The sequence below is a fragment of the Triticum urartu genome, chromosome 1A, assembly GCF_056163025.1.
Source record: "Triticum urartu cultivar PI428250 chromosome 1A, HENAU_Tu73, whole genome shotgun sequence".
Taxonomy (NCBI): domain Eukaryota; kingdom Viridiplantae; phylum Streptophyta; class Magnoliopsida; order Poales; family Poaceae; genus Triticum; species Triticum urartu.
Genome location: NC_141873.1, coordinates 304,736,618 through 304,808,706, shown reverse-complemented (window position 1 = coordinate 304,808,706; position 72,089 = coordinate 304,736,618). Strand labels below are relative to the sequence as shown.

At 44.0% G+C, this 72,089-nt stretch overlaps 2 pseudogenes across 1 annotated transcript; one reads left to right on the top strand and one right to left on the bottom strand.

The window, feature by feature from the left end:
* Positions 1-25,862: 25,862 nt before the first annotated feature.
* On the bottom strand, positions 25,863-51,196 carry LOC125509027 (uncharacterized; annotated as a pseudogene). Its single transcript, XR_015601922.1, has 22 exons — positions 50,993-51,196; positions 49,507-49,634; positions 48,163-49,199; positions 46,576-47,121; positions 46,384-46,470; positions 45,349-45,395; positions 44,789-44,898; positions 43,547-43,647; positions 42,335-42,427; positions 35,492-35,575; positions 35,291-35,374; positions 35,087-35,155; positions 34,434-34,493; positions 33,888-33,959; positions 29,421-29,528; positions 27,777-27,853; positions 27,364-27,447; positions 27,062-27,173; positions 26,886-26,975; positions 26,751-26,816; positions 26,583-26,678; positions 25,863-26,402 (listed from the first exon to the last, which is right to left on the bottom strand). The product of XR_015601922.1 is annotated as an uncharacterized LOC125509027 (transcript).
* On the top strand, positions 37,390-39,710 carry LOC147990972 (uncharacterized; annotated as a pseudogene).
* Positions 51,197-72,089: the final 20,893 nt, after the last annotated feature.

Below are 72,089 nucleotides of genomic sequence, written 5' to 3'. Positions count from 1 at the left end.
TCGTGGTGCTCTCGGCGCGGCGTGGTCAATGTGGTTAACGAGCGAATTCCATCATAAGAGTACTGTACGTGGAGAGGCTGACAGCTGGGTCCACGGCAGCCGCAAGGAAGTGCCTCCTTATTACGCGTAAAATAATTATTCCTCCACCTGACAGCGGGGATCCACCAGATGGGCCACCAGTATTTTGCGAAAAAACGTTTCCCCCTGACTGCTGGGACCCACTAGACGGGCCACCGTATTTCGCAAAAAAAACGTTCCCCCCGCTGTTAGCTCAGACCCACCGGAAGTGCCTCCTTCTTATGCACAAAAAAATGAATACTCCCCTGGCTAGCTAGGACCCACCTTGGTGGGAGGCTGACTTGTGGGCCTACTAAGTTGACGGGGACGAAGGGCTTTGTCAACTTAGTCAATATGAACGATTCTAGCTCTAGTGACCGTACGAAGTCCATCCAACGGCCGTAGTGATTCTTCAACCTTTGGTCTTCTTGCTCCAGCCGCCCAAAGCAGCGCTGGTCGTGTCGCATGCTCCTGCCTCCCGTGGCCGGTTGTGCTGCCGCGGAGGCCTCACCGCCCCCTACTATTCCCACCGCTGGCCAGGCCCTGCGGCGACGGCAGCCTCACACCGCAGTCGAACCAATGAACCCTCGTACTCCTCTCCGCGCGGGCTTCCACTGCCGCGTCTTCCCCGGCTCCGCGTTGTCCCCTTCCTAGGCCTCGCCGTCGTCCACCGCCGTGGTGCTCTCGGCGTGGCGTGGTCAATGTGGTCAACGACCGACTTCCAACGGAAGAGTACTATGCGTGGAGACGCTGACAGCTGGGTCCACGGCCGCAGCAAGGAAGTGCCTCCTTATTATGCGCAAAATAATTATTCCTCCACCTGACAGCGGGGACCCACCGGACGGGCCACCGTATTTCGTGAAAAAAACGTCCCCTGATAGTTGGGACCCACCAGCTACGTCTTCGCACGTAAGGAAGTGCCTGACAGTCGGGACCCACCTGGTCGAAGCGTACATAGCGTTGTCATTCTGGCCGCGAACATGTACGTACATATATACTGGTCGATATAGAGGCGCGCACGTGTCGTAGTAGAGGCGCGCACGTAGCATGTACACGTACGTACAGCGGCCGGGGTGCAAGAAAGAAAATACGGCCACTCGCGCATACGTACGGCCAGGGCTCGTGTACATGGCTGGGTCGGAACGGAGAAACATCATCGTCGTCGTGTTCATGGGGAGGCAACGGAATGCGTCGTGTTCATGGGGAGGCAACGGAATGCGTCGTGTTCATGGGGAGGCAACGGAATGCGTCGTGTTCATCGGGAGGGCTTGGATGGAACAGGCGATGGAAACGAGGCCTGGCGTACCGCAGAACGGAGGAAACGGCCTTGTGTTCGACCGGGCACGTTCGAAACGGGATCCTGTTGATCGGGAGGGGTCTGGCGTACCGCAAAACGGAGGAAACGGACCTCCTACGGTCGAAACGGGGGTCCTGTTCATCGGGAGGGGTGTGGCGTACCGCAAAACAGACGAAACGGACCTCCTAGGGTCGAAACGGGGGTCCTCTTCATCGGGAGGGGTGTGGCGTACCGCAAAACGGGACTCCACGGGATACTGTTCATCTCCACCATCGACCCCCTCCAGCCTCCACGAGCTACTGTTTATCCACCGTCGACCTCCTCCAGCCTCCACCTGCGACTGTTCATCCACGGGCTCTTGTTCATCCAGCCTCCACCGCACGCTACTCCACCGGCTACTGTTCAACCAGCCCTCTCCACGGGCTCCTGTTCAACCACCCCTCCATGGGCTACTGTTCATCTTGCCCTCCACCGTCTACTGTTCATCCTGCCCTCCGCGGGGTGGTCCTGTTCATCCAGCCCTCCACGGGGTCCTGTTCATCCAGCCCCAACCGGCTCGATCGATCGGGTCCTGTTCATCTAGAGGCAACACCACGGGGTCTTGTTCATCCACCCCCACTGGGAACTGTTCATCCACCCCCCCCCCCCGCAACACTCACTATTCATCCAGAGGCAGCATCGATCGGCTTCAGTTAGCAGCAGTAGCGAAGGAATCGCTCGATCGGGTTCAGTTAACAGCCATCGATCGATCGCTCGGCTTCAGTAACGCGTAGCCTGCAGTGCAATCGCTCGGGTTCAGTTAGAGCCCAACGCCTCGCTCGGGTTCAGTTAGAGCCAACGCCTCGCACACACGCACGTACGTGTACGAGAGAAACGCGCATCGCTCGGCCCCCGACCTCCCACCGTAACCGGGAACTCCCCGAAATTTTCCTCACCCTCGCTTCTACCACGGTTTTTTCCGTCATGGACGGCCCAAAGAATGTCATGCAGCTGCGTCTCCGGCCCGCCCAGGACGAAAAGCCCATTCTCTGTCATGATTTTTTGTCATAGAAGTAGGAGCCCACCACATCTATGATGATACCAGGTTTTGTCACAATTATCATCATAGAAGTGTCATATGTATGACAGAAAAAAATTTCGTTCGGCCCAAAATGTCATGGATGTGTCTTTTTTTTGTAGTGAGCACCTCCGCAAGGTAGGGGTTGATGACCTTCTTGAAGAACTTGTCCTTGGGTAGGGATGGCAGTTTTGCCCATGGGTATGGGTACCTGCGGGTACCCTACCTGAAAACAATGGGTATGGGCAAGACTTGAAGAGATTTTCTACCCACGAGTAATGGGTACACATACCCGCAAAATATATGGGTAGGGCATGGGTAAGAAATTGTGCCCATGGGTAACCCAATGGATACCCAGAAAAAATTAATAAATGAAAATAACTCCTATAACATGTGGGGTTAGCATCCAACTCATATGGTCCAACCCTAAATCTCATATTCCTTAAACAAGTCATAGCTCATAGGCTCATAATCACCTGCTCTCCACTCCTCATACATCCTATGTGACTCCTCAAAAAGATGAAATATCGACTCTTTGCTACCAGACTCTTGTCGAACACTCAATCCAGCGATGCCCAATTCCCATCACCGAGGGGCGCTTTCCACCAATCGCTGCTCATACTCCCCTGATGCTTCCAAGAGGCCACCAACTGGAGGAGGCCACATACGTGCTATACTACTCTACCATGGTCACTTGAATTTTAAACTCATTTCTATACCTCTTAAGAATTTGAATGCTATATATTGTACCCAATGGATACCCATTGGGTATAGGATACCCGATGGGTATGGGAATGGGTGTCAGTTTATACCCATGGGTATTGAAGTGGGTGGGTATAAAAAGTTTCTATGTGTATGGGTTTGGGTAGAAGGAGGTTGTACCCGCCCATACCCTACCCATTGCCATCCCTATCCTTGGGGCACTTGAAGACGCCATGGCGATCTAGATCTATCAGAAAAATAGCTCGAAACAAAGACAGAAAATATTTGCATGATACAGTGGTCAAAACCTTCGGGAGATTATATAGTGAATTTTTACCGACCAAAAGAAGTATCGTGCAAGAAAACGGAGTCCGGAGAGCACACGAGCTGCCCACGAGGCAGGGGGCGCGCCCAGGGGGGTAGGGCGCGCCCTCCACCCTCGTGGAAGCCCCGTGTCCTTCCCGGACTGCTTCTTATTTTCCTATTTTCTTAAATATTCCAGAGAAAAATTGCCATTAGAACTATTTTGGAGTCGGTTTACTTACCGTACCACGTACCTATTCCTTTTCAGAGTCTGAAACGTTCTGGAAAGTGTCCCTTATGTATTCCTCCGGCATTACGGTTTCAATAACATTAGTTTCAACATTTATGGGATTACCTGAGATATAATGTTTGATTCTTTGACCGTTCACCACCCTCGGATTTGTGCCTTCGAAGTTTTTGATTTTTATGGCACCAGAACGGTAGACCTCCTCGATGACGTAAGGACCTTCCCATTTTGAGAGGAGTTTGCTTGCAAAAAATATTAAACGAGTTGTATAATAATACATAATCACCTACATTGAACTCACGCTTCTGTATCCTTTTTTCATGCCATCTTTTAACTTTTTCTTTAAATAGTTTGGCATTCTCATAGGCCTGGGTTCTCCATTCATCGAGTGAACCAATGTCAAAAAGCCTCTTCTCACCGGCAAGTTTGAAGTCATAGTTGAGCTCTTCAATAACCCAATATGCCTTATGTTCTAGTTCAAGAGGTAAGCGACATGCTTTACCATAAACCATTTTATACGGAGACATACCCATAGGATTTTTATATGCAGTTCTATAGGCCCATAATGCATCATCAAGTTTCTTGGACCAATTCTTTCTAGATCTATTGGCAGTCTTTTGCAAAATCAATTTAAGCTCTCTATTGCTAAGTTCTACTTGACCACTATACTGTGGATGATATGGAGATGCAATTCTATGATTAACATCATACTTAGCAAGCATTTTACGGAAAGCACCATGAATGAAATGTGAACCACCATCAGTCATCAAATATCTAGGGAATCCAAACCTCGGAAAAATAACTTATTTAAGCATCTGAATAGAGGTGTTATGATCAACACTACTAGTTGGAATAGCTTCTACCCACTTAGTAACATAATCAACAGCAACTAAAATATGTGTATACCCATTAGAGGAAGGAAACGGTCCCATATAATCAAAGCCCCAAACATCAAATGGTTCAATAACAAGTGAATAATTCATAGGAATTTCTTGACGTCTGCTAATATTACCAATTCTTTGACATTCATCACAAGACAGAACAAACTTACGGGCATCCTTGAAGAGAGTAGGCCAATAAAAATCGGATTGCAATACCTTATGTGCAGTTCTATCTCCAGCATGGTGTCCTCCATAAGCCTCGGAGTGGCACTTGCATAGGATATATTCCTGTTCATGCTCATGTACACAACGTCTAATAACACCATCTACTCCTTATTTATAAAGATGTGGGTCATCCGAGAAGTAATGTCTTAAATCATAGAAGAACATTTTCTTTTGCTGGTATGTGAAACTAGGTGGTATAAATTTAGCAACAATGTAATTAGCATAATCAACATACCATGGAGCAGTACGAGAAGCATTTATGAGAGCTAATTGTTCATCAGGAAAGCTATCATCAATAGGTAGTGGGTCATCAAGAACATTCTCTAACCTAGACAAGTTGTTTGCAACGGGGTTCACAGCTCCCTTTCTATCAATAATATGCAAATCAAATTCTTGTAGCAAGAGAACCCATCTAATAAGTCTAGGTTTAGCATTTTTCTTTTCCATCATATATTTAATAGCAGCATGATCAGTGTGAACAGTTACTTTACAATCAACAATATAAGGTCTGAACTTATCACAAGCAAATACAACTGCTAAAAATTCTTTTTCAGTAATAGCATAATTTCTTTGAGCAGTGTCTAGAGTTTTACTAGCATATTGAATAACATTTAATTTTTTATCAACTATTTGTCCTAGAACAGCCCCTACAGCATAATCACTAGCATCACACATAATTTCAAATGGTAAATTCCAATCAGGAGGTTGAACAATAGGTGCAGAAACCAAAGCTTTCTTAAGTATTTCAAATGCTTCTACACAATCATCATCAAAGACAAAAGGAACATCTTTTTGTAAGAGATTAGTCAGAGGCTGAGAAATTTTAGAGAAGTCCTTAATGAACCTCCTATAAAAACCGGCATGACCAAGGAAACTTCTTATACCTTTAATGTCCTTAGGACACGGCATCTTTTCAATAGCATCAACTTTAGCTTTATCAACTTCAATACCTCTTTCAGAAATTTTATGCCCCAAGACAATACCTTCATTAACCATAAAGTGGCATTTCTCCCAATTCAAAACAAGATTAGTTTCTTCACATTTCTGCAAAACTCGATCAAGGTTGCTTAAGAAATCATCAAAAGAAGTCCCATAAACAGAGAAATCATCCATGAATACCTCAATAATCTTTTCACAAAAGTCAGAGAATATAGCAGTCATACATCTTTGAAAGGTAGCAGGTGCATTACATAAACCAAAAGGCATACATCTATAAGCAAAGGTACTGAAAGGGCAAGTAAAAGTTGTCTTTTCTTGATCCTATTTTGACACAGGTATTTGAGAGAAACCAGAATAACCATCTAGAAAGCAAAAATGTGTATGCTTGGATAATCTTTCTAGCATTTGATCAATAAAAGGTAAAGGGTAATGATCCTTTTTAGTAGCTTTATTTAATTTGCGGAAATCAATTACCATTCTATAACCTGTAATAATTCTTTGTGGGATCAATTCATCTTTATCATTAGGAACAACAGTAATACCTCCCCTCTTAGGGACACAATGGACAGGACTCACCCACTGACTATCAGCAACGGGATAAATTGTACCTGCCTCCAGAAGCTTTAGTATTTCTTTTCTTACCACTTCTTTCATCTTAGGATTTAACCGTCGTTGGTGATCAACAACCGGTTTATCATCCTTCTCCAATTTTATTTTGTGCTGGCATAAGGTGGGACTAATGCCCTTAAGATCATCAAGAGTATATCCAATAGCAGCACGGTGCTTCTTCAGAGTTTTCAATAATTTTTTTTCCTCATGCTCTGAAAGGTTAGCACTAATAATAACATGATATATCTCTTCCTCATCAAGATAAGCATATTTGAGAGTATCAGGTAAAGGTTTAAGCTCAAACACGGGATCACCCTTGGGTGGAGGAGGATCCCCTAGAGTTTCAACAGGCAAGTTGTGTTTCAAGATAGGTCCCTGTTTAAAGAATACTTCATCTATTTCCCTTCTTTCATTCATAAACATATCGTTTTCATGGTCTAGCAAATATTATTCTAAAGGATCACTAGGAGGCACGGCAATAGAAGCAAGACCAATAATTTCATCTTTACTAGGCAATTCTTTATCATGGGGTTGTCTATGAAATTTAGCAAAATTAAACTCATGAGACATATCCCCTAAACCAACAGAAACAATATCCTTATTGCAGTCTATCTTATCATTAACAGTATTCAAGAAGGGTCTACCAAATATAATGGGACAAAAGTCATCTTGTGGGGAACCAAGAACAAGAAAATCAGCAGGATATTTAACTTTCCCACACGAGACTTCAAAATCTCTAACAATCCCAACTGGTGAAATAGTATCTCTATTGGCAAGCTTAATTGTAACATCTATCTCTTCTATCTCAGCAGGTGCAATATCATGCATAATTTCTTTGTATAAGGAATGAGGTATTGCACTTGCACTAGCACCCATATCACATAAGCCATGATAGCAATGATCTCCTATTTTAACAAAACTAATAGCATGCCTACAACAAGTCTATGTTTATTTTTAGTATCAGGTCTAGCAATTCTAGCAGATTCATTGCAGAAGTAAATAACATGCCCATCAATATTATCGGCCAAGAGATCTTTAATCATAGCAACACTAGGTTCAACTTTAATTTGCTCAGGGGGTTTAGGTGTCTTAATATTACTTTTGTTAACCACAGTTGAAGCTTTAGCATGGTCCTTTATTCTAACAGGGAAAGGTGGTTTCTCAATATAAGCAGTAGGAACAACAGGATCATTATAAGTGATAGTCTTTTCTTCAACTTTAATAGGTGCAACTACTTTTACTTCAATGGGAGGATTATATTTAAACCACTTCTCCTTAGGGAGATCAACATGAGTAGCAAAGGATTCACATAAAGAAGCTACTATCTCAGAGTCAAGTCCATATTTAGTGCTAAATTCACGGAAAGCATCGGTATCCATAAAAGATTTAACACAATCAAACTTAGGTGTTATACCTGACTCCTTACCTTCATCGAGGTCCCAATATTCAGAGTTGCGTTTAATTCTTTCCAATAAATCCCATTTGAATTCAATAGTCTTCATCAAAAAAGATCCAGTATAAGAAGTATCGAGCATGGAGCGATTACTGAGAGAAAGTCGAGCATAATTTTTTTGAATAATCATTTCTTTTGAGAGCTCATGATTGGGGCATGAATATAACATTGACTTAAGCCTCCCCCAAGCTTGAGCGATGCTTTCTCCTTCGCGAGGCCAAAAATTATATATATAATTACGATCACGATGAACCAGATGCATAGGATAAAACTTCTGATGAAATTCCAATTTCAATCATTGGTAGTTCCATGATCCAATATCATCACATAGCCTAAACTATGTCAATGCATCTCCCTTCAAAGATAAAGGGAACACCTTCTTCTTGATAACATCCTCGGGCATACCTGCAAGCTTAAATAATCCACAAACTTCATCCACATAGATTAGGTGCAAATCAGGATGCAATGTTCCATCTCCTGTAAAAGGATTAGCTAGCAGTTTCTCTATCATACCCGAAGGAATTTCAAAGTAAACATTTTCAGTAGGTTCAGTAGGTTGAGGAGCAACTCTTTCATATATTGTGCCTCCCTGTATCCCCAACACCAGATTGCATAACCAAAAAGTTTCGGGAGTTTATAGGTGGGAATTCAAGTAGCTCCTAGAATATCTTTCTGACAGATACATGATATGGGATTGGGTAAATCTCTATCATATGTTTGTTTCTAGCTTATTTTGCAAGCCAATCCTTTGCTTTTTTTGTGTTGTGGTATTCGAGTTGCTTCGAAGTCAAATGTGGATTCCATACCTTTTCTAAACGGTGTTCTCATATTTCTATGTGGATACTAATCCTTCTTGTTTATCGAGATTGTCGTGCCAATTCTTTTCCAACCGGTTCGCTTCTCGTCAAGATGATCCTATCATTTTCCCCATTCGCAAGATCACCTCTCAGTTTTCCCAACGTTGTTCGTTTCATCCGTTCCCAAGTTGCCTTTGTTTTCCATCCCTCCCAGCTTTTTTCTTCAAGGACTCGGAGATATCTAATCAACTATCCATTTTATTCATGTGAAGTCTCTTCATTCTTTTCAATCAATGTTCTTACCCGGTGGTTCTCATGAAGATGCTTTACAAGTTCATCATTCTTCGTTCTCATTTTCTTCCCTAGTGGAGTTAATTCAAGATTCGGTGTTGAGCATATTCCTTTCATTTGTCCAATGATTTCCCAAGCTGGTGCACCTCTCAATCATTCACCTCTCGCTATTCATTTGTTCTGGAGTGCTGAAGATATATCAGAATATTCACGTTTACATTGCTAATCCGTTCAAGCTATTTCGAGGTTGTTATCTCATTCAAGTCATTTAATTCAACGGGTGCAATCTCTCTTCAAAATCATTTCAACAGTGTTTCTCTTGAGTGGGCCCTAACCTACAGGTCTTTTCCCAGGATCTTACCTGATTCTTCTAATTTATCCGGAGCGATTCCCAAATTATTTTCAAAAGTGTGACGTAAGAATGGATTCCATCAGTCATATGCCTCCTTCTTCGCTTTCATATTATTTTTATCTTTGGCTCAATCTTTCTATTCTTCATTCCGGAGTGCCTCAACAATTCATGGTGGTGTTTCTCATCGTCATTCTCAGCGTTAAAGACCGAAGAAGAGTTTCTCTCAAAACTTGGTTCGTTCTCTCAAATATTCATAGTTCAAGCTTGATGCCATCATCTCATAATTGTTTTGATTGTGAGAATTCTTTTCATACCCATCTGAAGGGAGTCTTTTTGTCTTGATTCTCCGGAGGCCATCATTTTTTTCTGGTATAATATTTCATTCTCAGTTTTCAGCTTTGTTCTCCAACTATTCTATATTGAAGCCTCTTCGTTCGTCTCCGTATTCTTCGGGGGCATTGTTCAAGTATTATCTAGCCAGCTCATGATCTCTTCATTCTCTTGTATCTAATTCCCTCAAGTATCTTTGTTCATTTCTAATTCTTACCGGCGATTTGTTCTCTTTCTTCATCGTTTTCAATTTTATGTCGGTGCATTCAAGGTTCCTCTTCCTTTATCATCACATTAATTCATTCGTTTCTTTCCAAAATCCTACCAGTGTTCCATTGAGTTTGAGCAATATCTCTATTCAATCCTTTTTTTCAATGAGTATAAGTAGCATGCCTATCTGTTGCTTGTCATCAATTTAAGATGGTGAAGGATACGCATAACATAATTCTTATTCTTGTTTCATCCAAGTGTTTAATCCCTTCCTTCGGAGTTTGTTCATGAGGAATAAATTCTCGGTTCGAAGTGTTTTCATCTTTTCTTTTTTGGAGTTCCAAGCTCTCTCATTTATCTCGTCGCGAAGCTCCATCTAAATCATTGCAAGGCTACACCTTGTTCTTTCAACTTCTCTTTCTTTCTCTCATCCTTTTATTACCGGAGTCCTTCTACAGTTTTCTTCATGGTGGCTCATCAGTATTTAATTCATTCTTCAAGTGTTCATCAAGATTCTGGTTGGAAGAGCTCAGGTATTCTTCTTCTTGAATTATGAAGTGCAATTCGTTCGACCTTATCTTTGATGTGTTGGTATGTCGTTCTTGACAATTTACCTTCATGTTTCATGATAAACATGTTGTCAAGAATGAGATATTTTAAATCCATCAATCTCTTTGTGGGAGTTATCTTGGTATAGATTTCACCTAAAGCCTTCCCTAAGGAATGTTGCTATTATGGTGTTTATCAATGATCCAAGTTTCCTCCTATTCTTGCGGTGAAAGAAGTTTTTCCATCTCTTCGTTCACCTCAGCTAATCAATCTCTTGGTAGTGGCTGGTTGTCACCTCATAATTTTGAGATGTCTCCATAAGCCCACGAGGATCATGTCCTTTCATATTGATCTTCCAACAACTCCGTTCAATCCTTCTTTTTAAGGATGCTCTCTTAAATTCATTTCAGGTAGAACATGTTGTTTTCTTCTCCGTTCTTTTGATTCCATTCTTACATTTGTTCCGGAGGCATTATGATGTTACTCTCTTCGACCCATCATCTCATTTTACCAAGATCATGTTCTTTTCTCTGCTTATCCATTTAACCGGAGTGTTGTGTCCTCTCTCAAGTTCTTTTCATCTTATCAAGTCTTGCATCTCTTTTCAACCGGAGTGTTGTCTGATGACCCACAAGTGTAGGGGGTCTATCATAGCCTTTTCGATAAGTAAGAGTGTCGAACCCAACGAGGAGCAGAAGGAAATGATAAGCAGTTTTCAGTAAGGTATTCTCTGCAAGCACTGAAATTATCGGTAACAGATAGTTTTGTGATAAGGTAATTTGTAACGAGTAACAAGTAATGCAAGTAAATAAGGTGCAGCAATATGGCCCAATACTTTTTGTAGCAAAGGACAAGCCTGGACAAACTCTTATATAAAGGAAAGCGCTCCCGAGGACACATGGGAATTATCGTCAAGCTAGTTTTCATCACGTTCATATGATTCGCGTTCGGTACTTTGATAATTTGATATGTGGGTGGACCGGTGCTTGGGTACTGCCCTTACTTGGACAAGCATCCCACTTATGATTAACCCCTATTGCAAGCATCCGCAACTACAACAGAAGTATTAAGGTAAACCTAACCATAGCATGAGACATATGGATCCAAATCAGCCCCTTACGAAGCAACGCATAAACTAGGGTTTAAGCTTCTGTCACTCTAGCAACCCATCATCTACTTATTACTTCCCAATGCCTTCCTCTAGGCCCAAACAATGGTGAAGTGTCATGTAGTCGACATTCACATGACACCACTAGAGGGATGACAACATACATCTCATCAAAATATCGAACGAATACCAAATTCACATGACTACTTATAGCAAGACTTCTCCCATGTCCTCAGGAACAAACGCAACTACTCACAAAGCATATTCATGTTCATAATCAGAGGGTTATTAATATGAATAATGGATCTGAACATATGATCTTCCACCAAGTAAACCAACTAGCATCAACTACAAGGAGTAATCAACACTACTAGCAACCCACAGGTACCAATCTGAGGTTTGGGTACAAAGATTTGATACAAGAGATGAACTAGGGTTTGAGATGAGATGGTGCTGGTGAAGATGTTGATGGAGATTCACCCCCTCCCGATGAGAGGATCGTTGGTCATGACGATGGTGATGATTTCCCCCTCCCGGAGGGAAGTTTCCCCGGCAGAACAGCTCTGCTGGAGCCCTAGATTGGTTCCGCCAAGGTTCCGCCTCGTGGCGGCGGAGTTTCGTCCCGTGAGCTAGCTTATGATTTTTTCCTCGACGAAAGACTCCATATAGCTAAAGATGGGAATCAGAGGGTGATACGTCCATTTTGCATCATGCTTTTATATTGATATTTATTGCATTATGGGTTGTTATTACACATTATGTCATAATACTTATGCCTATTCTCTCTTATTTTACAAGGTTTACATAAAGAGGGAGAATGCCGGCAGCTGAGATTCTGGGTTGGAAAAGGAGAAAATATTAGAGACCTATTTTGCACAGCTCCAAAAGTCCTGAAACTTCACGAAAGACGTTTGCAGAATATATAAAAAAATACTGAGTGCAAGAAGTTCACCAGGGGGCCACACCCTGCCCACGAGGGTGGGGGGCGCGCCCTACTCCCCTAGGCGCGCTCCCCCTACCTCGTGGGCCCCCTGGTGGCCCTCCAATGGTCATCTTCTGCTATATGGAGTCTTTCAATGAAGAAAAAATCATAAGCCATCTTCCCGGATGAGACTCCGGCGCCATGAGGCGGAACCTTGGCGGAACCAATCTAGGGCTCTGGCAGAGCTGTTCTGCCGGGGAAATTTCCCTCCGGGAGGGGGAAATCATCGTCATCGTCATCACCAACGATCCTCTCATCGGGAGAGGGCAATCTCCATCAACATCTTCACCAGCACCATCTCCTCTCAAAACCCTAGTTCATCTCTTGTATCCAATTCTTATCTCCAAGTCCGGGATTGGTACCTGTGGGTTGCTAGTAGTGTTAATTACTCCTTGTAGTTGATGCTAGTTGGTTTATTTGGTGGAAGATCATATGTTCAAATCCTTTATGCATATTAATACCCCTCTGATTATGAACATGAATATGTGAGTAGTTACGTTTGTTCCTGAGGACATGGGAGAAGTCTTGCTATTAGTAGTCATGTGAATTTGGTATTCGTTCGATATTTTGATGAGATGTATGTTGTCTCTCCTCTAGTGGTGTTATGTGAACATCGACTACATGACATTTCACCATTATTTGGGCCTAGAGGAAGGCATTGGGAAGTAATAAGTAGATGATGGGTTGCTAGAGTGACAGAAGCTTAAACCCTAGTCTATGTGTTGCTTCGTAAGGGGCTGATTTGGATCCATATGTTTCATGCTATGGTTAGGTTTACCTTAATACTTTTGTTGTAGTTGCGGATGCTTGCAATAGAGGTTAATTATAAGTGGGATGCTTGTCCAAGTAAGGACAGCACCCAAGCACCGGTCCACCCACATATCAGATTATCAAAGTACCGAACGTGAATCATATGAACATGATGAAACCTAGCTTGACAATAATTCCCATGTGTCCTCGGGAGTGCTTTTCTTTATATAAGAATTTTGTCCAGGCTTGTCCTTTGCTACAAAAAGGATTGGGCCACCTTTCTGCACCTTATTTACTTTTGTTACTTGTTACTCGTTACAAATTATCCTATCACAAAACTATCTGTTACCTATTATTTTAGTGCTTGCAGAGAATACCTTGCTGAAAACCGCTTATCATTTCCTTCTGCTCCTCGTTGGGTTCGACACTCTTACTTATTGAAAGGACTATAATAGACCCCCTATACTTGTGGGTCATCAGAGGGCCACCAGGGGTCCCATGAGGCAGGGGGCGCGCCCAGGGGGGTAGGGCGCGCCCCCACCCTCGTGGACGGTGAGTGGCCCCCCTCTGGTACTTCTTTCGCCCAATATTTTTTGTATATTCTGAAAATAATTCCCGTGGAGTTTCAGGACTTTTGGGGATGTGCAGAATAGGTCTCTAATATTTGCTCCTTTTCCAGCCTAGAATTCCAGCTGCCGGCATTTCCCCTCTTCATGTAAACCTTGTAAAATAAGAGAGAATAGGCATAAGTATTGTGACATAATGTGTAATAACAACCATAATGCAATAAATATCGATATAAAAGCATGATGCAAAATGGACGTATCACTATCTGAATTTGTTCTTCCTTATTCCTTGTTTATCTCAGTTCAACCGGAGTGGTTTCAATTCCTTCTTGTCCATTGCGCTCGTCATTCATAGCTTTGCAACCTCCAAGGTTCACATGGTGTTCCTTGTTTCTCTTTTCTACCGGAGTGCTCTCACTTGTGTTCAACTCTGTTGTGTTCTTCTTTCAAGTTTTCAACCTCTCAATGTTCATTTGTTTCACTCGTTTGTCAAAGAAGCAACTTGTCTTACCTCTTCCTCTTCTGTTTCTCCCCGGTGCCATCCTTGATCTCGGGTCGAGATCTCTTGTAAGTGGAGGAGAGTTGTGACGCCCCAAGACCGGCGCTCCAGATGCCTTTCCATGGATTCCAAGATTCGTCTTGTGAGTTGTTGGTTTGTTGCATTCATCATTGCATCATTTGCATTGCATCATGTCATCATGCAACCCTTTTTCAAACTCAACTAAATAAATCATATGGATTTTCGATCCATTTAAAACGAGGGAATTCGCATGGTGATTTCTCTTTATAACATATCCTCCCAATATATTAGGGGGCTATAATAAATATTCCATTAACTTAGAATCACCCATAACACATTTGCATTATTCTTCAACTCTTCTTTTATCCGACTCAACTTCCTATCCTTCCTTTTCGACCTTTTAGTAAAAATTGATTTGCAATTTTACTTCTCCATAAATGTTCCAAATCTTCCCATAAATCACATCTGGTGTTTAGGGTCACCCGCTATAATTTCAACCCATTGGAGTTCATTTGAATGGGGTTCGAAATTCAAACTTGTCTGGGTTAAATCCAACACGTGTGGATTTTACTTCCTCTAAAAATGCTCAGGCTATTTTTGTCAAATTCCTCGCATTTTTTTGAGTCCGGGAAAATAATCCCCATGCCCAAATTCTTTCCCTAACCCCCTCTTTCTTTTTCTTCTCTTTAATTGTTTTCTGCTAAAGAAAATAAGATTTAGAGAGAGAGAGAGAAGAGGGCCAGCCCAAACTCCCCTTAGCCCAGCTGGCCTCCCTAGGCCCAACTCCAGCGTCGGCCCACCTCTCCTAAAGCCCAACCGGCGCCCCCACCAGCTCTAACCCTAGCTCGACCGATCCCATCACTCGATCCCCTCCTCTCTCTCCTTCACCTTCTCCCTCGCGCTGCCACCCCCAGTAACCACGTGCCCGCGCCCGATCTCCTCACCCCCGTGCCTCTACGCCGCCCCACGCGCAAGGAGTGGCGCCCCGCGCTCGGCTTCGATCTCGCCGCCGGCGACGACCAAGACTCCTCCCGCGCCGCCTCTCCTCCTGCTTCTCCTCATCGTCCCCGACCCGCCTTGACCTCTCCGCCGCGTCCTCCCTCTCATCCGTGTTCGTCCGTCGCCAGGAGCTCAAGCCCCGCCATGGCCGCGCCTCCCTGCTGCCGAGGCCCCGCCGCCAAGTCCCGCCTGCGTCCTCCTATAGAGCACCGGGACGAACGGCAGTAGCTCCTCCTCGCCTCGTCCACGTCGACGGGAGCCGTGCCATGGACCTCGGCACCCCCGCCGGAGTGAGCTCGTCCCCGCCGCGCCAAGCCCCTCTCCATCGCCCCCGCCGCACTGCGCCCTCGGGCCCCGCCGGACCTCCTTCCTCTACTCCAAGTCCGCCGCTCCGTCCTGGGTCTCCGTTGGCGTCGGCCTCCTGTCCCGCCGGTCTGCCTCCCCAGGCCGGCAGCAAGCCCCGCTATCGCTGCTCTTCACCAAGCCCCCAGATCCTTCCCTGTTTTGCAAGTCCAGTGACGACCACGCCCGTTGACTCCTGGGATGCCTGCCGCTGCTGCTATTTTCCCCTGTCAAACGAACGAGCACGCCGCCTCCCCGCCACGGCGCCGCGCCCCTATTCGTCGTCGTTGTCACCACGAGCCCCGTGCCCACTTCCTGTCGCTGCTCGCGCGCCGCCCTGCCTTGCTGCTGCCCACCAGAGGCCTTTTTGTCTCGCGTTGTTTTGGATCAGCAAGGATGAGACGCCAAGACCCGTACCAGGACCGTCAAGCTTTTTCTCTGAGAATTTTGCCAAGTACCACGAGGATGCGCCAAGTACGACCCGTGTACGACTACGTGGACTCGTCAAGTATCCTTTGGATGCGCCAAGTTCCACGATGCCGCATAAGTTTCTTCTTGAACGTGTACAACTACGCGGATTCGCCAAGTATCACGACATCCGGAGCCCTCAGATACGTCAACTTCAACTACCGTCACAAGAACCGGGATCGGCAAGTCCGAAGACCCCAAGTACCACGACATCTTTGGGAGAACCGTGAACATCAAGTTCCTCTGCCACAAACGGTTACAGTGTTGTGGATCCGGCAAGTACCCTTTCCGGATCACTGAGTTTGTCTACGAAATGTGTACCACTACGCCGGAGACCTAAGATCTGTCAAGTTCCTCTTCGAAATGTATACCACTACTTCCCTCGACGAACTTGAACCGTTTCAAAAATGCACGCTTCAAAGGTATAATGACGAGACGACTGCCTGTGAACGAATGCATATGTGATGTATGAGATGCCCGTGTTTACACCGTGTCCGAGTTGTCGCTTGCTCGTTCCTTCTCGTTTGCCATGCCGTCGAACCATGGGAACCCGGTAATCGGGATCATCCCATCATCTCTAGCTTGTTCTGCACATCCGCACACTTTTCTTTTGCATCGATGTCTCAATTGAGTTACCGGGACCGGAATGTTGCCGTGGCACCGTTTCTGTTTCGTCACCGTGGCACCCTTTTTCTTCCGCCATGGCGACAAATGACTCATATCATGCTCACGTCAGCATTTTTATAAAACTTGCATATGTCATCCGCATCATGATAACAACATTTAAAATGTTTAAAATTGATGTTTGCATTAAATTGCTAAATGCACATGGGGGGTCTGGAATTATTGTTGTTGTTTCCGGCCTCATTTAAAATGCCTAAATGTGTAGTTTACTTATATTTCACCTTTTGCCATGTTAACCAACATTTAATCTTGGTTGTACAATTGGAAAGATGACATTCACATATCTTGGACTACCACTTGGTACATCCAAACCATCGGTCCAAGGCAAAATGCCTATTGTCTATAATATGGAAAGAAGGCTCACATCTACATTATCCTTGATGTCCTATGGCTCCAAACTTTCCTTACTAAACACGGTCATCACCTCACTTACAATTTTTGCACTTTGCACTCTGAGATTTCCACCAAAAATCCTTAAGCTGTTGGACAAATTAAGAAGGAGATGCCTCTGGACAAAGATGACAGAACAAGGTGAAAAATGCAACTCTCTAGCTGCTTGGGACAGAGTTTGCAAGCCCAAAAAAAGTGGGGGGCTTAGAATCATAAATCTTAAGATACAAAGTGATGCTCTCCTCCTAAAATACTTACACAACTTTTACAACCGTCATGACCTTCCTTGGGTGGACTTGCTTTGGACCACCTACTATACCAATAAAATTCCACATGCCTCTGACCCATGTGGATCATTCTGGTGGAGGAACATCCTCAAGCTAACTCCCATTTTTAGAGGAATCTCAGAAGTTGACATGAGATGTGGAGACAATGTACTAATGTGGAAAGACCTATGGTTGGAAGAAATTATATCTAACACACATCCTAGAGCATTTTCTTACGGGAGAAATGAAGACTGCTTAGTCAAAGATTTCTTGACAATAAACTCACTGGATGAAGCATTCTTTCTACCACTCTCTACACAATCCCTATGTAACGCCCTGAGACCGATGTGCCAGGTGTCGTCCAGTTATTCGCTGTTGTTGCCTTGTCATTGCTTGCGTGTCATGCATTGCATATCATGTCATCATGTGCATTTCATTTGCATACGTGTTCGTCTTATGCATCCGAACATTTTCCCTGTTGTCCGTTTTGCATTCCGGCGCTCCGTTCTCCTCCGGTGGTCATTTCTACCTACTTTCATGTGCGGGTGTTAAAAATTTCCAGATTGGACCGAGACTTGCCAAGCGGCCTTGGTTTACTACCGGTAGACCGCCTGTCAAGTTTCGTACCATTTGGACTTCGTTTGATACTCCAACGGTTAACCGAGGGACCGAAAAGGCCTCGTGTGTGTTGCAGCCCAACACCCTTCCAAAGTGGCCCAAAACCCACTTGAACCTCCTCCATCATCTCGGTCGTTCGATCACGATCGCGTGGCCGAAAACCGCACCTCATTTGGACTCTCCTAGCTTCCTCTACGTATATATATGTGATCCCCTCTGAAATATTCGCGGATGAACCCTAAAAATTCCTCCCCTCGCGCCGCCGGACGTGTCCTCACCGCGCCGGACAATGTCCGCCGCACCCTCCACCTCACTCCGACCAATCGGGTCGTGCCACATCAGCAGCGCCGCCGCCCCGAGCCACTCAGGGCGCGCCACTTGGCATCACCGCCTCCCTCCGCCGCGGCCCGGGCAGGCCCGCACCGAGCCCTCCCGGCCCACGCGCCTCGCGCCGCCAACCGCCTCTCCGCCGGCGCTCGACCCGCCGTGCCGGATTCCAGCTCTGCCGCCTCGTCGCCGGCGCGACCTCGCCGGTGCACCGCCGCCGCCCGGCCCGCGCCTCACCGGTCTCCGCCACCGCGCCGCCCGCGCCGGTCGTCGCCTCCTCCGACCTCTCCCGCCGCCTCCGGCGATCCCCGCCGCCCTGGCCGAGCGCCACCGCCACCTCGATGCCGCCTCGTCTCCCGTGCGCCCTCCGGCGACCTCGCCGCCGTCGGCCGTCATCATGTCTCAGATCCGGCCAGGTGGGATCAGATCCACCCGGCCCGCCAACCAAACAGCCCCGCGCCGCCCGGATCTCCTCGTCCCGGATATCCTCATCCGCCCGTTGACTTTTTCGGAGGTATAATTTCACTAAGTCCCCGAAATTCCCAGATCCATATGCCCATGTTCATCATATCGTAACTCCGCATCCGTAACTCCGATTTGAGCATATAGCATATCAAAATGTTCGTCTCAGAGAGAACATCATTTCATCTCATTGCATCATTTTCATTTGAGTTCATCTTGATGCCTGAAATGCTATTAGAAGAGTGCTATTTGAGATAATCGTTAGATCTGCTGCACCAAATAGCTATTTATCATTTTTGCCATGATTAATGTGTGCATGATATGCCCCTGAGCTCTACATGTATTTTGTTATATACTTCGCCATCTTTCCAGAGGTGCCATCCATGTATTTTTGTGATGTGTGTGGTGACTAGAACAAGCTTGCAAAGTGGTGCATTCGTTAATACTGATTTCAGGGACTTAGCATTTCCACTAAGTCCTTGATCTGTTTATTTCAATATGCCATATGTTCATGTTGTTTCCTAGTGATCCGTGCCTCTTTTGAGGATGATCAGTAAGGATGTTTTGTTAATCTTGTAGTGCTCTATCCATCCATGTCTTTGTTTGCAATTATGGAGCACCCTAGTTTGAGTCAATCGAGCTCTACTTTTGTCATTTCGTGAATCTGGGCAGATTGTCTACTTGTTAGCGATTTTGCCGAGAATGTTGTAGTTGATCCGTGCATGCTATGTTATTGTTCTTGCCATGACTAGCTTGTATAATGTGTATCCTTGATGTGTGTATACTTAGATTGTCATGACATGCTCTGTAGTGAGTGCATCGAGCTCGTAAACATGCCTACTTGATATCTGATTTGCATGCTCCAGTTTTTCACCAAGTCTGTGATCTGATTATGTTTTTGCCATGTTCACATGCTTGCAATTGTATTCTCTGATCCCGTTTGGCTCAAGGTCACTAAGGGACTTTTGTTAAGCTCTTTGAGTAGCTTCATGACATGCTTTACTTTGCCATGTTCAGGTCCTGTAGCATAGAGTTTTCGTGCTCCAAAGTGTGCTACCTGATCTGAAATTCCAGACGAGTGTTAATTTCACTAAGTCTGAAATCTGTTTGCCAAATGCATTTTTGCCATGCTTTTTTGAACCTGTTAATGGATGAATTGGCCGTATCTCAGTGCTAGTCTTTTGTTAGGCATCATGAATGGATCTCTGCCATGTATTTTGTTGCCATGTTTGGGTGATGTAGCATGTTTAACTTGTTGCATTTAGATGGCTACTTGCTGTATATCGCAGATCGGTGCCATATTTGAATTGCTTGCCATTTTCAAACCGTGACTCCGATTCTGGTGATCTTTATATCGTTTTTAAGCGATTTCATCTCACCTTTCCAGTGGCACACTTGGATTTCCAAGTTGAGGCCAGGTTCAATCATTCCTTGTCAAATCATGCATATGCATCGCATACCACATCCCGCATATCATACCTTGTTCATGTGTTGGTTGTTTACTATGTTGTGTGCTTCTTTCCGGTGTTTGCTTCTTCAGGTTGGTTCCGGTAACGTCGCGTTTGTGAGGGCCCGTTCGTCAACGTCCGTTTGTCTTCTTCATGGACTCGTTCTTCTTCCTTGCGGGATTTCAGGCAAGATGATCATACCCTCGAAATCACTTCTATCTTTGCTTCACTAGATGCTTGCTTTTTTGCTATGCCTATGCTGCGATACCTACCACTTGCTTATCATACCTCCCATATTGTTGAACCAAGTCTCTAACCCACCTTGTCCTAGTAAACCGTTGTTTGGCTATGTTACCGCTTTGCTCAGCCCCTCTTATAGCGTTGTTAGTTGCAGGTGAAGATTGAAGTTTGTTCCTTGTTGGAACATGGAGATGTTGTTCCTTGTTGGAACATGTTTACTTGTTGGGATATCACAATATATCTTATTTAATTAATGCATCTATATACTTGGTAAAGGGTGGAAGGCTCGGCCTTATACCTGGTGTTTTGTTCCACTCTTGCCGCCCTAGTTTCCGTCATATCGGTGTTATGTTCCCAGATTTTGCGTTCCTTACGCGGTTGGGCTATTATGGGAACCCCTTGACAGTTCGCCTTGAGTAAAACTTCTCCAGCAATGCCAAACATTGGTTTTACCATTTGCCACCTAGCCTTTTCTTTTCCCTTGGGAGTCGCGCTCCTGAGGGTCATCATTATTTTACCCCCCCCCCCCCCCGGGCCAGTGCTCCTCTGAGTGTTGGTCCAACCTGTCAGCTGCCGGTGGCCACCAGGGGCAACTCTGGGCTGGCCTACCCGTACCTAGGACAATCTGAGTGTGCCCTGAGAAAGAGATATGTGCAGCTCCTATCGGGATTTGTCGGCACATTCGGGTGGTGTTGCTGGTTTAGTTTTACCTTGTCGAAATGTCTTGTAACCGGGATTCCGAGTCTGATCGGATCTTCCCGCTAGAAGGAATATCCTTCGTTGACCGTGAGAGCTTGTGATGGGCTAAGTTGGGACACCTCTGCAGGGTTTTGAACTTTCGAAAGCCGTGCCCGCGGTTATGGGCAGATGGGAATTTGTTAACGTCCGGTTGTAGAAAACCTGAAGTTGACCTTAATTAAAATGCATCAACCGCGTGTGTAACCGTGATGGTCTCTTTCCGGCGGAGTCCGGGAAGTGAACACGGTGTTGGAGTTATGCTTGACGTAGCTTGTTTTAGGATCACTTCTTGATCATACTTTCTCGAACATGCTTTGCCTTCTCTTCTCGCTCTCATTTGCGGATGTTAGCCACCATATATGCTAGTTGCTTGCTGCAGCTCCACCTCATACCTTTTACCTTACCCATAAGCTTAAATAGTCTTGATCGCGAGGGTGCGAGATTGCTGAGTCCCCGTGACTCATAGATACTTCCAAAATCAGCTTGCAGGTGCCGTTGAACCGTGCAGATGACGCAACCAAGCTCAAGGAGGAGCTCGATGAAGATCTTGTCCTTTGTGTTGTTTCGTTCTAGTTGGTCAGTAGTGGAGCCCAGTTGGGGTCGATCGGGGACCTTTGTCGCATTTGGGGTTCTTCTTTTATTTTGGTTCCGTAGTCAGATCTTGATTGTATTTGGATGATGTAATGCTTTATTCATGTATTGTGTGAAGTGGCGATTGTAAGCCAACTATGTATCGCTTTCCCTTATGTATTACATGGGTTGTGTGAAGATTACCTCACTTGCGACATTGCTTTCAATGCGGTTATGCTTCTAAGTCATGCTTCGACACGTGGGAGATATAGCCGCATCGAGGGCGTTACACCCTAGAGGAAGTGCAAGATATGCAAAGTTTGGTGACACACATTACATTGGACAACAACCAAAACGCAAAAGATGTCTGGACTTACCCTTGGAGAGGAAGAGAATTTTCAGCCAGCAAATACTACAAATTCTGCATTAGGGATATGAAGGCCCATAAAACTTACCACTGGCTATGGAAATCAAAGGTCACTGCTAAACTCAAGGTCTTTGGTTGGCTCATGCTGTCTGATAGATTGAACACTAGAAACATGTTGAAGAGAAGGCAATATAACATTGGTACTAACCTCAACTACCTGCTGTGTGGCCAAAAAGAAGAAGACATTGATCACATGATCCTCACATGCCCATTTAGTCAAAATTGTTGGTCAACCTTTGGGTTAGACCCTGGAGATCAAGCCACTCGGGCTGTCCTGGCTAGAACAAGCTAAAATTAATTGGGGCAGGCCTTTGTTCATGGAGGTCATCCTTCAAGCATCCTGGAGCATTTGGAAAGAGAGGAACAACAAACTTTTCAGGGATATAAACCCCTCCTACCACTCTTGGCTGGCCAGATTCAGGGAGGATTTTAGTCTCCTTCAATATAGGGTTAAAGACAACAAGAAAGAGTTTATCTTCTTACTTTTAGATTCCCTACCCTCTGATTAATTGTACCCTATAGTCAGATTCTACCCCCACTACAAAAGGAGATGGGGTGAGACTTGTACATGATGTAACTACTCCTTGTAATTGTGTTATAATATATAATATATAAGATAGTGGGAGCCTCTCCCACTGTTCCAGTTCCTCAAAAAAACATTTAATCTTGTCTACTTCTTAAACGGGAGCAAACTAAATAAATGAATGTGGTGTTTCGTCAATATGCAACTCGTTGCATATTGAGCTCCACTTAATTTGTAGTGTTGTTTGTTGCATTTTGCCATGCCATGCCTCTTTAAACCGGACATGCATCATACTTGATTGTGCATCATGCCATGTTTATGTGGTGGTTGTTTACCATGATGTTTCCTTCTTTCCGGTTGCGCTTCTCCTTGATAGTTTCGGTTACGTTGCGATTGTGAGGATCCGTTCGACTACGTTGGTTCGTCTTCTTCATGGACTCGTTCTTCTTCCTAGCGGGATTTCAGACAAGATGACCGCCACCTTGGATCTCACTACTATCTTTGCTATGCTAGTTGTCCCGATGCTATCATTATGTCGCGCTACCTATCACTTGTTTGTCAAGCCTCCCAAATTGCCATGTCAGCCTCTAACCTTTTCACCATCCCAGCAAACTGTTGTTTGGCTATGTTACCACTTTGCTCAGCCCCTCTTATAGCGTTGCTAGTTGCAGGTGCAGTTGCAGGTTGTTCCATGTTGGGACAAGGATTTCATGGATATTTTGGGATATCACAATATCTCTTATTTAATTAATGCATCTATATACTTGGTAAAGGGTGGAAGGCTCGGCCTTATGCCTGGTGTTTTGTTCCACTCTTGCCGCCCTAGTTTCCGTCATACCGGTGTTATGTTCCTTGATTTTGCGTCCCTAACACGGTGAGGGGTATGGTACCCTCTTGACAGTTCGCTTTGAATAAAACTCTTCCAACAAGGCCCAACATTGGTTTTACCATTTGCCTAATAACAACTAAAACTTGCATAGGGACTTGCTGGCCCCCGTGGATTTTTAATCAACCCCCCCCCCCCGGCCAGTGCTCCTCATGAGTGTTGGTCCAACCTGTCAACCGCCGGTGGCCGCCAGGGCAACTCTGTGATTGGCCTACCGGAAGTTTGGACAATCCGGTCATGGCCTAAGACGAGATACCGCGACTACTATCAGGGTGTCGCCACGCCGGGAGGTCTTGCTGGACTTGTTTTATCATTGTCGAAATGTCTTGTGCACCAGGATCCCGAGTCTGATCGGATGTCCCGCGATGGAGGATTGTCTCCACGGATCGTGAGCTTGTCATGGGCTAAGTTGGCACACCCTTGCAGGGTTTAAACTTTCGAAAGTCGTGCCCGCGGTTATGTGGCGGATGGGAATTTGTTAATATCCGGTTGTAGAGGACTCGAAGTAAACTCAATTAAAATACACCAACCGCATTGTGTAACCGTGACTGTCTCTTTTCGGGAAAGTTCGAGAGGAGAACACGGTTGGGTTATGTTTGAACGTAAGTAGTTTAGGATCACTTCTTGATCATTACTAGTTGCGACCATTTGCGTAATTTCTCATCTTACTCTGGTATTCGTAAGTTAGCCACCATACATTGCTTAGTCGCTGCTACAACCTCACCACTTATCCCTTTCTTACCCTTTAAGCTTTGCTAGTCTTGATACCCATGGTAATGGGATTGCTGAGTCCTCGTGGCTCACAGATTACTACAACAACAGTTGCAGGTACAGGTGATGCGATGTTCATGACACGAGAGCGATGTTTATGGTTTTGGAGTTCTTGTTCCGCTTCTTCTTCGTTCGAGGGATAGGTTCCTGGTCGGCAGTCTGGGCTAGCAGGGTGGATGTCGTTTGAGCTTTTGTTTGTGTTTCATCCGTAGTCGGATGTTGTTCTATGTATGATGTATTGATGTATTCTTGCGGCATTTGTATGCCTTGTATGTATCCCCAACTATTTATGTAATGGTTTGATGTAATGATATCCACCTTGCAAAAGTGTGTCAATATGCAGTTCTATCCTTGGTGGGACCTTCGAGTCTCTTTAGGATAGTATCACATATTGGGCGTGACACGACCCACGAACCCTACCCTCAATTGATCAATCTTCAAAGTTCCTAAACGAGGCCAACCCTGATTCATGGCTACCAGCATTTTCTCCATAGCGAAGCACATGCATTGTGCTAGGAAGTAGCTAGCTGAGGGCAGCCCTCACATCCTGCTTGACGAGATCAGATTTGTTGAGTTTTAAACATTCCCTTGCATTGGCGGCTCGCCAACCCTGATTCATGGCTACCAGCATTTTCTCCATAGCGAAGCACATGCATTGTGCTAGGAAGTAGCTAGTTGAGGGCAGCCCTCACATCCTGCTTGACGAGATCAGATTTGTTGAGTTTTAAATATTCCCTTGCATTGGCGCGGCTCAATGACAGGCGTTTCATGCGGCGATCGAGCTCGTCGCCTCTTGTTCGGACGTGTGTGACCTAGTGAACACTATGACCACCGTAAAAAGGAGGATAAGTGGCGCCATGGGCGGGTTAGAATGGAGTTAGTGGACCTATGCGCGTGTGTGTATTTGGGGGGGGGGGGGGGGGGGTCTTATTGTATTAGGAGTGTGAGATGTCTTTTGTTTTCTCTCGGTGCAACGCACAGGCATGTTTACTAGTTTGTTGAAATTACAGAAATCATAGTTAGATGAAGACATATTTGCAATTGCCAAAGTTTTACCTTTGCATAAGAAATACATAATTTTCTTCCTCCAACCCTCTTGCATAGTAGACATGAAGTGCGTTCTACTACTACAGTGGGGCTGCTCAATCTCACAACCATGGAGAAGACAGCGTGCATGAACTTGCAGAGATGATTGAACTAGTATGGTATACATGGACATGTTTCTCTTCAGTCCAGATAATGTTCATTTCGCTTTGTTGTTGAAGCACCAGTTCTCCTTCGTCAACTTTAAATAAGGGCAGAGTGGAGTGATTAACCTTGTACAATCCAACAACCATGGAAAGGATGCAACGATGTGACAAGATATAGATGTGGTGATTTAAGTGCTATCATGTCACTGGTTGGCATCAATTGCGGTGAGCACTCGACTACTTTGCCCAAGAACATGCTAGTTCAATTGCAACCAACAATCAGTGACCTTTAAATCAAACCATGAAAACTCTCTTTATTTTTACGTTGTTTGGTAATATGATCTATGTTCTCTATACAACTGCTGAGGGTGACCCCGTAAAAGAATGAGAGAAGTTACTCGTCTGCAGTATATATCCTCTTAGTATGGAGAAATCCGGCAAGAAATACAACTCAGAAGGCATGAGCATCTGAGCAGATGTTTTATATGCTTAGTTGACCAATTGTCCTGTCGCGCATGCAGACCCATCATCATCAAAAAACATTACTGGGAATTGAGGCACACGACCACTTGAATAAATACCGACTGCTCATTCTTATCCCTGATCAACTCTGAATTTTGTGGACAAGCTTGAGCTTGACATTGACCTTTGTGGTTTTGGGCGTGTGCAAGTTTCCACGTTGGATTTGTGGCAGCTGATCATTTAATGCCATTCGATGGGTTCTGCATTTTTGCTAGTTTTTCCCTTTGGTCGACCATTATGTTTGGCATTTTTACCCGTCAGAAACTTCAGTGCATGCTCGAGCGTAATCTTCTTTGGGTCTTGAGTCTGTAATCAGCCATTTTCAAGGCATTGTTAGACTTGCAATGAGAACATCCAAATTGAGAACTGTACAATTGTAACTGCGTATTTCTATTAAAGTTTCTTCGTAACCAGTTGACAACAATGCCGCAAACATCAGAATCTCATTTCGTATGGTTTCTGGTATTTAACAACACCAACACGTACCTTTGGCACTGGAGCAAGGGTTCCCCTGTGCCGGATACTAAATCCAGCTTTAGAATGTGTCATAAGTACTCGATGCTCGTCATCAGGATGTTTTCCCTGTTGGCAAAGATATCATCATGATGTAACTGAACAACACGTACAAAAATCTAACATTATAGAAAAGAATACCAGAATTTTTGGATACTGCAATAGCTCAATTGCATCTTTGATAGTGATAGAGTCAACATCTTTGACCTTGAAAGTTAGATATCTGCAATAAGTTTCTGGAAAGACAATTTGAAACGGTAATAATTAGTTAATTACCTCAGAAAGAGGAGCTCTTTTCTGAGATGCCCCTTTCCGATCCTCTCCAACCTGGATGTAGTAACCATAAGGACCTTGTTTCAAGAAGACCTGTAGAACGAGCAAAACTGTTGTACACACTTCCTACCTGAAAAATAAATAAAGCCAGATGCCATATAGACTGAAAGAAAAAAGACCTTTTCACTTGTATCAGGCATGACACCAAGTAACCTAGGTTCAAAAGACCTTGGAATTTGCTCGGAGGTTTCATTTTCATCATCTTCATCTGATAATGTGCGAGCGATGTACCTATCATAATTAGTTTAGCCATTAGGTATGTTTGGTAGTGTCCCCGTAAAAAAAAGATGATAGTCAATTATAATCAAGAAACTGCAGTGGAAATTACAACTTGTAACAATAGAGAACAAGGGTTACTGCAGAGATCAAGCTCCAACTTCAAGGCATTTAATGTTCATGAGTAGGGATAACAAGATCATACTTGCACTTCGGATGTCGATCACAGCCTATAAAATAGCCTTCTCCATACCTACTAACTTTAAATCTGAGGGTTCCTTCAGAACAACTGCAGATATTCAGCAAACAGTTAAGTAGTATCAAGAAAGAAACATGGTTAATGCATCGCATAATAGGGTAACATCCTAGTTCGCAAAAAATAAATAAAAAAAATAGGGTAACATCCTAGGTTTCCCCTGCCAACTTAATATGGACGAACTGTGCAAACATCTACGTTTGGGAAATGGCAAGTATTAAAAATTAGACTTCCTAAACAGGATTAAATACTCCCTCCGTCCCATAATATAAGATCGTTCAAGCTATGTTAGCTTGAAAAACGATCTTATATTGTGGGACGGAGGGAGTAAATTATTCAAGTATAATTATGGCATGCCTTACCTAGGGCAAATCCTACTGTCGGTGTCAAGGTCAGGAAAGAGGATAGGACAGAATTTCTCTTCAAGCATTCTCTCTACCTGCAAAAGTGGGTGATTCAAATGTAGATTCAAATTTCAGTTAGTGATCTAAACACTCTTATATTTCCTTACGGAGGGAGTACTTAAGTAACTGCGGGATGATAAGATAGCAACTTATTTGCTACACTAACAATGATCTATCAAAAGGACTAGATCTGCATAATTATCCATTATAGCATGCTACAATGGATGGGATGATGATGAGAAACAATAGAGAGGAGGAAAAGAAAAAGGAAATCAGAAGACAAATCCATTTGACTACTCCTAGGTAATTCTGCCCTAGTCTAATTATTTGTTTGTCTTAGCTTTAGCTACTGTTTCGGGGGAGACATGAGATCTCACATGTGAACTCGTGAGATCAACCCCAAAAAATCATATTTAGACGTTCCGAAAAAATCTGAAATTATTTGATAACATCCATGTGGGGTATGTCTACAACTCCGGAAAAAATCAGCTCGAAACTCGATGTAAATTTAGAGATTCAAAAAAGACAAATTCGAATGTGAATAGTGGCAGCTTTAGGTGAGTAGTAGTTTGACGTTATTCACATCTGATTTTGTCTTTTTTGTTTCTATTAATGTAAGTCGAATTAGGAGCTGAAACTTTTTGAGGTTGTACATCAAACATTGATGTGTGCCTACAAAAAATTGAGAATGTTTGAACATGTATTTTCAAAAAAATACATCTCATTGATCTCACCTAATGTGAGATCTCACACAAGTCTAATCCCTGTTTTCTAGGGTCTTCTAGCTGTGAGTATAATCCTAAATCTTAAGTAACATTTTCTAGAGTGTTCTAGAGTCCTCACCTCTAGTTCATAACCAGCCTATGTACCCCACTACCTATAAGAGACTTGATGTTTTTATCCAAGATCTTGGACTAGATCTTGTGCTCTAGGAGTTTTGGATTGAACTCCTGCTGCCATATCGGCCTATATCGCCTCTAGAGCGATATCTAGCGCAGCACATTGAAGTAGTTCCTTCAACGTAAGTGTTGTCCATTTTGTAGCAGCAAGGTGGAGTTCAATCCCAGCCAGCCTCCTCAACCTTGCGCTACTTCAGATGAGCTCAGGTGGGATTCAACATCCTATTGGAGGTGCAACAATCCCATCTAGGACTAGTATGCTATTTAGCTGGGGGATCAGTGAGCTGGTTACATCTTACTTTGTTCATCTATAAGCCTGTTCCGAAAATATTATAGCGAGAACTGCAAAAAAGGGTAATTAGGTAATACATACAAAATTTTGTTTGAATAAGAATAAGGGCTCTAGAACTGTGTTTTAGTTGGGTGATAGCAGCCTTTCAAGCAATAATGACAAACTATCCATCCAAAATAAGATATATCCGCAGATGTAAGAGAATTGTCATAGCCCACAACTTATCATTTGTCCCTGGAAGAAATGCAAAACTTGCTAGTTTCAGATGATATGTCAAACAAAAGCTGGTTTGACTATGAGATAGTAAAACTTGGGAGTAATAACCACATGCGAGATGTAGTTGTTTACGTGAAAAACCTTCTGGGTGCAAGGGTACAGATATTTTCCAAGGAACCACACAAAAAAAATTACCTTTCTGACATCCCACTGCCTAGCATCTCCGCAATATTTGCTGAATCGTTCCCAGTAATCTTTCAGGAGACCCTTCCATTCAGTTGACCCAGCAGAGACATTGTCTAGCTGTTAATGAACCAGAAAAAGGAACATTAACAGGATTATTACAACAACTGAATTCCTCATATGCCTAGTTACTTGCTGTTAACAAAAGAAAGAAAAATCTTCATATTACCACGTTTCCTATTCGGACATCAGCGTAGTTCTCATCTTTAAGGAAAAGGGTTATCCAGTTGAGGATCATAGCCTTATGGCAGATTTATATATTGACTCTGTACCCTCAGTTCTATTATGAATTTACAATTAATATCTTTAAGGAAAAGGGCTATCTGGTACTCTGTTTGGGAAACCATGTAAAGTTTCAAACCTGTAAATCACATAGCCCAATATTCTACTGAGCACCAATAAAACCAGTGTATATATTCGTATTTCTTTCCCTAGTAAATGTTGTTTGGATAAAAGGTATTTAGTTTGCTTGCTGGGAATCCTGAGCTAAACACAGAACTAAGTGAGCTCAGACATGATTACAGGAACAGGGAGATGAATAGAAGTTTCAGTATTCAACACACAACATAATCTGGTCAACCTAACAAGAGCTCCAATATCTGAATCACAAATTTGGTAACCTAAAATCTTAATATCACAAGCGATCAAGATGCTCAATTGAGTAGCACATCTGACAATTATAACACCGCAGATCTTGCTGGGGAGGCCAAGCATGGAGAAGCTGTGGAGGGAGTTGTCCGTGAGAGGCGTGGATAGAGAAGACATGAGCAGATCAGGCGAGTAGAGGAGGCGGGCAGTGAAGGAGGCTCGTACGGCAACAGAGGAAGGGTGGAGGAGCAGCTCGGTGCCGCCGGTAAGACAAGGGGAAGGGTTGTGCTAGACCAATTAGGAGCGCATGGAGCCATTGACAAGCTGGAGAAGCAACTAAGGAGGAGAGCTCGTGGCGGCCGGCATCACCCCGCATGTGGTGGTCGGTGCTCGCGTCTCACTCTGACATGATATTTGTTCTATTGAAATCCGAACCAGCCTACCAAATTATTACTTTCCGGGCGTCGAGGAATACGACGTATTGGGGTTGGACCAAAACAGGGGATCCAAACGAATTTTGAAAGTTCTGAGCTAATTTATTCATAGGCCTGTAATTTACACCTGTATTAAGATCAAAACTGGGCTTCCATACGGGCTTTAAGAATCATAGGCTTAGGGTAGAATTCCATCTTGACTCTGTACCCTTGATTCCACTATGATCATTGATCAAAACTTCTAAGAAAGGATAAATAGTGATGCAGACGCTGTCATGGTCATGGACTTACCCAGCCAAGCTCAGTACGAGACTGCACAAGGAATGGGAACTACCCCACTGGACTGGGCTATGCTTGCATGTCTTCATATTTGGATTTGTTGTTAGAATAATCCGAGGCACGTCGTCAATCATCCGAGGACCAAACAATCACACAAGGCACGACACCGAGATTTGTTAACGAGGTTCACCAAACTCGGCTACATCCTCAGGGCCTGACTATGGGCGCTCCTTCCCGTGACACCAACACAACACCGAGATTTGTTGTTAGAATAATCCGAGGCACGTCGTCAATCATCCGAGGACCAAACAATCACACAAGGCACAACACCGAGATTTGTTAACGAGGTTCACCAAACTCGGCTACATCCCCAGGGCCTGACTACGGGCGCTCCTTCCCGTGACACCATCACAATACCGCAGACCGGCCACCCGAGCACCGGCACACGCTGCTGGCTCCCCCAGTGTGCCTGTGCTATTATGGTGGCGTAGGTTACATCGTGTGTCTATCATTGCATTATATAGGAGGCCGAGGATACAAGTGCCCTATTAGGACACGACTCCTACCTTATCTAGACACAGTACAACTTAGAGTCCAGATGTAACCTACCTTGTAGACAATATTCGGCACAACTCCAAAAAACTCCACCTTGGCGAAATATTCTCCACCATCTTGAATCCGTCTATGTGTCAAACTTCCATGTACATTGGACTTAAGCTTATCCATGAGTACAACTGCTACTTCTAGACTCCATGTGACTCCACCTACAACTGTAGTCCCTTCTTTTGTTGATCACAGTCAACACTCGAGCAAAATTTTGTTCCTCTTTACTCTACTTTGTGCTCCCAACTTCCTGAGTATCCGTTCAACACCATCACACACTGATCATTGATCTGCATGAAAGTGAACAACTCACTTATTACATGCCACACATAAGAGTAACCTGAACTCAACATCCTCGCTCTTTTTCGACCGCCTGTCTAAAACTTGAAGGAATTTCACTGTTGCTTGTAGTCATCCCGAGTCAAATTCGTAGTTGTCTCACCACATGCCTGACCAGCAGAGCCGTGCTCCGTCTCCATGTCCCATGCATACTGCACACCTCGCCGCTATTAGCCTATTACCGCATAGAGCCTCTGCTATCTCGTCGAGTCTCAAGGGTCGCAAACCCACACCACTCAACCCCCACTGCAGAGTACCACTGATCATCACTGACCGATGACGAGTTTCACTTTTTCATCGGACCACTAGGCTCTAGTCTGAACCATGTGTCTCTCGCTTTTCCCGTTCAATAGGCTTCGACTCTCTGTCAACTTACGTCGTAGCCCCTCAATCAGCACCAAGTGGAATCCCCTGTCGAACTCCAGCTCCACCTTCAACATAACTCCATGGTAGATGATCAGTCCACCCCGTGCCCCGTCGACTTCAAGCTCTCATGCATACGCCGTCTTGAATCAACCCCGCGCTATAGTCTTGTCGAAGCCACACAAGCCCTCGGACATGTGCCACATGTTTCCACGCCCATAAGTCGATCACCATGAGCATCACGATTCCTATGTCGTCTTCGCTGAAGGTGGAGCTGGAATAATCCGAGGCATGTTGTCAATCATCAGAGGACCAAACAATCACACGAGGCACAACACCGAGATTTGTTAACAAGGTTCACCAAACTCGTCTACATCCCCGGGGGCCGACTACGGGCACTCCTCCCCGTGACACCATCACAATACCGCACACCGGCCACCCAGGCACCGACACACGCCGCCAGCTCCCCCTGTGTGCCTGTGCTATTATGTTGGCATAGGTTACATCGTGTGTCTACCCTCACATTATATAGGAGGCGTAGGATACAAGTGCCCTATTAGGACACGACTCGTACCTTATCTAGACACAATACAACTCAGAGTCCAACTGTGACCTACCTTGTACGCAATATTCGACACAACTCCAACATTTGTTAGATGCATATCTTCACATCTGGTTAGTTTGGATACGGTATTATCTTTAGTTGATTTGTCGCGCTAGATATCCTTGTCAGGTGGCTGCCAATATAAGCATGATATTACCATCTATTTTCATCAAGTAATAAATAACAAAGTCTTGCCAAATCCCTAAAGTCCACCGTTGGTCTCTCCCTTGGCTGGCTATTCTAGATCTCTTCACCCAAGCTGTGACCACCATCTAGAGTCATTCTACCCCAAGTCGCTACTGCTGACCTCCCTCTTTACATGTTTACCACCAATGATAAACCAGGTTTATGATAGGCACTCTGCTGGAAGTGTAGAAAATTGATCCAGAAGAAATGATTATCCTCATTTGTTGGTTATAAAAATTCTGAAGATGTCATTCATCAGAAAATTCATGGAATAATTTGTAGTCGAGGTTTCAACAGATTGCCATGATCTAGTGCCAAAGGGTTTGTACAGACCCCCAACACCAACATCAACACCACACACACACACACACACACACACACACACACACACACATGCAAGGAGGCTTATTGACCGATTTGGATATCTCCCAAGTTTTTTCGTATTGTATTTCCATTGTAAATTGTGATGAAAAGCCTTTTCTCCTTCTAAACAATTCATTTGATAGTAACCTGCCTTCAGTTATGATTTTAGTGGAACTCCACTGTGCAGATTCATATTGTTTAAATGGACGAACAGGGTTGCACATCTCCAGATGGCCAACATTGGGTAGAGGGATTTAATTTATTGTACAACTACCAGTCAGTTTTTTTATGGCTACTTGCCACAACCAGTTTTCCCATAATGGATTCAGAATCACAATTCCTAAATTATTCTGCAGCCATAATGCTGAGGTAACAACAGGACAAAAGCCCAAAACTACTCAATTTTTCATATTTTGAACCAGTTACACATTTCTAAATAATATTGATAATAGTATTATTTAAAACAACAGGAAAAATGAACACGGTATAACCGTTCTTTTCAAAGTATGTGGATCTAACTTCCTACTGAAATCAACTTGCAGCTTTCCAGGAATTTCATATTATCCTAAACCACTAGCTAAGCTGGTTTCTGAAACCATAGCAAAGAACATGCACACAAAAAATGTACAGATAAGCTACAGGCTGAAAAAAAATTAGTACCTCCGTCTCCATGTTAGCAGTAAAGCTGTAATCGGCAATCTCAGAGAAAAGATGTGAAAGAAATGCTGAGACCTGAAAAACAGATGGTGTTGAGCATGTGTAAAAATTAGACATAGAAAGCTGAAATCTCATACACAAGAAAACTGAAATAGTGCAACCTCAGCTAGGTGAACTGAAAGAACGCCTTAAAACACAGGCTAAAGCAATATGCAAAAAAAATTAAACAGCAGAAAAATGAAATAACAGGTGAAGTGTACTTGGACATTTGCAAAACCATGAAATGTACAGCGTTGTAAGGACATCATTTCATCTTGATAAGAGACATGAGAAAGAGTAATAAAGGTACAATTACAAAGATGATGAGTTGGTACAATGCATACAAATGCACTGGCAGTGCAGACAATGTAACAAAAACAATGCACGTAACTGTCAGACATTATTTCTGAGCAAGTCAACATAATGGAATTTCAGATGGCATCACGACAGAAGTTGTTTTGACAGGATCTTTGCAGAAGGGTGAAGATGGCATCAGGAACAAGGATATACCATTCGACCGCGGAATTCAGGGTGCAGAACACGACTTTTTACTGTCACGTATTTCCGGTCCTGGATGGCACAAGTATGGCAAAAACTCTTATCCATTAGCACAAGTAGTTGCTAATTATAATGAATGAAGAAAGTACCGCCAATGGTAATTAATGGAACTACAAATTTGGCATATGGTGAATTCATAAGACCTCGCAACTGCTGGTCTCGGCCATGTGTTACTGTTATCAAAACATGATACTTGTATTTAGCATGGAGAAAACTGTAAACTAACCAGTTGTGCATACTAGTAACCACCCGGGAGAGAGACCTGTTAATCTGTACTAGAAATCAATTGAGTACGCCAGGTTTCAGAAAACCGAACCCATGTTGCAGACCACTAAAAAAGTCAACTTTCCCAGCAATCCAAAAGTCAACTGTGACATGCATTGCTAAGTTACCGCATGTCACGTGTGAGCTTTGTGGCATGTGGCCATGTGCAGCACTCGAGGGCAATTACATGAACCAACTAACCCAAAGATGTCATTCAGCATTAACGTGTTCACGAGACTTGACTCAGGAATCATCAGATATACTAGAAATAGCTAAACGGACATTCAAGAAAGGGAATGGGATGTATTTTTCACATAACAATAGATAGCACGTTAAGCTACCTGCAACACCCTCATTATAGAGGCGTACGTAGATGGCCTTCCGATTCCAAGTTCCTCCATCTTTTTAATCTGGCATTACAAGGCACGCTGTGAAAATCATAGGTTATAGAACAAACCAATACTAAGGAACCCTTCTTATTTCAGGCATGTGCAATTACAAGAGGAATACCAAGTGAAAAATCCAAACCGTAGGTTATTACTGACCAATGCACCCTCAGAATAACGGGACGGAGGTTTAGTAAAGTGCTGTTCAAGATTCACGTTAATGGGAGACACCAAATCCTTCATCTGAGAAAAAGGACATATGCTATGACATAGTTCAATGATGGCCAGCAATCTGTGGTCACATGAAGAAAAAAATGGGTACAGAAAGGGAATATCAGAGGCCAATCAGCAACTGCTAACCTCTAATTTGGACAAGGCCTCGAAATTATCCTGATGTGCAGTTTCTCCTTCGGGGTTTTCACTGGACCCAGTTGCTTCAGTGTCCTACAAGCAACACATTCTCATTATTTGGTTCTGTAAGCTCATAAAACTGAACACTGGGCACACAGTCATTTTACAAAACACAACCATCTTCTATCCATGTGAAAGCTTAACTATTCACTCCTTAGGGGTTGTTTGGATAACGGGTATTTAGGAAGCTAGTTTTCCTCGATCTCGTTTAGCACCGCAATAAACCCATAGTAATAACGGGTATTTAGGAACAAAGTTAGGTATTTAGGAAGCTAGTTCCCCCCACCCATGTCCACAAAAAGCCAAATCTACAAATGGGTTCAAGGCCTTCTTAATCCAAACATGATTTTCTATGAGTGCATACCTAACTGAATTATATATAAACAAAACCGGTTTTCCAGAAAATCTTCTTAAAACAAGGTTTACTAAAACTGGTAGGTACTACGTACTTGCTATCCAAACAACCACTTACGGAAAACTAGAAGCTAACGCATAACAGTAAAAATTAGAGATGCTGATGAATCGGCAGAAATTCACGCTTCCAGCAAAGGCAGGAAATGGGACATCCTGTGGTGAAAAATACATGACAATCTACGGGGTATTACATGATTACGTACAACACAAAACGCACTATAAAGCAATTTTAATATAGATAAGCTATTCAGTAGATTTACTAGTGAAAACAAGGCATATTTTATTCCCATACATAAGAATACAGAATGCAAAAAGATCAACATTGCATCAGTTGAAGATAAACCTTCAAGCAAGTTCAGTAGAAAAAATCAATAACGTACAGTATTGTTTGTATACTTCACAAATGCACACCATAAATGAGTCGAAACTTCCCCGCAAAAAATGAGTTAGGACATGTTGAATTTGTAGAGGATGTCAAACTAACCAGGAAGAACCAGCTGAAAATGGCCAGTTTTCATAACAGGCCAAAGCCCGGTTTGTCAAAAACAAGACCAGTTGAGAGTTGAGACCATTAAGCACACCCTGATATGCATCCTATGCAGAATAGGTGTATTAGTATTATCATTGTTGCATAAAATGGCTGTTAGATTTAGTTTGGCCCTGATATCCTAAATTATATCCACATCCAACTGAGAACATATTGTCTTCTATGTTCATATCCTAAAAGAATAAAGTGGTGGATCAGACAGATTGTATTTGAGCCATGTCACCCCTAATACACACATACATATATATGCAGAGTTATGAATAGGGTTTGTGGTGGGAACTGGGAAGAGAGGGACAAGGGAAAAGGGAAAAACTCCCTAATTCTGGTTAATTCAACTGAATGGATGCCTCGCGTTTCGAAGAGGGGTAGAAGACCTAACAACTTCAAGTAACAAGAGAAAGGAATCTGGTCATATCTTAAATAATTCGCTTAAGGTCCGTGAAATTAAACAAGGAATCTAATCACATTTATATCTTGCAGCAGGCACTGGGCACCTCCTTTGATGTTGATGTGGACCAGCTCACATTGTAACAGATACAGACCAAATTAAGGTTACAGAGATGATAAAGATGAACACAATTATGCAATCATCCTCATCCCTTGAAACATGAAATGATATCATGAGTGAGATGAATACAACATATTTCCTACTAAATCTACTCATGGGCTGGCCAAAGTAGCATAAAGGAAAGTGGAGAATGCTACTGTCATGTGGGGCCAGCCCTATAGGCGCAAGGGACCTGCACGGGCCGGCCCTGCACCTGCCTAAAAATATGTCCTAGTTTAATTATAGTTTTTTTTAGATTAGGAGTCTAGGTATTAGTTGGAAAGGTTTAGTCCCGTAGAAGGTTACCCTGCCAACACCCAATTGTAATAGGAGTCTGTAATCTGGTCTTGTAATTAGGCTATATATAGCCAGCCCTTGGATCAATAAACGCAAGCAGAAAATAACCTACAACCTCACCTCCTTGCTCCTGCGCCACGGCGCCCCTCCTCAACCCCCTTCTCCAACCATAGGCCGGCGAGGGCCTCGCCCTCGTCCTCCTACAACCCACGACTACAACCTGCGCGGCAATCAGCCAGGCCGTGACAACTTGGTATCAGCTTCCTCGTCGATCCCAGCGGCCATGTCTCCGCCACCGCCGCCGGTGCCCCTGCCGCAAACCCTAGCAGACCTCGCGACCAAACAGCACGAGGATCATGAGGCCGTGGTCGCCACTTTGAACAGCCTCTCGGAGGAGAACCACACCGCTCGGACAGAGCGCGCCGAGGACCGCGCCACCCACCAGTCCATCACCGAGACGCTCAAAACCCTCCAGGGCCAGCTGGCGGACATGTCACAGCAGCAACGTGCACAGAACCTGGCCCTCCTTCGGCTGGAAGGCAAGGGCACGCCTCAATTGGGTTACCGGGCTCCTGCGGCCCTCAAATGCGTCATCCCACACCGGGGGCCCAGCCGATCTGGCGGATCGGGCTCCGCGCCTCTACAAGATTGATTTTCCCCTCTTTGACGGGGCCAGCGATCCGCGACCATGGCTGACACGCTGCAATCTCTTCTTCCTCGGGCAGCGAACGCCGGAGTCGGATAAGACGTGGCTCGCCTCATACCGTCTCACCGATGTCGCCGCATTATGGTATGGCCACCTCGAGACTAAGCTGGGCCAGCGGCCATCCTGGACCGAGTTTCAAAAACTGATAGCCAACCACTTCGGACCGCCGACCCGCGCCAACCCCTTTGGCGAGCTGATCTCCACCCACCGCTCCGGCACCGTGGCGGAATACTCCAAGCGCTTTCTAGAGAATCTTTCTTGGGTGGGCCCCATTGCTGACGACGATGAGCGGGATATCTTCACCAACAACTTGGGCGAACCTATGAAAACTCAGGTCGAGATGCTGAAACCGGCGACTTTGGACGCGGCTATGGACTTAGCAATCTCCTTTGAGCACCTCAATATTGTCACCAGCACCGCGGCCACCCCGGACCGGCCCAGCCGTCCACTCCGCCCCATGGCCGCACCTACTCCGGCCTTACCGGACTCCTGCAACCCCACGCACGCGCTCGTCTTTAAAAGACTCACGCCCGCCGAGATGGATGAACGGCGCGCTAAGGGTCTCTGCTTCTATTGTGACGAGAAGTTCGCGTGGGGCCATCGCTGCAAACAACTGTTCTACATTCAATCCGCCTACGCCGAAGAGGAGCAGTTTGAGGACTTCCAGGAGGCACAAATCTCACTCTTGGCTGTCACTGGAATTCCCACCAGCGACACAATGCAGGTCACTCTTCGCATCGGGGACCGTGACTTGGTCGCCTTGCTTGATTCAGGCAGCACTCATAACTTCATCCACGAAGAGCTGGCCACCATCGTCGGGCTGCCTTTCTCCTCCAATAGTCGCTTGGGAGTCACGGTCGCTAATGGCGATAAGGTGACCTGTCGGGGACTCCTTCAGCAGGCTGCGATCACCATTGACAAGGAGCGTTTCGTTGTTGATCTGCATGCCATTCCATTGGGCGGGTTTGACATCGTCCTCGGTACACGATTCCTCAAAACTCTTGGGCCAATTCTCTGGGATTTCACTACGCAGTGGATGTCGTTTTGGCACTCGGATCACCATGTGGAGTGGTCGGGCCTCGGCTCCCTTGGACGGCCTGCCCACCTACATGCGTGCGAAGGCAAGGACCTTCTGGACAGCCCGCTGGCCACTTTCACCGATGTATTCGCCGACCCCCAGGGCCTGCCGCCGCAGCGCGCACATGACCATCATATTCATCTTAATCCCGGGGCACCGCCGGTTGCTGTCCGTCCCTACCGCTACCCAACGATTCAAAAAGATGAACTGGAGCGCCAATGTTCAGAGATGCTAGTTCGCGGTCTGATCCGTCCTAGTTCTTCTGCATTTTCATCCCCCGTTCTACTCGTCAGAAAGGCCGACGGGACTTGGCGTTTCTGTATCAACTACCGTGGTCTCAACCTTGTCACCATCAAGGACAAGTTTCCAATTCCCGTTGTCGATGAACTTCTGGATGAACTCAAGGGCGCCCGCTTTTTCACCAAACTGGATCTTCGGTCGGATTACCACCAGGTTCGGATGGCCCCTGAGGATATCCACAAGACGGCATTCCGCACACATGAGGGCCTCTTTGAGTTTGTGGTGATGGCAAGGATTACGAGTCGACGAGTCGTTCCGAGGTTGAGACTCATAGACTAATCGGACTAGTCTTAGACTAGTGCTGGACTAGTCGACATAGTACTGTAGTACTCAACTACTAATACATAGTAGCAGTATGGAGTAGTATGTAGTAAACTGTACAGCACATTACAGGCCAGCAGTGCTAGCCAACACTAGTCAGGCCCAGCCCAGCCCAGCGCCACACAGCACGCCCCCACCAGCTGGCCCATTTGGGCCCAAGTGGCTAGCCTATACTTAACTCATGTCCCAGCCACTGGAACCCTAAGATCCCAATCGATCCCAACTCAGCCGCCAGTGCCAACACGCACGGGAGCACATGCGCATGCCCCGCGCCTCCGGCCGCTTCCGCCGGCGAGCTCGCCGACCACCGCCGTGCCTCCTCCCTCTCCCTCCCTCCCTCCCTCCCTCTCTCTCTCTCTCTCTCTCTCTCTCTCGTCTCAGGGCCGCGCTCGCCTATGGGTCATGGCCACGGCCGCCGCCCGAGCACGAGCTCCAGCCGACGGCCGCGCCTCGCTGTGACATCCGCCGTCCCGGCGATGAGTGGCGGCGGCCTCGTCCAGCAAGCTCATTTATACCTCCAAAATTTTGAGTCGCTCGACTCGATTTGGTCGACTAGCCCAAACTAGTCGTCGACTAGTCCATCCACGGCTCGACTCGGTCTGCTAGTCTACACGAGAAATGCAGTCGACACTCACTTTGCGACTCGTCGACTAGTCGAGCGACTAGTCTAGACTAGTCGTTCGACTCGTAATCGTTGGGTGATGGCCTTTGATTTGACAAATGCTCCAGCGACGTTCCAAGCACTCATGAACGACGTCCTCCGTCCCTACCTTCGTCGGTTTGTGCTTGTGTTCTTCGATGATATCTTGATCTACAGCTCATCCTGGTCGGGTCACCTACGTCATGTCAAGCTCGTTTTGGAGGCTGTGCGCACACATCAACTGTTTCTCAAGCGCTCCAAGTGTTCCTTTGGGGAGGAAACCATGGGTTATCTGGGACATGTCATTTTCGTTGCAGGAGTTGCCATGGACAGCGACAAGGTTCTAGCCGTGGTAGACTGGCCGGTTCCGCGCACCGTCCGCGCTGTGCGTGGTTTCTTAGGACTGGCAGGATACTACCGCAAGTTCATCCGGGATTTTGGCACCATTGCAGTTCCCCTCACAGTGCTCCTCAAGAAAGATGGATTTCTTTGGACGCCTGCAGCGACTATCGCCTTGAAGCCCTTGATAGCAGTATATTCGTGCTTGTCAGGTTTGTCAACGCAACAAGACGGAGCAGCTTCATCCAGCCGGCTTATTGCAGCCCTTGACAGTGCCATCTCGTGTCTGGGAAGACATCTCCATGGATTTCATTGAGGCACTTCCGAAGGTGGGCGGCAAAAGTGTGATATTGACCGTCGTGGACCGTTTCTCCAAGTATGCGCATTTCATCCCATTGGCGCATCCGAACACTGCGGAGTCCGTTGCTAAGGCCTTCTTCTCCAACATTGTCCGACTTCATGGGTTTCCCACATCCATCGTTTCGGACAGGGATGTGGTTTTCACTTCGGGCTTTTGGAAGGCTCTGTTTGCCGCCGCGAGGACGCGCTTGCACATGAGTTTGGCCTTCCATCCGCAGTCTGATGGACAATCTGAGGCCGTCAATCGCGTCATCACCATGTACCTTCGTTGCATAACTGGGGATCGCCCCCGGCAGTGGCTCTAATGGTTGCCTTGGGCGGAGTACTGCTACAACACTTCGTACCACTCAGCGTTGAAGGACACTCCTTTCCGGGTGGTTTATGGATGGGATCCCCCCTCATTGCGGGACTACACGCTGGGCGAGATTCGCCATCAGGCGGTGGAACGGCAGATCCTCGACCGCGATCAGTTCTTACTTGACATCCGTGAGCGTCTCCTTCAGGCAGCACAACAATACAAGCATTACTATGATGATAAGCATCGGGCCCTTTCTTTTGATGTTGGAGAGTGGGTTTGGCTCCGTCTTCAGCACCAGCTGGCAGCATTCCTTGGAGTAGGCGCCAAAGGGAAATTGGCTCCCAAATATTATGGGCCTTTCAAAGTCCTCGCTAAAATCGATACGGTTGCTTACCGTTTGGAGCTGCCCCCACGCGCCCGCATTCACAATGTCTTCCATGTCGGGGTCCTGAAGAAGTACCATGGTCCACCGCTGGAAGTTCCGCCGATGCTTCCACCTCTGTTTCAGGGTCGAGTACATCCAACCCCTGTCCAAGCATTGCGTGCTCGTATTGCTCGCGGTGTCCAGCAGGTGCTCATTCACTGGGAGGGCCAGCCGGCGTCTGCTGCTTCATGGGAGGATGTTACAACCTTCCACGAACGTTATCCAAGCTTCCAGCTCGAGGACGAGCTGTTTCAGAATGGAGGGGGAGATGTCATGTGGGGCCAGCCCTATAGGCGCAAGAGACCTGCACGGGCCGGCCCTGCACCTGCCTAAAAATATGTCCTAGTTTAATTATAGTTTTTTTTAGATTAGGAGTCTGGGTATTAGTTGGAAAGGTTTAGTCCCGTAGAAGGTTACCCTGCCAACAACCAATTGTAATAGGAGTCTGTAATCTGGTCTTGTAATATTTTCTTACCTGGGCAAACATAAGTAACAGAAGATCAAGAAGCCTAGATACTTACCTCATAGACAGCTTGGTACCCCTTGAAGTCAAGCCTTGACGCAGATGAATGAAAAATCATGTCTCCTTCAGGATTACCAATACCAACTTGTATCTACAATGCAATTATTAAAGTGCACACAGAGTAAGAAAATAAGCATTGGATTTTACAGGATATATAAAATAATGAAAATCCAAAACAAAAAGGTAGAATTTAGCATGTCTTGAAGTTGCGTAGCAAAGAAAATGGAAGTCATTTTCATTAACTACCAAGGCATCAAATATATATATTTAGCACACAACCAGAATTCTGTTTGAAGAGCCACAACAAATGGGATGAAATCTCTCACGCCTAAGTTATAACAAATTCTAATAGTTAGATGCCTCATCATCATGTTCTCGTACTCAACCATATCATATACAACTAATCTCAAAAGATGACCACCACATTTATTCTTACACTTCGCATACATGCCGGTAGATTGTAATTCCTCTGTTTCACCACACTTATCCATTTTATTGAGAAATGCCAATTCAGAATGTTAAAATAGCCGGATTCTCTCCTGTTTTACCATTATTTAAAAAATAAGAAAGGTTCACGGGTAAAGTATTTCGCTTAATATGGCCATCGGCCAGCTTTCCATGCTTACTTGGTTTTGTTCATAAGATTGCTAGGCGACAGTTGTGGAACAGATGGCTTAGCTGGTAACGAAAAAACAGACCGATAGACAAAGAAATATCAGTACATTTAGGCAAAATGTTCTGTCATAAACACAGGGCTGCCTCATTCATCTACAGAAAAGAGTTGAACATAGGTTTGCTCGATTAGATGTCAACTTACAAATCCCTCTTAATTCTATACCTGTCATAATTTCTATAGACAGATGAGGAGTTTTCTAAACCAACAGTGCTGCACCAACGAATATAACATACAAATATGAGCAGCAAGCTACCTATACACTGCAAACTTGTTGAATTCATATTTCCTTTAAACTGGAAACATGTGTTATTCATGGTTTTTAATGAGGAAAGAGAAGGAGGGTGATTGGCATATTTTTTGCAGTCTCGAATCTCAAAACATGTGCACAGTTAGATTCTTTGGTCTAGCTGAGCCAAGGTTCAGTAAATTATTACTGTCGACAATATAGCTTTGTAAAAATACACATAGTAGCCAGCCAGCCCAAAGATTGGAGTAATAAACAACAGATAAACATGAAGTAAAACAGTAACCCACCAGCTCAGTCCTTGAAGCTTCCATTTGGCAAGCCATTGTTCTTCTCCATATTAGAGTGTACAGTTTCAAAGAATCCTCATCAAGTATTCCAATCAAAGATGCTGAAAGAGATACCATGATAGTCATAGAACTATAAATGGAAAACAAGAAACCAAAACTATAATGCTTAAATATAAATATGCAAGTAAGAAAAAGAGATGCTACAGAAGATTTGGCAAAACGAAAGAAACATTAGCAACTCCTAATTCTGAAAATGAAAAACACATTCAGGTACTCTTTCAGCCCTAGAGCGCATGACTTCATGTATAACCATCGTTCATCATGAATGTGTCAATTCTAAAGCATGTTCACAACAGATGGCAAAACCCTGCTAATTACAAATCAAGAGGCGACATAAAGAAGGTTATGGTAGATGTGGAACAGCGAGTACATGAGAACTTACAATTAGCTAGTAAACAACACCCAACATGCCATTCAAATACATAATATATATATCACCTCTGGATTCGTAATGAACTAGTAAACAACACTCAGCCCAGCACCAAATCCTGCAGAAGAAAGCCATAGGGAAGAGAGAAGGGTGGGTAGAAGGAGCTAGGGTTTAGGCTGTCAGTGTCGTAATGGAGGGAGGGTGCAGGTGTCTAGCTCAATGGTCCCTAGAATCCTACGACTCTCTCACCCTTGGTTATCTATTTTTGATAGTCTCTTTTGGATGTATTCCTCACCCAACAGCGGCCCTCCATCACCCAGTGCCATTGTACTTCCAAATCTCCTTGTCCCAATTCTCTCCATGGGAACAAATGAGAAATGTTTAAAAGGATTAAACAGCCAGAGAAAGGACAATAAGTAAAGGAAACACCTTTAGTTAATACATAATACAACCTCCGTTAGGAAATAACTGACATGGTTTTAGTTCAAATTTGAACTTTGAACTAAAACCACGTCAGTTATTTCCGAACGGAGGGAGTAATAAGAACTTTCGCAACCAAAGCTTGCAATGGCCATGAACTGTCAAATAGTCTATACATGAAATCTGCAACTCACAAGCCACTAGCACATACCCAGTATGTTTCTCAAAACCATCAATGGTAAATAGAAACTTGGGAAATGAGTATGTGATAATAACAACCCCCACCCCCCCCCCCCACCCCCCACACACACACAGAAAAAACACATACCCAAAAATGATTTACGGTAGTGCAACATCGTTAATAAACACAGAACTACAGGTGGGTTTATTACATGGCAACCTCCTTATGCTGGTGGGCCTTATGGCTTCATGGGCCTCTTGAGCATTTTTCACCTTCTTCAAGTACTTCCTAATATCCTCTGATGCATATTGCTCACCATACCTAGAACAAATACTTGTTAGCAAGAATGGAAGCCCCAGGTGACATACTCATAAACAGGAAGGTAACATGTTGAACTCCCAAGATACTGATTCTCTCAAACTAGCTTCCAAAGAATAAGATTAGACAGGAAAAGAAACAAACTCATAAAAATGATACCAGAAAGCTCTCCAGCCATTCCATCAAACATAGTACATACAAAACAATTGAAGGGTTGTAAATATTTAGTGATATCAAATATTGTGTCTCACAATATCCAATCCCATAAATCCTGACAATGAGAAAGAAATAAGCAGAACTGCAAACTGCCATTTTGCTGAAATTAATCACTGGAGCACTAATCAGATTATTTGGCACAATGTAACTGATCAATTAAACATGAAACAAGATAGATTAGCAGTCCAGAACAAACTTAGTAACACAAACTTGACAAAATATTCCAGTAGAGTATACCTTTGTTTCACTAACGAACGAATATCTTCTGCAGCTCCATGAGAAATCTTCAATGGAAAGGACAGCATAAACAAATAAGGCAACAGTTTCAGGCTATTAAAATGAGTACCGCATAACAATCAACTATCACTGATAACTGACAAGAAATTCTCAAATCAAGGAATAGAAAGCAATATCTTTCATGCACGCAACACAATTAAGATTTTGTAGCCAAATCTAGTATTTGAGTTAATGCTCATATATACACATGATGTGTTTCATGTAACTGAAGTTGCCTTAAATTTAAAATTACACCGAGATCACTTGGGCGGGAATGGATGCACAATCTCACCGCTGAAGTTCAAGTCATCACCACTTGAAAAATTCATGCATATATTTCTGTATTAAAATGCACATGAGTTCCTTCTACATGTTCGTTTGTGATATTATTACTACTGTAGCTAACCCAGGGTCCTAGAAATATACATGAATGGAACTAAATAATGAGAACAGAAAGTCAAAATATAATAGAGCAGACAGTTTATTTGGAATAGCAATAAGGACTTATAGAACTCCATTTTCTTGATCAGATGTTTGAGCTGATATACTAAGTTTTTTCTTCTACTAAGCAAAAGTATCCAGATTTTGGCCATAGCATCAAGCTGGCCTCTCTACTCGAAAAACTTTTCAGCTTCCGCCTTCCTATCCAAGGATGAGTATTGTCACTGTGTCAGCATGAGCCTTCCTATCCAAGGATGAGTATTGTCACTGTGTCAGCATCAGATTCAAGCAAGAACCTAGATCATCCCACTCTATAATCTCTCTCCTTTATCTGAGTGTCAAACCCCTCAAAGTCAGCGCCATGTGGAATCTTTCTCTACAGTTCACTTGTATATAGAGTGACCAATTTGATGGTTTTTTTTGTGAATGCACCAACTTTAACCAACAACCACAGATCACAGATAAGAGACCAAGAGTATGTTTTACCTGACCTACAGATACATTTATAAACAGAAAGACTACTTTGGCAATCAACTAAAAGTAGAATGAACGTACATGAAACCCATCTGTTCTGAGGTAAGTTATTAATCCTGTTGCTTGTTCTGACGAAAGATTGATCCCTTCATAAAGCTTCTGGGCTACCTGCAGTCACATAGTGAACCATATGAGTCAAAAGGTCACTACATGTAAATGACAGTATTATAATAGTAAAGCTATGCATCTAAGTTCTTATTAAGTAGAAACAACCTTCATGGTGTGCCCTGCACCAAAATGTAGTTTGTTTGCTGCATCTTGCTGAAGGCTGGATGTTATATATGGCATCGGAGGATTCTTGTGAATTTTGGTTCTCTGAACACCTCTTACTTCAAATTGGCAAGAATAAATCCTCTTTTCTAGAGCTCGTGCTTCTTCTTGAGAGCTTATAGAAAGCTGATCCAACTTTTTTGAATTGAGATGCTTTATCCAGGATGTAAGACATATGCCTTTTGAAGAATCTGAACACTGGGTTTCAAATTCAGTATCAACAGTCCAATATTCCTGTGGGCTAAACTTTTCTATTTCAGTCTCCCGATCACAAACAAGCGCCAAAGCTGCAGACTGGACTCGTCCAGCGGACTGACAACCAGGCAACTTCCTCCATAAAAGTGGTGATATGGCGAACCCAATCAAATAATCAAGGGAACGGCGTGCAAGATAAGCATTAACTAAGTCCATATCAATATATCTTTTATGTGCCAAGCAATTGCTTCACCTTCACGGTCAGGGTCAGAAGCGAGAATCAAATTTTCTGCTCTGGAGATAAGAAATAAGCAACAATAACAGAAGACAATCAGCAACAACTTCATAAAGCAGGGGAACTCAACATGGAAACTTGCACCAGCACAAGACATATACAAGAAAGAATTAACTCGAACACATGTATGACACTTGCTATAAGCGGAAGGCAGATCTAGAGAAAAAAGGTTCAACTAATTAACGGATACTCAGATGTAGCAATGAAGAAAATACTCACAGAATTCAGAATTTAATTGAAGCTCCGGTTGAAACCAATTTAATCAGCTATGTGAAATATGCAAAAGATTAAAATAAATAGAAGTAAATGAACAACCAAGACCGTAACTTGGTAATGGAGCGTCTATTACGTAAGTATACAGTTAAATAGTTCAGTTGATACATTTTCACAGAACATGTATGGGTCTAATAGAGATGTCTTCATCCGCTAGTGATGTGCAGGTATAGTATGCCAACATACACCTGGTGATAGTGACATTCGCATACGAGAATATAGGCATAGGATACTTGACACAAAATTATCTACAAGGACAGCTTAACAACAAAAATCTGCATATGAGATGAATCAACCATCACCAACACCATACTGTTGTTATAGTTTCTGTCTATGTGTCCTTGAAAAGCCATCAAGTTTAGATAGAACATAATAAATCTAGGAGACATGGTACTGTTTATCACTCTGTGCACACTTCACGGACAATCTAACTTATACTCAAAGGTGAGTGGCGCATGGATCCAAAAGGTATTAGTACTCACAACATTGCATTACGTCCAATAAAGATTACAAACTACAAGTTGTAAAACAGAAACCAAGACGACTATCATGTGTTCACCCAATTAAGCCTTGCAGAAAGTGACAAGGATATGGACAAATGGTATTGCATGGAATACAAGTTTTTAGAGACAAAGATATGACTCATACCGTAAAAGTAACAAAGTATGTGAATTTGTCTTACCTTCCCAGCAACTAATGCATAGCAAACCTATATGCCAAGAACGAAATTTGAACAACGTTACTGATAACCAGCCTATAAAACATACCCTTTCAATGCAACTCCAATGCTTTTAAGGCATGTCCAGGCACCATTAGGCACCTCCCATACCATGCTGAAGTCATCCTCAGGGCGGACAGATCTTGACCTTCGAGCTAGATCTCTCACATGACCATAGCTGGGTAATACTTCGTACATGTCCCCAAGGTATTGTTGAATAACTTTTGCTTTTGTAACTGATTCAACAACAATAACTGATTTAGCTATGGGGGGGTACAGAGGTACAAGTGGCCTCCTCTCACTACCAGAAGCATCAACAGTGGTCTTCATGTAATTATTGGCTTCGGCAGCTGCAATAGCAGCAGATTCCTTTGCTTCCAAAGATTTCTTCGAACTGGTTACTGTTTTTCTCTCTTTGGAACTACCAACCCCTTTCTTTGATTTAGATGTGTCGGCCTTCTTTTCTTCTTGCTTCACACTTGCTTTCTCAGTTGTATTTGCTGCTGTTTTACTAGTTTTAGTAGAACTGCTCTTTTTCTTGGTAAATACTTTCTTTTCTTTCACATCTATGCTAACTTCTTTTTTGCTGCCTCCAGAATTTTTATTCTTCGCAATGTCCTTTTTAGTACCTGTACCACTCTCACTGCACTTGCTCGTAGATGTGGAAGCCTCATCAGCGATGGTGCTGCATGCAGCTAGTGTGCTTTGGCGTCTCTCAGATCTATGGAAGTACCTATGGGCAGCACCCCCATCTTCCCTATTTATATTTGGATTGATAAATGAGCTCTTATTGCTAATGAGAAACCTTAACTTTTTACCATATGCAGTTGAGAAGAACCGTGAATTAACACTATTGGTAGCCTTTAAAGGAACTCCACAGACATCTGCTGTTCTGGAACTTACAAAACTGTGATAACCCGGGAGCCCAGTAGTAAAAAAGACACTACTTTTAAGCTGTAGGGCGAGCTGAGAGCTAGTTCTTAGAGACATTTTCCTTATTGAACTATTCCTCACTGCAACTCCACACATTCGACAAGGAAGGAAAGGTGAATAAGGCATGAAGGTGCATGAATATCACTGGGAAAGCTGCAAAGGTAACACATAAACAATATTTAGAGAGTTAGAGAGCGAGCATAAAATCCTCATACGATCAATCTTGTTTTGACAAGATGATGGAAAAAACAAACGCAAAGCAAAATTGTGATACAAGGGAAAAAGCATTCTCATTTTGTTAGTGGCATCCTAAAATGCACCGATACGGATACGTATATCCGTATTGGGCCAGTAGGGATACATAAATTCGCCATTTTGGAAAAGCTTCAATACGGGGATACGTTTTACTATTTTTTTAGTTCACAAAAAAAGAGTATATAAGCTAGGTACATCAGATTACCTTTTTGTTTGCTCTCCTGAGGATGCCGAAGCAGCTCCAAGCCTCTCCAATTGACAATGTTGACGCCGTGTTCCAACTCCAAATTCCAAAGGGATAGAATTAGGGTGTGTTAGATTGAACTGCGGATTCTGAAAAGGCAACTGTGAGCTGTGAGCTGTGAGAAAGCTGCTGTGAGCTGAGAACTATGAAAAGGCTGGAAATTGTTTGATTGAAACAACTGTGAAATTGTAGTTTTGGCATGAATTATTTGTAATGCCCCTCAGGGCTGAAAGAATATTTATGTGCTAATTGACCGTAAAGCAGTGGTTTGAGCATTGTTAGGCATTTCAACGACCATTTTGGAAAGGAAAATTAGACAATATAGACAATTCACGGCTAAGATATAGGAAATTCAACGACTATTTTGTAATGTTGCATACGTATAATTATTATTACTAAAGACATGGACTATATGGAACACATATGGTTCACATGATGATGGCCTTCATCAACATAGCTAACCTATCTTGCTCTCGCAAAACACGCATCGGCTATCCTACTATGAATATTGTTCAAGATATCTTCATTCTCCTCCTCTTGAACAGGATCCGCTTGTGTTGGTGACACCCCCTTTGGTAGCGCTGGGAAGTACATACACATGCAATTCAATACCTTCCTAGCGTATACATTGACACAGAAGTTAATTTTAACTTCAAACCCAGAAAATGAAGCCATGTGTAACATTGCTAGTGAGGTTGACTAGGTGAAAACCCAAAGAATGGTTGGCTTGTGTAACATGAAACACGTAATTGCAGGAGAAATTGTATGAATAAACAAGAAACCAACAATTTGTCTTGTGTGCACAGTAGCACGATCTGAGCAAAAATACAGAAAGGTTTGCAGCATGGCATAACAGGAAAGGTGGAACCTGGAGATCAATCAGCTAACATGCAAAAGGAGAAACAATCACTTTAAATGGTAATATTTTAGGTCTGACTGTCAAAACCAACAACAACAATACCACTAGTAGTACTAATGTGTTAACCAATTTCGGCCACTATAACCAAGACAAAACCCCTGCTCTCTCGAATTGCATGTTACTGCTAAGCTTTGATTTCAGGTCAAGAGGGTGCAGATAAAACAACTTAATCTTTTCCTTTTCATATATCGCCAGTCATTGCATATTCCACTGCTAATGTGTTTCAACCAAAACATTTTCTCATCTGAAAAAAAAAACTAAACATTTGCCCCTACAAGCATTAGCACAAACACCTATCAAGCAAAATCCTTTCACATGTGAACTTGAACATGCACCGGAAAAATCACGCAGCAAGTACTCATCAAGAAATAGTCGTCATTATATTCTCAGAAGATCCAGTCTACGCAAGTACTCGCCAATACAAAAATCAGGAAAAAAAATCGAACAAACATAGGATGCAAGAGGAAGGAGGGAGGGGGGGCGAGGGAAGAGGGAGGGAGGGAGTGAGAACGAAGGAAAGGTGGCTACCTGCCTATGGACTGGTCGGCGGCGTTGTTGGGAGGGAGCGGCGGAAGGAGGGGCTGCTGGGCTCCTGTGCCGGCGGCGAGGCAGCGGAGGCTTCGGCTGGCTGGGCGCCGCAACGGAGGGCCGGCAGTGGTGGCGGCGGGTGTCAGGACCCAAATGCACAGCGTCCAGTTCGTCAGAAACAGGGGATAAAGCGTAACCATGCAGGGGAGAAGGCGTATTATGGATCGTTATGTTCATCTCACGGCAGAGCGTCGCATCCAAAAGGTCCAGCTAGTCTTCGGCAAAGTGACCTTACTGTTTTATTTCAACAATAAAAACCTGAAGAAATCCAGTATACAAAAGAAGTTGATCCCCACTATAGTATATTTTTTTCACGAAGAATCATGGTAGTACAACAAACAGTAGAAATAATGAAATTATATCTAGATTCGTAGACCATCTAGCGACGACTACAAGCACTCAAGCGAGCCGAAGCGCCACAGTCATTGCCCCTCCTCGCTAGAGCAGGGCAAACATTGTTGTAGTAGACAGTCGGGAAGCCGTCGTGCGAAGGCCCCATAGGACCAGCGCACCAGAACAACAACCGCCGCCGTTGAAGAGTAACATAGATCGGAAGGATCCAACTTGAAGACACACGAACGTAGACGAACCACAACAAGATCCGAGCAAATCCATCAATGACAGATCTACTGGAGACACACCTCCACACGCACACTGACGATGCTAAACGCACCACCGAAACGGGGACTTGACAGGGAGAACCTTATTCCATCTTCAGAAAGCCGCCGATGTCTCGTCTTCCTGAGAAGGACACAAACCCTAACAAAACTCGAAGGTACATCTGAAGATGGAGCCCTCCTGCCGGCAAGGGCCTGTATCCACCGTGCCGTCATAGCCCTAAGGCCACCGGAGACGAGGCAAGCCAGCGGGGGAGGCAAGCCAGCGGGGGAGCTGGTGGGAGACAAAGAAAACCTAGCCTTTTTCGTAGTCACTTTTTCGTGTCGCGTAGAAAAGGAAAATGCATCTATGTGCATGTTAAGATTTGCAAACAAAAAAAAGAATTCGTAGTTACTTTTTCATGTCGCGTAAAAAAAGTCTTACGCGAGATTAATAGAGGTTGAAATATATCTATCTCTTTTGAGCGACCTCTTTTAGGCACCCAGATTTGTACTGGGAATAAAGGATTTGTAGTCCCATGCCGCTAAAAAAATTGAGTGGGGATATGTAAGTTTTGTTTTATTTTTCTTAGGATTTGCTTCGCCGGCGAGGTGGTGGCGACGATGACGTATTGAAATAAGTTCTCTTCGGTTTCTCCCCACCTCGACGATGTTCGATCAGACGCTGATAAAGGACTTGTGAGAGTTTGTGTCCCCGGATCTATTAGTTCTCTTCAGTTTGTGTGTCTTTCAAGAAGAGCTTTTGGTTGACTATTGATGTGGCGACTACGACATCTTCCCTGTGTTGTTCTTAGGCTTGGTCCGGTTTCTTCAAGCCACTATGCTAATGGTGTTGCAAGCATATTCTGCGGTGATACTCCAGCCAATGCGAAAAGTCCATTCTGCACCCGAGCTCATATGCTCCCACATGAACAGTAAAATCGAAAAAAATTCAAAAAATACCAATTTTTTTTGAGAGAAACATTGATAAAAGTTCTAAGTGCCTGCAAAAATTCATCATGAAATCACATTCCTGTAAGGCGTGGCAAAAAAAACAAATTCAGTGCTTCAAAATGCATTTGAAAGTAGTTTTTTCAGAGTACTATTTTTGTTTTTTTGCCACGCCTTCTAGGAATGTGATTTCATGACGAATTTTTGCAGGCACTTAGAACTTTTGTCAATGTTTCTCTCAAAAAATTGGATTTTTTTGAATTTGTTTTGATTTTTTTTCGATTTTACTGTTCATGCAGGAGCATATGAGCTCGGGTGCAGATTAGCCGCGTCCAATGTTGGTTCAGCGGTTTTTATATCTCGTCTCAAGGGGCGAATGGCTATTGCAGTCTTTAAAGCCTAGTATGACAAGGGCATTCACAGGTGTCACTATTCTTTGTTGTTGGTTCAGTATATTTTTTAATATTCGGCGAGTTACATACAATCAATGGAAGAAGAAGACTAATATGCTTAATTTTTTACTGGTCCTTCTACGTCAATTGTCTATCTTATGTTCGTGCAAAAAAATTAGGCGGTGTAGCAACAAAAATCATGAACAAGTAGGTTTGCACCACATGATGCCTTAATTTGTAGATCACCTCAGTAATGCAGAAGCTTGCTACTTGTGATATTGCTGGGATTCCCTAAAGAGAAAAGGGTGATGTAGTATAGTAGCAAATAGTATTTCACTTAGTTAAAAACTAAGGTTTATCGAACAAATAGGATACGGCACACAAACAATATTGACAATACCTACACACACATAAAGCAAATGCTTACACCTAACAAAGTCAAGGGGGCGACACTTCCCTTGTTCCTACCAGTTGAAAGTATCAAATCTGGTGGTGGTAGATATAATAAATAAAAGTAAAAATAAAATTAAAAGAAAACATCAAGGAATTATAAGGTTTGTTTTAATATAGAAGTGAATGGACCCGAAGGCCATAGCGTTCATTAGAGGCATCTCTGTCATAAATAGCATCGGTGGGTAAACAAATTACTATTGGGCAATTGATAGAAAAGCGCATAGTCATGATGATCATCCATGGCATAATTAATATATAGACATTACGTCTGTGACAAGTAGACTATTGAACTTACTAATGTCTACTACTATTACTCCACCCCAAGACCGATATCCACTATGCATCTCAAAGTATTAAGTTCATGATAAACAGAGTAACGCATTAAGCAAGATGACATAATGTAAACAAAATAAGATCATGCAATATGTTCAAGCCCAGTTGTTTTACCCTTAGTAGCAACAATACAATATGTGTCTTGCAACTCCTCCTATCATAGAGTAAGGACACCACAAGATTGAACCTACCACTATGCACCACTTCCGCTGAAGATCTAATCATCAACTTGGCTAAAGAAAACTCATAGATCGGAAAAGGCATACATTGCTATGCATCACTTCCATAATTCATCGGATCCCAACAAACACACCACAAAAGTGTACATCGGATTAATCTCATATGAGATCATTGTATTGAAGATCAAAAGGGAGAGGGGGCATCTAGCTAATGCTATGGACCCATAGGTCATGTGGGAACTACTCACACATCATCATGGAGGCAGCAAAGGTTGATGAAGATTGCTCTCCCAATGGTTTCCCCCTCCAGAGTACCGGCGGAGGTCTCCAGATGGGATCGCTTCGGAACATAGTCTTGTGGCGGCGGAAGAATTGTTTAGGGTCTCGCTCTGGGGGTTTCTGAATATTATGGAATTTATAGGCCAAGAATTAGGGAAAACGGAGCCAGGAGTGGGCCACAAGGCACCTAGGAGCACCCTACCCCCAGGGGGCGTCCCCCTGACTTGTGGCTCCCTCGTGCATCGTCTGGTCTCCTTCCGAAGCTTCCAGGGTCTCTTTATGTCAAGAAAAATCATCAAAAAGTTTCATCATTTTTGGACTTCCTTTGGTATGGATTTCCTAGAAAACCAAAAACATGCAGAAAATAGGAACTGGCACTGGACAAAGGTTAGTCCATAAAAACAATATAAAATGGCATATAAAGTATATAAAAGTGATCATGTAATAGCATGAAACAATAAAAAATTTATAGATATGTTGGAGACGTATCAAAGCTCACCATCCTCTCCTTGTTTCTCCTGCGATGACCACCTCATGGTTGTTAGCATCTTGCTTCTCTTGGATTGCCATTTGCATCCGACAGTGGGGAGGACTTGGTGATTTGCGGGGATATGAGAGGCAAACAGGAGAAAGCTTGGAAGGATGCAGAAACATGGGCACCATAGCTGCCCTGACTCGACTCCCGACTCGCTCCCCGGCGTGCTCTGCCCTGACCGAATGCACTCTGGGCTATTTGGGCGCGGCGCACCATCCTTGCGATTTGCTTGGCTCGGCTCTAGTTATGGGGGTGAGCCGACTCTGGCGGGAGAGAGGAGAGGCGGAAGGCGGGGTGCTAACTAGCTTATTTCGGTGACCGGCCAGCTACCCTCCAACTCGCATCTTGTTGCGGTTGCAGCTGTGTGATGCCGGAGCGTCTGTGTAGCTATCATACGGTTCGATCCGAGGGTCAAACAGGTTTAACCCTACTGGACCCTAAAGGTTTTCTAGGCCAGAAGGTTATCCTATTGGTAACGAACCTTGGTGCAGTCCACCAGGGCCAACGGGTCAGAACGGACCATGTGCATCTTGACTTATCGGTTCTTGACCTCGATCTCCCAAGCTCGATAGGTATGCTGGCCACTCGAGATCGCGACATAAATCATGTCACTTGGGGAGATGAGTGATCGAAGGCGATTCGGCAAAGCGAAGAAGAAGGGTTGGTGGTGACACTATAAAATCCTTCGATTCTGAGTGAGCCACAGTGGTGATAGTCCAACGACGTTCCTTGCAACCCCCAATCATCCTTGGATGTTGTAAGTGCATCAAGTGCCCCCTTAATAGTTTTGGAGTATTGAAGACAAATGGGTTGAGGAACTAATGTGTTTGTGAGTGTACACATGTGTCATAGTCCCTGAAGGTTTGGTTTAACCCATGGAAGATGACCCCTAAAAATGTATTTCTTCAGGTGAAGAAATCGGTAAGGCCTTTGAAGAAATTGATGTGAAGACTTTGAAGCTTGAAGACTTTGTTTTCATAGTTTCTTTCTTCTTATTTTTTGTGTCATAGGAAAAACCATACTGTTAAAGAGGGTCCAGGTGAATCATATTTCACATTTCCAAAGTGATGATCAAACCTATACATACACAAGCCGCTTCGAGTGAAGCATTTGGAAATCTCCGGAACAGCTGACGACTTTGCTAGCGACAGTGATGAAGTTCATCTGGTCGCTGGCGAATTGGGTCACGCTGAGGAGTTAGGATTCCGCTAGTGCGATCTACCTATCGTGAGGAAATTGAGCGCCCCAACGAAATTGAGAGTTCATTTTTCGACCATTGTTGCAACGCGTGATAGCTGTTGAGTGGATCCTTATCCTGACAACGGTCATGTCTGAGAAGGGCATTTATTACAATTCATGTCGGGTTGCCCCTGGCTATAAATAGCTGCCCCCCACAACCACTTGTTGGTTGGCTACTCCTAAGAGAACTTGACACTTATCATTTGAGATCAGTCCATCCTCTGGTGACTTTGAGAGAAACCTAGTGAGGAAAAACCCAACCAGAGCCAAAGTGATTGAGCATCACTAAAGAGATTGATCTGTGTGATCTGGCGTCTGTTACCTTTGAAGACTGTCATTCTTCCAAAAGGTTAGGCATCATGTTCTAAGCACCCAAGAGTAATTCTGGTGTGCCGGTGAACAAGTCTGTGAAGGTTTTGAAAGTCTACTTTGAAGACTTACCATGAGTGATTGGGCGAGGTCTGAGTGACCTTGGTTCAGGGGAATACGGTGAGGACTAAGTGTCCTTTGAGTTCGTCTCAACCGCCTCAACCAGACGTATAGTTGATACAGCAACCGGAACTGGTCTACCAAATCGTCGTGTCTTCACCGAGCCTACCTGGTTTCAAATTCCTCACCCTTACCTTATGTATTTCCGTTGCTGAAGAATTTTTGATCTATCATCTAAAAATTTGAACTGAAGACTTTCATCAGGCTATTTTTCATTTCTTCAGTTCATCTTCCTCATGCTTGTATGATTGCATGTTCTTCACCTATATGTATCTTGTATGCATGCTTTCTGCTACTGTGATGAATTGGTTGCCTTATGTTTCTACTTCTTAACTTTTATCTTCATCAAATTTACCAGAGTTTGACAAATTTCTAAAAATCTCTCATTCACCCCCCTCTGGGAGTAACCCTGCACTTTCAAATAGGCGTCAACTTGTTTCCATTCATGCCAATATGACAGTGACACATAATGCAGTCTGCAAGAATCACTACTACGCCCACGAGATTTTTGACAGAACATGGGCCATATTATCACATCTGAAGACTAATGACAAACTTATTGCAATGGAATTTCAACAGAACTTTGATTGGTCAATGCCTCCCATGAAGAAGTTCAAGAAAGTACAAGTTCCTCCTCACGTGCCAAGCTCGGTGTCTCCTTCACGCTCCACTGATGAAAATGAAGAGGTTGAAGTCACTGCAACTGGTCCTCTTCTGCATCTCGCAACCCCGACAACAACGCTGGCACTCCCCTGGATTCCTCAAGATGATATTCTTCAGGGGTGTCCTCAGTTTTGTGTCCTTTTGGTCATTTGATGACAAAGGGGGGGATTTGAGTTAGTCTTCAAGCGGGTCTTTATATGGGTTGTATTTGCTAAGTTACAACTCTTGGTCTTCATTTGATTTGCTCTCTGATGAGTTGTAACTTAAATAACTATTGGTGGTCTGACTCTTTTTCTACATCTTTATCCGCATGATCTGATATGCTTATCCTCAATGATATATGATCATGCATGTTGTATTTCGTCAGACACCATTCATCATGCATTCAAATTCTTCAATATCATATGATCATGCATAGTTGGATTCCAATATATAGGGGGAGATCTCCACAATTCCATCATGCCATATGCGTTTGCAATCCAAAGCAAATTCTTCATATGCACATCTTCATGGGGAGTTCCTCAATATCGTGTAACCAATTTCTCCAAAAAGGGGGAGATTGTAAGTGCATCAAGTGCCCCCTTAATGGTTTTGGAATATTGAAGACAAATGGGTTGAGGGACTAATGTGTTCGTGAGTGTACACATGTGTTACAGTCCCTGAAGATTTGTTTCAACCCATAGAAGACGACCCCTGAAAATGTATTTCTCCAGGTGAAGAAATTGGTACGACCTTTGAAGAAATTGATGTGAAGACTTTGAAGCTTGAAGACTTTGTTTTCATAGTTTCTTTCTTCTTATTTTTGAGTCGTAGAAAAAATCGTACTGTTAAAGGGGGTCTAGGTGTTGGAAACGTAGTATGCAATTTCAAAAAAATTCCTATGCCCACGCAAGATCTATCTAGGAGATGCATAGAAATGACAGGGGAAGAGTGTGTCTACGTACCCTCGTAGACCGAAGCGGAAGTGTTTGACAACGCGGTTGATGTAGTTGAACCTCTTCTAGATCCGACCGATCAAGCACCGAATGTATGGCACCTCTGAGTTCTACACACATTCAGCGCGATGATGTCCCTCGCCTTCTTGATCCAGCAAGGTGTCGAGGAAATAGATGAGTTCCGTCAACACGACGTCGTGGTGAAGTGATTTTCGTAGGGCTTCGCCTAAGCACCGCAAAACTATGACCGGGGGTGTAAACTGTGGAAGGGAACACCGCACACGGCTAACTAGGCGCCCCTTCCCCACGTATATATAGGTGGGAGGGGAGGAGAGGCAACCATGGGGCGCCCCAAGTAGGAGGAATCCTACTTGGGGTCCTCCCCAATTCGGCCTCCCTCCTTTCCTTATTTTCAGAAGAGGGAAAGGGAAGAGGAAGGATAGAAGGAAAGGGGAGCCGAACCCCCTCTTTCCCTTCTCCAATTCGGCCTCCTTCCTTGGGGGGGGGGAGTGATGACCCAAAAGTATAGGGGATCAATTTAGCTCTTTTTGATAAGTAAGAGTGTTGAACCCAACGAGGAGCAGAAGGAAATGACAAGTGGTTTTCAGCAAGGTGATGTCTGCAAGTGCTGAAATTGTAAGTAACAGAGTAGTTTGATAGCAAGATAATTTGTAACGAGCAAGTAATGATAGTAGTAACAAAAGTGCAGCAAGGTAGCCCAATCCTTTTGAGTCAAAGGACAGGACAAAACGATCTCTTATAATAAACAAAGTGTTCTTGAGGGTACACGGGATTTTCATGTAGTCACTTTCATCATGTTGGCTTAATTCATGTTCAGTACTTTGATAATTTGATATGTGGGTGGACCGATGCTTAGGTGCTATTCTTACTTGAACAAACCTCCTACTTATGATTAACTGTAAGTGCATCTAGTGCCACCCCTAGTTGGTTTTGGAGTATTGATGACAAACCTGGTTGAGGGACTAATGTGTTTGTGAGAATTGCAGGATAACACAGGTAGAAGTCCCTCATTGATTCGGTTTTCCTACCAGAGATGACCCCTAAAAATGTATGAAGACATTGAAGTCAAAGGTGGGATGTGAAGACATTCACATTGAAGACTATGACAAGAGAAGACATCGTGTGAAGACTATGGAGCGCGAAGACTTAGTTGTTTCGTCGTTCTTTTTCTTCTTCGTTGAGTCATAGGAACCACCGTATTGTTAAGTGGGGTCCAAGTGAACCAGTCAGAATGACTGAAGTGATGCTTAACCAAAATCCTATGTCTTCGAGCGAAGACAATGAGAGCAAATCTCATCCAGAGCTGGATAAGTCAGCTTTGCTTGTAGCCCAAGTAAAGTTGTCGTGTGTGTTTGAAATCTGACCGTTGGAACACGTGTCAGCTCCTTAGTGACCTAGGGTCATTTCGGACAAATCAGGTCGGGTTGCCTAGTGGCTATAAATAGCCCACCCCCTACAACCATAAACGGTTTGCTGCTCAGAGTTAGTATACGGCTTTTTTGTTTGAGAGCAACCCACCTCTAAGCCTTTGAGAGAGAATTCCTTGCGAGGACAAAGCCCTAAACACCCAGAGACAAAGAGTGTTAGGCATCACTGAAGTCTTCCTGTCTGTGTGATATGAAGACTTATTACACTTGAGGACTGTGAATCCTCCAGCCGGTTAGGCGTCACGTTCTGAGCATCCAAGAGTCATTGTGGATCGCCGGTGAACGAAGTCTGTGAAAGTTTGGAAGTCTACCTTGAAGACTTACCAGAGTGATTGGGTGAGGACTAGGTGTCCTTAGCTCAAGGGGAACAAGGTGAAGACGCGGTCTTCTGAGTTGAATCTCAGTCTCCCTAACCAGACGTACAGTTGTCACAGCAACTGGAACTGGTCCAACAAATCATTTTCTTCAGCGAGCCACTAGTTCTATCTTTCCCCTCTCTTTATTTACAGTTGGTCCGTGTGAAGTCATTGCCGGTTTGCATTATCTTTTGTCTTCACTGAGTGACTGCTCGTTCTGATTGGCTTCATACTATCTTCCAACCTGATCTATACTGCCTAGCTGCTTTTAGTCTTTGTGCTTTCACTTCATTGAATACTTGACTATGGCTTGCTTAGTGTAGTCTACCTTCCGCTGCATGGTAGTAGGTTTATCTCTATTGTTTGTCTTTGAAACTTACATGTTTTGAAGACTTTCGTAAAAATCGCCTATCCACCCCCCTCTAGTCGATCACTAGCACTTTCAATTGGTTTCAGAACAAGGTACTCCCTTGTTCTGTGTGATTCGGTTTAACCACCTGGAGTTTTAGCTATGTCGACTGCAAGGATAATCAAAGTCTCCGCTGCGTGCCCAGTCTTCGATGAAACTGAATATCCCTACTGGAAGAATAAGATGCGCATGCATCTTGAAGCCATTGATGTCGACCTCTGATATGTCGTCAAGAATGGCGTTCCCAAGGCTGGTGAAGGTGTCACCACTGCTGATGTCAAGAAGTTCATTCAACTGGACTCCACTGCCAAGGACATCATCTGTGGTCATCTAACCAAAGGACAGTATGGCTGTGTGAGTGCTCTGGAAACATCTAAGCTAGTCTGGGACTGGCTCTCCAAGGTCAACGAAGGCGTCTCAACCCAGAGAGATCAAAGAATCAGTGTCCTTCAAAACCTCTTCAACCGCTTCAAGAGAAATGACAATGAGAATGTTCAGCTCACGTTTGATCGAATCACTGACATCACAAATGAGCTTCAAGCCCTCGGCGCTACTGAGATCAGCAAGCATGAAGTCGTCACGACACTCCTGAGATCACTTGACAGCTCGTTTGACACACTGGCCCTGATGATTCAAGCACGCCCTAACTTCTAGACACTTGATCCATCTGACATACTTGAAAGGCTCAACACACATGAGTTTCAGCTTTCTGAGAAAAGAGACATCTATGGTCCCAGCTATGGGCGAACTCGTGCTTTGAAGGCAAAAGTTGTTTCCTCATCTGAAGAAGAATCTGATTGCAGTTCGGATGATCCTGAAGACATTGGAAAGGAGCTTGCTATGCTTGTGAAGAAGTTTCAGAAATTCACCAAGAAGAAAAGCTTCAGAAAGTCCTCACGATCCAGCTCAAGGAATGATGAAGCTTCTGCTCATGACTACAAGAAGAGAACATGTCACAAGTGCAAGAAACCTGGTCACTACATCTCTGAGTGTCCGTAGTGGGAAAATGAGAACAACAAGAAGAAGAGCAAGGAATATGATTCTGACGACAAGAAGAAGAAGAAATACTCGAAGTCTTCTTCCAAGTCTTCCTCAAAGTCTTCATCACACAAAAAGAGCTCATCTGGCAAGGCTCGTGCGTTTGTTGGCAAGGAAATGGATTCAGAGGAGGAGTCTGCTTCTGAGGAGGCGGAGGTGGAGTCTGAGGAGGACTCTGATTCTGGCATTGCTAGTCTGGCTACATCCTATGTTGCCAAGTCCATCTTCAACATTGAAGACAATGACTCCATCACCGATGCCGATGCTAATGACCAGGACGACTCCGCTCCCACCTATTGCTTCATGGCACGCGGTGCCAAAGGTATGATACCAGCTGCTTCAGAATGGATTATTGATAGTGGGTGTACTAATCACATGACTGGCAAGCAAAGTCTTCTCATGGACTCAATGTTACGTCCATCTAACAAGAGTCACATCACATTTGCTGATACTGGTAAAAGCAAGGTATTGGGTCTAGGTAGAGTTGCAATCTCAAGGGATCAACACATGGATAAAGTAATGCTTATTGAATCCCTTGGTTTCAACTTAATGTCTGTCTCAATGCTTTGCGATTTAAACATGATTGTGATATTTGGAAAATATCGTTGCCTTATTCTAATGGAATCTGACAAGTCTCTAGTCTTTGAAGGGTATCGGAAAGATGATTTGTATGTGGTAGATTTCTCAATAGGACCACAGCTTGCCGTATGTCTTCTAGCAAAAGCTTCAGAATGCTGGCTCTGGCATCGGAGGCTAGGGCATGCTGGCATGAGGAACTTGCACACCCTTGTTAAGAAGAAGCATATCATAGGCATCGAGGGTGTCAAGTTCAAGAAGGATCACTTATGCGGTGCCTGTGAAGCTGGAAAGATGACGAGGGCCAAGCATCCCTCGAAGACGATCATGACAATGACTCAACCCTTCGAACTGCTACATATGGACCTCTTTGGTCCCACTCACTACTCAACTCTTACTACTACTGCTTGTCTCTATGGTTTCGTCATTGTTGATGATTATTCAAGATATACATGGGTGCATATAATCCTCTACAAGACTGAAGTGCAGGATGTCTTCAGACGCTTCGCCAATCGATCCATGAACAACTATGACATCAAGATCAAGCACATCAGAAGTGACAATGGCACTGAATTCAAGAACACCGGCCTCGACACTTATCTTGATACCTTGGGCATCACTCATGAATTCTCAGCTCCGTACACGCCGCAGCAGAATGGCATCGTGGAATGCAAGAGCAGAACACTTATTGAGATGGCCCAGACGATGCTTGATGAATACAAGACTCCAATAAAGTTCTGGCCTGAAGCCATTGATACTGCATGCCACATCATCAACCGTGTTTATCTTCACAAGCTTCTGAACAAAAAATCCTATGAGCTCCTCACTGGTAAGAAGCCAAATGTCAGTTACTTCAGAGTATTTGGTGCCAGGTGCTGGATCAAGGATCCACATCACACTTCAAAATTTGCACCGAAAGCACATGAAGGTTTTATGCTTGGATATGGAGTCTTCAACCTCTTTCACTATAAAGTGGTTGAAACTGTGGATGTGCGGTTCGATGAGACTAACGGCTCGCAAAGAGAGCACCTGCCAAATGTGCTAGATGAAGTTCCATCCAGTGAATCCATCAAGCTTATGGGAACTGGAGAAATCATACCGTCTGAAGCTCAGCCTGAAGAGGAACTTATCATCTCTGCACCTGATCAACCTGAAGACAATGCTCAACTTGAAGACAATCCTTCTAACGATGACAATGATCAGCAAGAGCAAAATATTCGTCCTGCTCATCCTCGTGTTGCCAATGAAGTACAGATTGAGAGAATAATTGACAGCATCAATGCACCTGGTCCACTCACTCGTTCAAGGGCAACACAACTAGCAAATTTATGTGGACACTTCGCATTTGTCTCAATATCTGAACCCAAGAAAGTTGATGAAGCCTTCATAGAACTTGAATGGATTCAAGCTATGCAAGAAGAGCTTCAACAATTTGAGTTGAATAATGTATGGGAACTAGTCAAACATCCTGATCCTCATAAGCACAATATCAACAAGCAAGATGAGCATGGTCAAGTTGTCAGAAACAAAGCTCGTCTCGTTGCTCAAGGATACACTCAAGTTGAAGGAATTGACTTCGATGAAACATTTGCTCCTGTGGCTAGGCTTGAAGCTATACGCATACTGCTGGCCTATGAAAATCATCATAACATTCTTCTGTATCAAATGAATGTGAAGAGCGCTTTTCTCAATGGCAAGATTGAAGAAGAAGTGTATGTTGCACAATTGCATGGCTTTGAAGATCCAAAACATCCTGACATGGTTTACAAGCTCAACAAGGCACTGTATGGCCTTAAACAAGCCCCTCGAGCTTGGTATGACACACTCAAAGACTTCCTGAAGAGCAAAGGCTTCAAACATGGTTCCCTGGATCCCACTCTCTTCACAAAGACATATGATGGTGAACTGTTTGTGTCCCAAATATATATGGATGACATTATCTTCGGCTGCACCAACCAGAAATACAGTGATGAGTTTGGATATATGATGCAAGAGCAATATCAGATGTCCATGATGGGTGAGCTGAAGTTCTTCCTTGGTCTTCAAATACGTCAACAACGCAACAGCATCTTCATATCTCAAGAGAAATACCTCAAAGATTGCCTAAAGAAGTTTGGAATGCAAGAATGCACGCCAATGCCAGCTAAACACCATCTGGGCCCCGACGACAATGGTAAAGAGTTCGATCAAAAGGTATACCGCTCCATGATTGGTTCCTTGCTTTATTTATGTGCATCTAGGCCAGATATCATGCTTAGTGTTTGCATGTGTGCCCGATTCCAAGCGGCACCAAAGGAATCGCATCACTTAGCTGTGAAGCGAATTCTTCGATATTTGGCTCACACCCCAACACTAGGATTATGGTATCCAAAGGGCTCAGAGTTTGATCTAGTTGGATTCTCGGATGCTGATTATGTTGGTGACAAGGTGGATCGCAAGTCTACATCAGGCACATGTCACTTTCTAGGACGATCACTTGTTTGTTGGTCTTCAAAGAAGCAGAACTGTGTATCTCTCTCCACTGCTGAATCTGAATACATTGCTGCTGGATCTTGCTGCGCTCAGCTTCTATGGATGAAGCAAACACTCAAAGACTATGGCATTCATCTGAAGCAAGTGCCACTCTACTGCGACAACGAGAGCGCCATCAAGATTGCTAACAACCCAGTTCATCACTCGAAGACAAAGCACATTGAAATTTGTCATCACTTTCTCAGAGATCATGTCATGAAGGAAGATATTGATATCGTACACGTCAACACTGAAGAGCAACTGGCAGATATCTTCACAAAGCCCTTGGATGAGAAGAGGTTTTGCAAGTTACAGTGTGAGCTAAATATCTTGGAATCCTCAAATGTCCTTTGATCAGGCACACATCCTAACACTTATGCATGTTGATGACTTAGATGTGCAACACACGAAGTAACGTATGTCTTCAATTAATGAAGACTTACATTCTGAGTGTGAATACATTAACGAGGAATTTGACTTCGGAGCGCCACGATAATTGTGCGCCGTGTCTGGGTCTAATACTTCCTATACGGTGGGTAACGCCACCACCAAATTCTTCCCTTAGAGGTGTTCTTCACATGGCGTTACATTTGCAAAGTCTTCGCTTTCTGTTTGTCTTCAAGGTTAACGTGGCCTCATGTTTATCTTCAATTTGGTTTCTATCCTCTACAGCATTCACTTATAGCTATGTCTTCACGTTGAATCTTTTGAACTAAGTGAATGTGATCGGACCCTAACCCCTCTATGCTTCTATCTTAAGTCTATCTATCCAAATCATATGCATTCTATTGACCCTGTCAAAATGTCTTCTCTGCGTCCTTGTCAGCAGAAGACACAGAGACAAACATTAATCTGTTTTCAATGCTAAATCCTTCAACCCGAAACCTGGAGAAGTGGGAACGACCACCCGACAATCCAGGCATGCGTGGGAACGTGGAACAACATCCAATGTGTTGCATGATCGCCACGCGTCCTTCAGATGTGAACCGCCAGGGGCACCTGTGTAATAACATTGTGCTGTCCCTGTCCCTATAAATACATGGCTCACCCCAGTCATTATCCTTTCTTCCACTCTCGCACAAACCCTAGCGCCACCGCTATCCCTCGACGACGCCGGCGATGAAGCGCTTAGCTGCCGCGACCTCACCGACGCCGTCCTCACGCCGGCCGCGGACATCGTCTTCTCCGCCGTCGCCGTAGGTGTCCTCCATCGCCAAGTTAGGGCATGGAAGATCGAACTGCTCGGCCTCCTCTCCCACTCCGTCTAGCAGTTCCTCGTGTGGTAAATAAAACCTCCTTTTTACAGTCTCTTTGATCCGATAGATTCATCCTTTTCTACCACAAGCAGTTTCTGTTCACACAAGTTGGATCTATTTCATACTGCATCTCATAATATGCCTAGTATATTCACTTATGCTTCACAAAGTAGTTAGATTCCTCACTTGTACTTATTCGTGGATTTGTACAAATCTGGAACCAACTCTCTATCTATGAGTGAATGTCTTTGCACTATGAGGTCAATGTCTTCTAAACTGATTTATCTTCAAAATCTTCTGAGAATGCATATGACCTCTTCCCCTTCCCTCGCACCTTTAATGCTGTCACAGGTACATGACCGTGGGAGAATCCCTTGGTTCTCATAGTCTGCATTCATTTGCAGAATTCTTACAACATCATATAAATTCTCCTGAAGCCAGTTCTTGTCTGACCAGTAGACGGAAGACTTTGACAGCTTTGAAGCCTTTCAGTCTAAACTTCATGGCACCAGAAAAATCTGCATGGAAGGGTGGCAGACAGTGCCGTGGTAACACCTCAAGAGATCTGCCTCCTGACCTCTATGAGCTGTACAAAACAGATCCGGAGGAGGACTACAATCGGCGGAAAACTCGAATCCAATGGATTCGAAGATATTGGGCAGAACAATGGTTCAAGTACAGGTTCGTGACCCAGGAGTATGCTGAGAAGAATGCCATCAAGCGACCGTGGGGAGACATCCTATACAGAAATCTTCGACCCAGGTCCAGAGCTGAAGCCATTGAACAAGGCTTCTATCCCTGCATGGTCCGTGGACCACATCCTGCAGATGCAGACCCATCGTCATTGCTATGGTGTCGTGACGACAATCTGTTCAAGCGCAACTTTCAGTTTGCCAGAAACTTGGCCAAAGAAAACAAGAAGTCGTGGGGATTAGACTTCAATCCAGGTCCCTCTGCTCCTCGTGCCGATGGCACACGCGAAGCTGAACCCAATCTTGTTGGGCCCTTCTACAACCTAGAAGGTCTCATCACTCATATTATGGTTCAAGGGACCGCCGTGGATGAACCTGCAGACGACGTTGATTCTGACGAAGCGCCTGCACCACCGAAGCCAAAGAAGCTAAAGAAACCTAAAGCTTCGAAGCCTTCCTCAGCACCAAAGGTTTCACGGGCGAAGCCTCTGGCCACTGCACCTCCTGAACACAGTGTGCAGTTTGAAGATCTGTCACGCATCTCCAAGCCCTCCAAAGTGAAGATGCCCATGCAACCCACCAGCCAAGCACTGACCCCTGCTGTTGTTCCGCGCAATGAGAATGACGCCATTGATCTGTCCAGCGGCGACGATCTTGGCGATGACGCTCTTGAGCAGTTGATCAAGAGCAAGCAAGAGGCAGAAATCTTCAATGACCTTCCTCTCTTTGATGTTGAAATCTTGAGCAAGTTCATTGATGAGTGGTTTGATAGCCCAAACGTTAGCTTTGATGATCTTCAGCTTCCCATTGGCCTCAGCGTCGCCTTCCATGGAGCCATTGCTGCTGAGCTGGCTCTAGCTCAGAAAATTGTCGAGCTGAAGCATAAGATAGATTGTGAAAAAGCTCAGTTCAAGAAGCATATGGCCAAGCTCAATGTTGAAGACATTCAGAACTTCCAGACCATGATGCATGAGCTCAAGGAAGCATTCCAAACGAAACGCGAAGAAGCCAAAGGTTCTCGTGAGCGCATGAAGGATCTTGCTGCCAAATGTGTTCAGTGATACAGTGAAGCTGAAAAGCGCAAGGCTTTGGGGCGACCAGGCATCGACCCCCGAATGGCGGCCAAGAAGAAGAAGAAGCCAGTTGTGGCAGAACCCGAAGCACCAAGGCAGGAAGTACATCCAATTGTCTTCCCAGCCAGTATGACTGGCTTGAAGCCTAAGGTCCCCATAGTGGCTTCAGAACTGAAGAAAACAAGGGCAGCTGAAGCCGAAGCCAGGAAGCGCAAGACCAAGGCCACCACTGATGATGCTCCCCCAGCCAAGAAACGAAAAACCAAGAAGAGAGACCGGGCTGCTCCCAGAGCCCCTTGAGGTCGAGCCAATCTCAGTGGCTCGTCCTGCGTCTGAACATCCAGAACGCCAAGTGATAGTTCATGAGCCTGCTTCCCCAGAGGCTCCTGAAGCTGAAGACAATCCAGCTGTTGACCCCACCGCAGCTGAAGACATTGGTCCTCACGACAATGTTGAAGATGATGAAGTCCTTCCTTAGATCGAGCACCAGTTGGTATCATTGTAAGTGCATCTAGTGCCCCCCCCTAGTTGGTTTTGGAGTATTGACGACAAACCTAGTTGAGGGACTAATGTGTTTGTGAGAATTGCAGGATAACACAGGTAGAAGTCCCTCATTGATTTGGTTTTCCTACCAGAGATGACCCCTAAAAATGTAAGAAGACATTGAAGACAAAGGTGGTATGTGAAGACATTCACATTGAAGATTATGACAAGAGAAGACATTGCATGAAGACTATGGAGCGCGAAGACTTAGTTCTTTCGTCGTTCTTTTTCTTCTTTGTTGAGTCATAGGAACCACTGTACTGTTAAGTGGGGTCCAAGAGAACCAGTCAGAATGACTGAAGTGATGCTTAACCAAATCCTATGTCTTCGAGTGAAGACTATGAGAGCAAATCTTGTCCAGAGTTGGATAAGTCAGCTTTGCTTGTAGCCCAAGTAAAGTTGCCATGTGTGTTTGAAATCTAACCGTTGGAACACGTGTCAGTTCCTTAGTGACCCAGGGTCATTTCGGACAAATCAGGTCGGGTTGCCTAGTGGCTATAAATAGCCCACCCCCTACAACCATAAATAGTTGGCTGCTCAGAGTTAGAGTATGGCTTTTGTCATTTGAGAGCAACCCACCTCGAAGCCTTTGAGAGAGAATTCCTTGCGAGGATAAAGCCCTAACCACCCAGAGCCAAAGAGTGTTAGGCATCACTTAAGTCTTCCTGTCTGTGTGATCTGAAGACTTATTACACTTGAGGACTGTGAATCCTCCAGCCAGTTAGGCGTCACGTTCTAAGCATCCAAGAGTCATTGTGGATCGCCGGTGAACGAAGTCTGTGAAGGTTTGGAAGTCTACCTTGAAGACTTACCAGAGTGATTGGGCGAGGACTGGGTGTCCTTAGCTCAAGGGGAACAAGGTGAAGATGCGGTCTTCTGAGTTGAATCTCAGCCTCCCTAACCAGACGTACAGTTGTCATAGCAACTGGAACTGGTCCAACAAATCATTGTCTTCAGCGAGCCACTGGTTCTATCTTTCCCCTCTCTTTATTTACAGTTGGTCCGTGTGAAGTCATTGCCGGTTTGCATTATCTTTTGTCTTCACTGAGTGACTGCTCGTTCTGATTGGCTTCATACTATCTTCCAACCTGATCTATACTGCCTAGCTGCTTTTAGTCTTTGTGCTTTCACTTCATTGAATACTTGACTATGGCTTGCTTAGTGTAGTCTACCTTCCGCTGCATGGTAGTAGGTTTATCTCCATCGTTTGTCTTCGAAACTTCCATGTTTTGAAGACTTTCTTAAAAATCGCCTATTCACCCCCCTCTAGTCGATCACTAGCACTTTCATTAACCCTCCCACAAGCATCCGCAACTACGAGAAAATTATTAAGAATAAATTCTAACCATACCATTAAACTTTTGGATCCAATCGGTCCCTTACGGAATAGCGCATAAATTGGGGTTTAAGATTCTGTCACTCTCGCAACCCATCATCTAATTGCTAATCTATAATGCATCCCCTTAGGCCCAAATATGGTGAAGTGTCATGTAGTCGACGTTCACATGACACCACTAAGGGAATCACAACATACATACTATCAAAATATCGAACACATATCAAGTTCACATGATTGCTTGCAACATGATTTCTCCCGTGACCTCAAGAACAAAAGTAACTACTCACAAACGATAAACATGCTCAAGATAAGAAGGGTACTAAATAGCATATTAGAGTTGAACATATAATCTTCCACCAAATAAACCATATAGTAATCAACTACAAGATGTAATCAACACTACTAGTCACCCACAAGCACCAATCTATAGTTCCGGTAACAAGATTGAACACAAGAGATGAACTAGGGTTTGAGAGGAGATGGTGTTGTTGAAGATGTTGATTGAGATTGCCCTCCACAAGATGGGAGAGTTTTTGGTGATGATGATGATGATGATTTCCCCCTCCAGGAGGGAAGTTCCCCCGGCGGAATCGCTCTACCGGAGGGCAAAAGTGCTCCTGCCCAAGTTCCGCCTCGAGACGGAGGCACTCCGTCTTGAAAGTCCTCCCCTTATTTTTCTAGGTCAAAATGACTTATATACTAGAAGATGGGCACCGGAGGTGGGCCTGGGTGAGCACAATCCACCAGGGCACGCCTGGGCTACCTGGCGCGCCCAGGTGGGTTGTGCCAACCTGGTGCCCCCCTCTGGTAGTTATTTGCTCCAATATTCCTCAAATATTCCATAAAAATTCTCCATGAAGTTTCAGCTTATTTGGAGTTGTGCAGAATAGGTAGCCTGACGTAGCTTTTCCAGGTCCAGATTTCCAGCTGCCGAATTCTCCCTCTTTGTGTATACCTTGCATATTATGAGAGAAAAGGCATTAGAATTACTCCAAAAAGCATTATTATGGATAAAAACATCTTAAATAACAGTAATAAAACATGATGCAAAATGGACGTATCAACTCCCCCAAGCTTAGACCTCGCTTGGCCTCAAGCGAAAATCGAAATCGAAAAACATGTCGACATGCTTTGAGAGAGAGGTGTCGATAAAAACAAAATACGGACATAGAAGCATCATGTAGATTATTATAACAACAACAAAATTGAACATAAAACTATTATCATAGAACTTTTATCATATACTTCTCCTGAATAAGTAACAATTCATCACACAATTGAAGTATAAAGCAAAAACTCTATTAGAAACCAACAAACTATGTTCTTAGTCAACTTTGTAACTACAATTCATCATCTTTTCAGGAAGGGTCGCGTATTGGAGGCTTTAGGCAAGTCCACATACTCAACCATCATATAGTCTTCTATGATTTCTAACACTCACCGCTTACACATGAACAAAACATTTCAACCGGACACATAGAAAGATAGGGGCTTATTGTTTCGCCTCCCAACGTATTCACCTCAAGGGTGATTTCAACAATAATAAATCATGCTATCTATATTCAACTAGACATATGTGCCTAGATCTTTCCTCACCATATGATGCTTGCCAAAGGAAAAAAATTAAAAGGAATAGAAGGAATACTTTGACTCTTTGCATAAAAGTAAAAGATAGGCCCTTCGCAGAGGGAAGCAGAGGTTGCCATGCGCTTATTTGTTTGTATGCTCAACCCCTTAGCGCAAAAAATGTCACGTTGCATTGCCCCTTGTGATAGCGACCTTTATTATGCAGTCTGTCGCTTTTATTCTTCACCATCACAAGTTTGTGCAACGCTCAATTTTCTCTTACACTAAATGATCTCACACTTTTAGAAGCAATTTTTATTGCCTTTTTGCACCGATGACAACTTACTTGTGGGTCTTTCTCAATCCCTAGGTAGGTATGGTGGACACTTGAAAGTAAGATTTGGGTTTAAGGGTTTTTGGATGCACAAGTAGTATCTCTACTTAGTGCGGAATTTTTGGCTAGCAAAGATAGGGGCAAGCACCACATGTTAAAGGATCTATGACAATATGACTTCTATGTGAATATAAACAAACGTAAACCATTAAGTTGTCTTCCTTGTCCAACATCAACAATTTTGGCATATAATATTTTGATGAGGGCTCACAATCACAAAAGATTTCTAGGATAGTATATTTATATGTGAATCTTCTCTTCCCTTATTAATTCTTTCATGAGTTGCATCATTGACTAATGCTATGTATGCCAACCTCTAATAAAATTTTCTACTTATACTTTTTCTTATGTGGTGTCATCACCTACCATAAGTTTAGTATATGATCTTCTCTTCATTTATTTCCTTTCTTTTATTTATTTCCTTTCTCTTTTACTTTTATTTGCAACATGAAAGTAAAGAAAGCAAAAACTCAAACTAAACTTTATTATGTAACTTGCACACGATTACAAGGATAGATCACTAAGCAAACTCTCAAAGAAGAAAGGATCGAACTAAACTTTTATTCATCTAAAGAAAAAGATCAAACTAAAATAAGTAAAGGCAAAAAGATAGTGGGATGATACGATATCGGGGCACCACCCCAAGCTTGGCGGAAGCCAAGGGGAGTGCCCGTACCCGATACTCATTTCTCCTTTGGTGGTGAGGAAGATGATGGTGGTGTAGAGATCTTGTCCTCGGATTTCCATGCCAGTGGTCCACCATCATAAGAGGAGGAGTGAGTCTCACGGGTC